This window comes from Coffea eugenioides, chromosome 5, assembly GCF_003713205.1.
Source record: "Coffea eugenioides isolate CCC68of chromosome 5, Ceug_1.0, whole genome shotgun sequence".
NCBI classification, from domain to species: Eukaryota; Viridiplantae; Streptophyta; class Magnoliopsida; order Gentianales; family Rubiaceae; genus Coffea; species Coffea eugenioides.
Genome location: NC_040039.1, coordinates 46,780,557 through 46,846,195, shown reverse-complemented (window position 1 = coordinate 46,846,195; position 65,639 = coordinate 46,780,557). Strand labels below are relative to the sequence as shown.

General features: G+C 34.0%; 4 protein-coding genes and 1 long non-coding RNA gene across 13 annotated transcripts; 1 reads left to right on the top strand and 4 right to left on the bottom strand.

The window, feature by feature from the left end:
- Nucleotides 1–12,607: 12,607 nt before the first annotated feature.
- On the bottom strand, nucleotides 12,608–14,539 carry LOC113769880 (polyphenol oxidase I, chloroplastic-like). The gene has a single exon (XM_027314193.1). The coding sequence runs from the start codon at nucleotides 14,524–14,526 to the stop codon at nucleotides 12,724–12,726; it is 1,803 nt and encodes a 600-aa protein (XP_027169994.1). The 5' UTR covers nucleotides 14,527–14,539; the 3' UTR covers nucleotides 12,608–12,723.
- Nucleotides 14,540–27,047: 12,508 nt separating this feature from the next.
- Nucleotides 27,048–29,282, bottom strand: LOC113770544 (polyphenol oxidase I, chloroplastic-like). Its single transcript, XM_027315026.1, has one exon. The coding sequence runs from the start codon at nucleotides 28,945–28,947 to the stop codon at nucleotides 27,217–27,219; it is 1,731 nt and encodes a 576-aa protein (XP_027170827.1). The 5' UTR covers nucleotides 28,948–29,282; the 3' UTR covers nucleotides 27,048–27,216.
- A 5,048-nt stretch (nucleotides 29,283–34,330) lies between these two features.
- Nucleotides 34,331–42,471, top strand: LOC113772120. Of its 9 annotated transcripts, none has more exons than XR_003468485.1 (8): nucleotides 34,331–34,562; nucleotides 34,757–34,823; nucleotides 35,045–35,092; nucleotides 35,230–35,280; nucleotides 36,214–36,360; nucleotides 39,431–39,491; nucleotides 39,816–39,857; nucleotides 40,484–42,471. It is a non-coding gene; the product is annotated as an uncharacterized LOC113772120 (long non-coding RNA). The 9 variants fall into 9 exon arrangements; XR_003468481.1 differs by having other exon boundaries at nucleotides 37,766–39,491; XR_003468480.1 differs by having other exon boundaries at nucleotides 37,760–39,491.
- Nucleotides 42,472–50,659: 8,188 nt separating this feature from the next.
- On the bottom strand, nucleotides 50,660–52,694 carry LOC113770511 (polyphenol oxidase I, chloroplastic-like). Its single transcript, XM_027314982.1, has 2 exons — nucleotides 52,228–52,694; nucleotides 50,660–52,137 (listed from the first exon to the last, which is right to left on the bottom strand). The coding sequence occupies exons 1-2, from the start codon at nucleotides 52,678–52,680 to the stop codon at nucleotides 50,911–50,913; spliced, it is 1,680 nt and encodes a 559-aa protein (XP_027170783.1). The 5' UTR covers nucleotides 52,681–52,694; the 3' UTR covers nucleotides 50,660–50,910.
- Nucleotides 52,695–59,077: 6,383 nt separating this feature from the next.
- LOC113772067 (polyphenol oxidase I, chloroplastic-like) lies at nucleotides 59,078–61,308 on the bottom strand. Its single transcript, XM_027316604.1, has one exon. The coding sequence runs from the start codon at nucleotides 61,148–61,150 to the stop codon at nucleotides 59,396–59,398; it is 1,755 nt and encodes a 584-aa protein (XP_027172405.1). The 5' UTR covers nucleotides 61,151–61,308; the 3' UTR covers nucleotides 59,078–59,395.
- Nucleotides 61,309–65,639: the final 4,331 nt, after the last annotated feature.

Sequence of the window (65,639 nt, the reverse complement as noted above, 5' to 3'; positions counted from 1 at the left end):
GGTGCGTAAGTATCAGTTATTAAAAGTTAGTAAATTATATAAAATCTGAGGTTGCCATTCTTTGTTTGGGCCAATTTGCATAAGATGGACCTTTGTTTAGTCCAAGTACTAAATAAATTGGTGAGTAGATTATTACTGATGCTCAAAATGAGCCGTTTCATCCTATTTTGAAATACCAGTTTTATATAAAATGTCGTGAGGCATGTAGAATTTTGATGTTTACTTCAAATTGGACTGGCTTACTTGATTTGCAGAACTCGAAAAGCAACATTTGTACTGGTGTTATACAATACTCAGCACACGATTTATTAGGCTTTAAACTGGATAGATCCCGGAAAACTTGAAGATGTGTTGTGGAAGTGTTGTGACTGCTATGCTATACTAATAGTCTGCAATTTCCTTCTAAGAAAAAAGCACGACATGAACTTTCCCGTGGCGTTTTTCGCTCTGTTAACCAAGTATCTGTGTGTTTATAGCCATCTGTATGTCTCCATAAAGCATCTACTTATGATGCTTGAATTTTCATCAAAGGAATCTGCAGGGGGCATTTCCCCTTTTATTGAAGATGGACAAATAATTGTCTGGGATGGTATATTACATGGGATTATCTCCGCCTTCTTTTTGGTTCAAGGGTAACCGAAACAAAATAGGTAACAGTGTTGCAAGATATCTAGGTAAAACTATTCATTTCTCTTCTGTTGATAATATTGACCATCTACTTCAAACTGTTTGTTCTTACTCCTAAAGCTTCAAATTGTTGGTTTACTGGGCAAAGAAGGTTTGGACTCTCTTGGATTCTTGGGATTCTACTTTTGTATGGCAGCCATATGCTTGATCTTTGATATTATTACTTATTAAATCTCAGATCATTCTCCGATATTTGAGAATATTATTAGATAATTATAATATTGTCTTGATGATTGGAGAAGGGTGGTTTGGTGTCTCTGAGTTGTTCTAGTGGCTTTCAGCCTTATTCTTGATTTTTATTCTTATGTTCTCGAATAAATGAATTATCTACTTCGCTTTTTTCGAGCTTTAAAATAGGTAGAGGTGGTTTACTATAGAAATGTTTCTCGCATGGCTTGTTCTGCTACTAAAGCTTAGGGGCTTGGAGCACGCATACGTTTTACTGTTATTCTTGTCATCATTTGGTTATTTCCGTTTCCAGATATGCTAAAACTGAAAGTCATGTTCTTTTTCAGGACTGGATATCTCACCGGGACGGAACAAGTGAAAGGAAGCAGGGAAGCTTAGCATTAATCACGAAATTCCATATGGATGGTTCTAGACTAACATGGGGTGCATCGGACACAGTCTCTCTTTTTGGCTTAGTTGTTATAGGTGTTTTCTGATTGCGCTACTACTTTTGTAGTTGTGACCCTGTCACATTTTGTTCAACTTAGTCAGGGACTATTATGCAGTAGTTGTTCTAAGGCTTAACCATGATAAAACCTCGATAGTTTTATATAAGCAGCTACTTACTACATGCTACATTTTGCTGTAAAATACTATGGAGGATGCCCTTACCACATTAATAGCGGTGTAACATCCATTCTGTTGTAGGAGCACATACTCTTATTTATTTCTGCGAGCATTAGAAGTTTTTACTCCGAAACGAATGTATCGTTTCGTTTCGACCAAAAAAAAGGTTTGTTGCCCTGCAATATATAGACTGATGGCACTTTTATGAGAGAGCATCGGCCTTTGTGAATAACGGGACAAACTTTTAGCTAGGCACCTGCATCATATTAACAGTTAATTCCTGCATCCATGGACATAGAAGAACCAAGCAGCTCAACTTTCCAATCCCGCCCAAAAAAATGACAGTGGATGGATCACTTTTCCTTTTATCACAGGAATATCCCATTTAGTCTCGCAGCATATATAGAAATGTTTGTCATATGCACTCAGGAGAATACCACTTCTCTCTTCAAATATAAAACACATTTAGTAAGATAGGAGAATAGCAAATATAAAGCACGTTCTTCTGCCTTATAAAGTACTTGGTATTCAACTAGAAATATCCAAACTAAATTAGAATTTTTTCCAACTAGGAGTACTTTATTGTTCATCTTCTCTGCAAATGATCTTGTAGAAGAAATCCCCATGCATTCTTACGGTGTAGGACCAATTCCATTGCAATGTTAAAACGTTCAGTTTTGGATTGAAACTGAAAATTCACGACACCATGATAGAATTAGTGAGTTAACCATGCAAGTAAAGATAACAGTTACAATGACATTTAAAATTATTCACTACAAAAAACTCATATTAAAATACAAAACTGTACCATGAGTGAACTCATTTGTTCCACTTTAGATGACTTCATGAAATTAATAACGTATACACCACAATCGTAGCTGCATGTAAATCAATCACCACAATAAATGAGAGAAAGGATTCCAATGCATTGCAACACAGCATAATTAATGAAAGTTACCCATTCGGCTGTTTAGGAATGTTAGGAGATTCGTCAACTTCAAATAGCGATGCCTGAAACTTGTACTTATCCCCAAATTTGAGCTGTAGTACAGTATCAAGATCTTGCACCTATTACCCAAAAATAAAATCACGATTGTAACACAAAATGTCCATATCATTATTTGCTACACAACTTAAAATGATACTTACTAACTTTCTAACCACAACACCTCGTTGCTTTGTTGAATTAGGCAACGAATCCAGTATGTACACTTTCTTTTCAACAAAGTCAACAAGTGTGCAATACCAATGTTGGTTATCTTCATTTATTGGCACAAATATCTGCAAGAACATGTAATTACTTAATAAAAATTAGTTTATGTTTCCCAAAAAATATGCATAAATTTTAAACATTATTTAATGAACCTTCTCACACATCTCAATGTCTCCTCCATATCTATCAGCATCAAAATATATTGAAATAGTTGCAAGGTCAGGTTCGGCATTTTGTAATTTGCACTGCACAATTTTACCAAGATTACAAAATTATCAAAAAATTATGAATTAATGACAAACATAATCTGTTAATGATATGTCAACCTACCGTGAAGAAAGTTGGCATGTACCATGTGTTATATGTTTGATCTTTATGGTCCTCCTCAAAATCTATCCGAAGCATGTTTGCAACAACATTGATTGGCTGCAAATATATTACAATTCACCTTTACCCTGTACAATCATCATATGTTGTATAGTATATCTACCTTCAAAAATCAGGTTTTTAAGCATTAGAAAACTCACACTTTCAGTAAGCCAGGTTCTCGGTTTCAAGCATGCCAGATCACTTCTTGAGGCAAACTCTTGTCCAATATGCACAATTGGTTCGCTGCAAGTAATTGTTAATTGAGTCTACAATTAATAACAATGATAATACTAAAATAGTGGTTATGAAAAATCCATTATTATCCTTAAATATATTACTGCTGATTATAATTTTCATTAAATATGTAGTCCAGGATTCGCGCTTTATCATTGGAAAACTGCTGCAATAGATGCTCTTCGGCTAACATTCTTTCTTGCCCTGCAAGCTGTTTAATAAACCATATGAAACGTAAAAAAATAATTTCAAATATGTATCATAAAGATGTAATATGTTAAATGAAACAACCATATTGCATACCTTGTCTTCAATCGGCAAATAATTTTTGAACTCTAACTGTTTATTGAGTTTCCTTTTCTTAGTTGTGTTATTGCTAAGACTTGAATCTGTGTTCTCCATATCATTGGCATTATGTTTGATACCTATATCATCACTTAGTTCCATAAGAGAGGCAAAACTTGAAAATGCTCTTACTTCTTGTTCTTCACACGCAGTGGAAGAGTCTCCCATATCAACTAGTTCTTTTTTATCGCCATCAGAATAATCCCTCAAATGATCAAACAAGTCATCAAGTCGGACGTTTTTATTGCTCTTCACAATCTGCGAGTCACCAAGGGTGTTGTGATTTTTCCTAACCATGCGCATCACTCCTTTTCGAAAGTCTTTTAACACACCATATTTATCTGAAGGGGACCCTAAAGGTGGCACCTTATAATGATTAGGACCAAATAGTGTGTCAAGTGATTCTTCTTTACGTGCAACAGGTGAGCAATGGATTTTCGGATCAATTTCTTCATCCACAGGACCGCCTTTATTTTTAATGCTAGAGTGACTAGCACAAGTTTGCCTGTCATTGCAATATTCCATATTTTGCAAGACATCCTTATTATGCAATGATGTCTCCTTCTTAAATTGACCAGATTGCACATGCAAATCATTTTGCCTCGCAATCATAGTAGACAAATCATATACCACCGTTGCAAGACTGTCAAGTTTGTCGTTAATCTTCTCCAATGTGTCAGCAACCTTGTCAAATTTTTTAGAATAATATTTATCCAAAATGGGCATAATATCTGCTATGTAAGCCATTGGAGAGGGAATAGATGTGTTGCTGTCATCGACCATAACTTGAATCTATACATGTTAAATTAAAGCAAATTATCATTACCAACATATTCAAATAACAAATTATCATTACTAGCAAATGCTAATATAGGCATGAAAACATAAAACAAGAATGAACAAACAAACAATATAAGGATATGGTGAGCCATAAATTCATCATTTTATAATTAATTTTAGCATGAAAACTACATAATCAAACATATGTAAAACCAGAATTTAAGTATATATACACTTAATTTGTACCTTATCTAGGCCATAAATTCCGTAGTACGAAGTAAGTGAATAAACCTTCAGTTTTACTTCTTCATCACTCCAAAATTTAACACGAGGACGTGACTTGTTTGCAAAGGGTTCAAATACCAATCCTTGCGGAGTGACACGATCCAAATAAAAGAGCTTCATAGGTGAAACAATGCATAATAACATTAAGAAGATATAGTAATACTACAAGACATGAGAAAAATTAAAAAATGCTTACCATAAGAAAATAAATACAGCCACGCAACCCAAGCTGATTCTTTTCACGCTTCTTCTTCACAGATGTGATCAACTCTTGAAGAATCATTTTACTCCAATTGATATTGATAAGATTGGAAACATCTTGCACAACTCGAAGAAAACCGCGCTTAACACTTAGTCCGGTAGTTGGACATAGGATAGCTCCCAACATGTACAAAATAAAACATCTTTTAAAATTATCATCACAGCTACCATTACTTGACATCAACCTTGCCTTCAAATTGCTAAGCGTTAAACCAGCCTCTTGAAAACCAAGGTCGACTGTCAATTTTTTAACATCATCTGCTATGCATCGATTTGTACTCACGTCAATCCCCGTACAACTTAGACCTAAGACTATCTCAACATCTTTTGTAGTTATTGGAATGACCTTTTCATGAACATTCAGTGTACAATTTTTATAATCAAATCTATTTATTAACCATTCACATAAAGCATTATGAATGTTCTTGCACCTAATTTCAAGTAAGCTTCCCATGCCAATTCCCGTGATTAAGGTTCTTTGTTCCGGAACTAGATTTTGTATGATGTCATGTACACCTCGGAGTGATGTTCTGGTTGGAATAGTTAACTGAAAATACACAGCACAACTATGATTAATCTCTAACATCAGATATTATGGAAACATAGCAATAAGTGATATCTTTAAATTCCATCACCAATGCCATATATTTCAAAGAAACATTAATTTACTAGTTTAGTAGATTGTATTACAAATTTCTAGAACAATAAGTAATTTTATAATTCATATCATTACATTACCTTGGCATGGTCATCTCTATTGTTTGCAATGTAGTCAACTTTAGTTTTTCGATGACACTCTTTGTACATTGATTTCTTTGTAGGGGATAGCGAATTCCACTTAATTCGTAGAACTTTAGCCTACATAAAAAACAATAATAGTTATCAACATAGTTCCATATTAATCAATAGACAGTACAAGAAATAAGATTGTCGATGATACTATTGAGGCACTTATACCTAATTTCATGTAAGAAAATATTATTGAGACACTTATACTATTTAGGCACTTTTTTAGTTATACACGTACATAAAAATGACGAGAAAAGTGAAAAAGTTTGGGCGATCCATGCTATTAACAAAACTTAACATAGATTGTGTCCATATCATTATTAACAAAACTTAAGCAAGGTACCATAAATTCTTCATGGTAGAAACTGCATTTATTAAAGTCCATTTGATATTTTTAACAACTTCCCCCCAAAACCCAGAAATAAAATCTATTTAATCATGTAGTACTATAACTATGGGTACTTGGCCACGAGAAGTCAAGTGATTATATATTTATTATAAGTAGTGCTAAGTCTTTCTGCCTTTCTGTTTACGTTTCATCCATAAATTAATATTATCATATTACCATTGTCAAAAGATTCCATACTACAATTGAATGGTCACTCAAGGAAAAGTAATCACAAGAATATTATCAGCAAATTAAGGAAACATGCAGATACGACAATAATTATTAAACTCTTTATGGGGTGCGTTACCATGTTATATTCTAAGCCAATCAATATTTTCTTTGTTTGCAATTATGGGGTGCATTACCATGAACGACATCAATTATGCTACAATTCTAACCTCAGTGTTCTATTACAAAAAAATAATTCTATCTTTAAAGTAGTTTGTTTGCTTCACCTTGCTTCCAAAAGAAATAGAATGAAAAAAACTTTTAGCAATCCTAGCATTAAATATTCACTAAATATGGTGAATATAAAACAATACCTATAATAGAACATGCCTATGAGAGGGAATAAAATATACAAAAGATCTTACCAGCATAAAATCTCACACCATAATTTACTTACATCATTTATTTGTTGCTCATCCATGATTCACAAATTGTCAACCCAAATAAGTAGGAGTGGTGGCACAGAAGAGGAGGAGACTTTCATATGATGTATTTTCAACATCATAGAGTCGGATGAGGCAGCAGCTTTAAATACCTTCATCGTAACCGAGGAAACATGAATTGTGGGGATCTCAAAAATACCTTCAATGAATCCGGATTAAGGCTACCAGCTTTAGGTACTGTGAATTCTTTGGCATAAAGAAATCCAGGCGTTACTAGTGCATCAACCTTTCCTACTCTAACTAAAATTAATGGCTAATAAAAGTCACCTTGGTACTTATCTCTTGAATTCTTAACTGTTTCAAAATTTAATAAAGAATTTTATCACAACCACACCACTTTTGAATTCAAAACTACAAAAAAAGCCTATCCTTTTTTTTTAATTTTGGGTTAAAGTTAGCAAAAGTTCTACTTATTTGCACCTTTCCTGTTAAAATTATTTTTTGTTGCAATTTCCTATTTTAGTTATCCATTCGACACTAGTACGGGCATAGATACGGATTAATCAACCAGTTTGAGGAATAATATTTTTTATTAAAAAAATTAATTTGAATTGAATATTCAATTTGATATTTTCACAAAAAAGTGTCATTCTTTTGTCCTTTTTCAAAAAAATTTAAGAAAACTATATTTTAGCAATTGTTGTCATTGACACTTAATTGAAGTTCATTAAGAATAATTGAAGTTCCGATATCAATACTCTATTCAAATGTAAATATTCAACCTAAGTAACAAAATAAATGATAGCTAGACAAACGAAATATGCGTTCAATTGATCGTGTTCAAACTACATATTCTGTTAATAGTTAGTATATATGAAATTGTATTTTCCATTTGTAGAAAATTATTATGCATTTTATATCTACTAACGAATAAATTACCTATATATGTTTTGAACAAATCAAACCTAAACTTATGGTGTGATATGTATATAGTTGCTCACATTTATACGTATGCCATCATCCTTTCTTCCACAAGCACAATTAGTAGTGCAAATTTCTTTTGATTATATTTAGGGGTGGCAATTTTCGATACGACCTAAAAATATGATATGAACCTAGTACGAAATTAATTGATTCGGATTGAGGTTTCGCGGGTTCGGGTCAAAATCGAGTCGAATCCGACGAAATCGAAAAGAAAACGGGTCGAATTCGGGTAAAACCGTGGGTGATCCGATACGACCCGATCACCTGTTTATGAATTACAAATTATTTTACCTAACTAAACTAAGTTATTCTTTTTTTTTCAAAGGCATTAATCACTTAATTCTAAATGAATTTATTTAACTTATTTGAAGTAGAAATCATTATATTTGGACAAATAATGTATTATATTATTTTTTACTTTTATACTGCTTTTATTTATTTTATATTTGGTTTGGAACAAAACACTTTTACGATGTTTTTAATTTATTTTAGATTTGGTTTGGGATTATTTATTTAAATTTTTATTGCTTGATTATGTAATTAGTCTTGTGTGAATTAGAAATTGCAGTGGTAAATTAATAAATTAAAATTAAGTTTTGGGTCATTCGGGTCGTCCCACCAATCCGACAACCTGAAATTTTCAAATTCAGGTCAGATATCCTGACCCGTTTCGGGTTGGGGCCTGAGGTTCGGGTCAGCCAGTTTTCTATTACACCTGGGTTTCAACCCGACCCGTCACTCCGATTTGGACCCGATTGCCACCCCTAATTATATTGTTAAAAAAATAACATATTTTACAAATTATTCCAATTTATTTAGAAATAGTTACTAATTTCATTAGAAATTATGAAATGTAATCATGGTTTATTAATTTTTTACTAAAGATAAATACAACATACAAAAGGAAAATATATTTGACTTTGTTTTGCTTTGATCAGAAAAACTTGTGGTAGAAATAATTAAATAGTGACAAGGGTGCAAATTTCAAATCAACAACCAACGTACACTTAATTACGCTAATTTTTTAGTTGACCAAACTAATATATGCCATAAAGTAACTAGATTTGATCATTTATAAATTGGCAATTTTAGCAGTTTATATACCATTCACCTATAAAAATTATGATTATTATAAAATGACATTTTATAATAATTTACATACTATTTGCCAATTAAAAGTAAGTTTGAAAAAAAAATGCATATAAATCCATATTGTAAATGATACAAAATATATTTGAATCTCACGAAACTTAATATATGGGTAAATTTACTATAGTTTTCAAAGATTATGCCACATTAGTACATATTTAACTTTTATACTTGTGACCTAGAAAATAAATTTATTAGAACACATAACCTTTGTAAATGATACATACATTTATTAAAATGCTTAAAACACATAACATTGATGAATGATACATACAATCATATATTATACATTTACGTTACCAACAATTACTAACTATAATATTAAGTTTCAATCATTAATAAAAAAATCTTAGCATTATTTTAAATAAACTTCCTAATACTTGTTTCATATAAGTTTCTTTAAGTAAAATAGTAAATTTATGCCACAAACTAGTAAGTCTTGATGATTAACCAAATTTACTATTCTATCAACAGGATTTACTATTAATCTGTGAAAACTTACTATTACTTGAACTAAACTTACTCTCCAAAAAGTAAGTTTCGAATATAGAGTAGTAATTTATTTTTTTTAAAAAAGTAACTTTCATTTTTATTTCAATTTACTTTTTAAGACATAAATAGGATAACAGATTTCGTTACCATTTTTGATTTATTTTTTATTGCTTTTAGCGACCATTTGATTATTTGATCGGTCTATCCACCTAAATAGGATAACACTTAAAAATAAGAAAGTAAGTTTTCTATCTAAAATAATAAGTTAACAGTAATAAATTAGTAACTTTTATACTTCAAAAGGTAAGTTGGAATAAATATTAAACTTACTTTTTAAATAAATAAATTACTACTTTATTTCCCAAACTTACTTTTTAGAGAGTAAGTTTAATTCAAGTAATAGTAAGTTTTTATACATAAATAGTAACTCTTACTAATAACATGGTAAATTGATTAATAATCAAAACTTACTGATTTATGGGACACATGTGCTATTTTATTTTAAAACATATTTCAAACTAGTATTAGGAAATTTATTTGAAATAACGATAAGATGTTTTATTAATGATTAATTCTTAGTACCTTAGTTAGTAAGTACTCATAATATACCTGTATAATACATGATTATAGGTATAATTTAAAAAAATTATTTATATATTTTAAAATACTATGAAAAATAGTTTGACTTTTCACATAATCTTGTAAAATATGTAATAAAATTTTGTCGTATTATAAGCTTTTAATCATTTTCAATTTTTGAAAGGTTTGAAAGTTCGAATAACAATAACAACAAATCTTCCTAGTTATATATAGAATATTACTTGTTTATATATCAAAATTTTTATAATTTAACACCTATGAATATAATAAGATGATAAAGTTTTAATAAATTTACATCTGAGACACAAGAAATAATAAGAGTAAAAGCCTAAACAAAATGAGAAATAATATAATAATAAAAATGACAAAATTAGTATAACAATTAATATAAGAAAATCAGTATGATCTTGATTTTTTTCCTTGGGAGATTGTTCATAAGAATAGGATCCAATAATTATAAATGAAAATCACATGCATGTATAATCTATTGTATAATTTAAATTAAATTTAGTTCACCTATAAAATGGTCCTAAAATAATTAGTACACTATGATATATGTTATTTTAACAACAAAAATTTTTTTATACTAAAAGTCTGAAATATCCATGACATATGTATGAGGGATATTTTACCATATTTGTATCTCACATCTAATCATGAAAGTTAATTTGAGAAAAACTATTTTTGACAATAGAATTATTTTGAATTTAACCAACAAGTTGAGATTTTTTAAACAATAAAAGTGAAATATTTTGGGAACTTAGTTGTTTATTTTCCCGTAATAAAAAATTTAACATATGACAAATTATTCTTACATATTTTATAAGGTCATATGCAAAAAAAAAAAGTTTTCATAGTATATTTAAAATGCTTCAAACATATAACATTTATAAATGATACGTACAATTGTAAGTTTCTTTAAGTAAAATAGTAAATTTATGCCACAAACTATTAAGTTTTGATGATTAACCAAATTTACTATTCTATCAACAATATTTACTATTAATCTATAAAAACTTATTATTACTTGAACTAAACTTACTCTCCAAAAACTAGGTTTCAGATATAGAGTAGTATTTTACTTCAAAAAAAAGAGTTAGTTCCATATTTATTCAAGTTTACTTTTTGAGACATAAAAGTTACTAATATATCGAGTTAACTTACTATTTTTTATGCAAAACTTACTAACCAACATTTTAGGTACTATTTCATTTAGATGACCAGTACAACAGGTCATCAAATGGTCGCTAAAAGTATTTTTACCTGTTATATTAGGTAAAAGTAGTTTCGTTACCATAACTATCGTTACTTCAGACTTTTCCCTTACTGACATAGATAATGAATAAGTAGAAATTAATATCATTCATTTCAAAAGCAATTAATATTTTTGGCTAATAATGATTCTAAAACATACTATCAATTTGCCCAAGAAATCACTTGTACCTGGTAATACAAAAGATGCCATGGAAAATACCTAGTAACGCAAAGGACGCCATGGAAAAGGTATTAAATATCGTGAATATATTTGACATTAGAATAGCTATCCCACCCATTTTGATAAGATAAACAAGAAGTATATTATAAAAAAAAAAAGGAAGAAGAAGAAGAATAATCTCAACTCTTATGTGTGCTTGAGAAGGGTGTTTTTTAGAGAGTTTTTAACATGCAAGTTTTTTTTTTTAATGATTTTGTCTATAGGAGCCCCTTAAAAATATTCCCAAATTTTAAAATACACACCCTAAAATAAATATGGATAGGGGCAGGATGAAGGGAGAGGGGAAGAAGGAAATAGGAGGGAGAGGAGAGGACGGGAAAGAGGGTAGAGGAGAGAGAGAGAGAGAGATGGCGACCAGCGTGGTGATAGTGGAGAAGGAGGAGGAAGATCAAAATAAGAGTGGAGAGGAAGAAAAAAGAGGAAAGAAGGGAAAAAAAAAGAGAAAAATTTCAGTTTACTCAAATCTTATATATACAAAAAAATTTCACAATTTTTACAATAAATTATAGTAAAATTTTATACAAACACCAAAAAAACACACCTTACAAATAGACCCCTTGATCAAGGCAGGGACAAGAAATTGATTATCTGGCTCGGAAATATCCTAAGTTCACCTCGTTTGTTTCAATTATTGAACAAGTTTTTGGCCTATCAAATATCTTTTTCTTATAAACTGAAATTTTCATTTCCAATGGTGTGTGTTCATGGTAAATTTGGACTGGAATACGTAGTTTTGCATTCACATTCGAGTTGCAAAAGTGGAGCTCAAAAATGGGGAGTTAATGTTGCCTTTTGCCTTCACATTGTATGGTATCATGCTTCTTGAGTTCAATTGTTTTCTTATCAATCTCAGCAACTGCTAAGACCGTAACCCATACGGCATCATTCTATCGCAGTTGCACTAAAGAACAATAGAAGGAAGATTTGATGGCAGTCCATTAGTATTATTTCCTTGGTGGTAGGTAATGTCTGAAATCTTTTCCGTCGGCCCTTTCTTTCTTTAATGTGAGACTTGTGTTGCCATTCCCACAAAATGGGAGAGAGAGTTAGGAATGATGAATTTAGAAGCCCGATTGAAAGCCATTTGTAAAGGTCTATTGAAAAGTTTACAAGGACACCAGTTATCATCGTTGTTGAAATTATTTAGTAAAACATCTTCCCAAAGTTTGTAGTACTTGCGATTGATTACAATATTACACAAACACACAATATTGTGCACGTAGTATTTGCAATGCTATTAATGCATTTAAGGTTTAGGAACAAAGGTAATCTCGACACCACCTATGGTCACAACACCTCTTCTGGGGACCAAAATGACCAAAATGCTGTCAAAATCATCAGCTCCCAATTCCTCCAACACCTCTGAAATCGCAAAACTACGGGAAGTGGTAGATTTCTTGCCATGTCCGTGGGCCAAGGTGTGGAAGCTTCCTAGAGACTCAGCCTTGCACGGATTACACTTACTCGTATCGTCTTCGTTCACAAACACATCGAACACCACAGTTTCTCCTTTATCAAATTCGATTCCCTTAATCTTAAGCACCTCTTCTGCCTCTGCTTTTTCTTGTCCACTCCTTGACTTCTTAGGCCGCTCAACCACGAAGCTGATGGGTTTCTCTAATTTTATTGGCAGCACTTCACTAGCCTTAGGTGCGGACACCTTTGTCAGGTTCAGGCCCTTTCTACGCGCTTTTGGCTTACGATCTAACCAAGAAAGTGGCAAGTCAGGATAGGTATATCCAAGCTTGGCGAGATTTGTGGAATCCTTAACAGTCACTCTAACGGGTCTTCCCGCTTCATTGAAGAAAATAAAAGAGGAATTTAACCAATCTGGGTCTTCAATATTTTTGCGTTTCAAAACATTGTTATAAATGTACCACATTCTATCAACGTTGGCATGGTGAGCATAGAATATAGGGTCTCGGCCGGCTGAATATAGGACTCCCATGTCCTCGTTGTTAGGCTCGGAAGGGTCGCCAACCCAATCGTGCACATTATTGTGGGGTTCAGTTTCTATGGAACCAGCTCCTGGATCGGGATCACCACCCCCCAACAGTGGGTGTCCGAAGAAAAGCGGAGGCGCGGACGAGTGAGTGATCATTTGAGTGTACATTGTGCAACAATTGTACTGGATTTGAGTCTTGGGGTCGATGCCCGAATCGGTGCCTTTGTAAGCTAAATCCACCACTTTAGGAGGCAAGTGTTTTGGGTTGCGGATGCAATTGTATAGGGACAATTTGCTGTCGTTAAACATGGGTGGAATTTGCATGCCTGAAGAATCGTCCCATTGCCAGAATGGCAAAGTAAACGTATCATCATCGAGCAAGTTTTTACAAATTCTTTCAAAGAAATAAAGGAACCATCTGTGCCACGGAAAAAATAGCCATGAGCTATGAACGTCCAATTTTTTGTCTGGAAAGCCTGATTGAGAGTACCCTTCGTCACAATACACGCAATGGACGTTTGCTTGTTGGTAAAAATTACGCGGATCGCTCAGAGAAAGGTTCTTCATTTTTGCAATGGCAGATGAATATTTTTTGACGTAGTCATGGCTGACCGTGTGAGCCGGCATTCTTGTGTAGACTTCGCGAGCAGAAGGTGTATAATCACTGTAACTCGCGGCGGAGGGAGGGCAACAGTTGATCGGTATGCCATTTGGAGTCTCCCTGGCATCGGTACAGTTGGAAATATCGGGTGAAACTGGCAGCGCAAGGCTTGATTGTTTGGTGCCAAGTGTGGTTGCACCATATAGCCCTCCGAGGCCAAGAAGGACATCCCTTCTTTCAAACTGCCCTGCTGAAGTTTTACTGCTATTGGATTTGGATGAACTAATACTGTCATCAGTACTAGGGTTTTGATGATGGTCTGCATTTTGGGCTTTGCATGTACTAGCTTCTGCATGGGTTTTGTGGTTTGTTACACGAGTTGGTCGAAATGCGTGAGAAAAGAAGCCAGGAGAAGATGAGTAAATTAAAGGTTTTAAGGAGGAAGAGCGAACTTGGGCAGGATGGATAGGGTGAGTCGAGGAAGGAAGGGAAAAGAAAGCCATGGCTAGATTTGAAGTTTGGGTGCAATTTGAGTAATTGGCCAGGTCCCTTGCGTCCTTTTATACAAGGTTTAATCGATGTTTGCGTGATGCAAGAACAATTGCACCCAAAAAAGTGATGTAAGAATGATCCATGAAAATTTCATTTTACCGTGAAAGAAAGATCAGCAATGCTGCCAAAGATTGAAAAGTCTGGGTGCACAGTGTCGGCAAGGTAATTAGCATCTGCTATAATATCATGTACAAACAAATCTATCTACCTATCTATCTATCTATCATGTACAAACAAATCTATCTATCTATCTATCTATCTCCTCTAACTGTCTATCTATCATGTACAAACAAATCTATCTATCTATCTATCTACCTATATATCTATCTATACTCCTTAGAGTGTAAGTTAAAATTTGTTATTAGTTTTCTATTATGCCCGAAATAGCTTTCTCTCTAATTATTAATTATTAGATTTATTGTATTCTAATAGTAGTCAATAATTGTAGCAGTTTGAATTATAAAGATGATAAATAAAATAAAACAATCCAACCTAATATGTCATTTTGCATTCCATCTTCCATTTTTATTTCAATCTAAAAATTTTGATTAATCATAGTCTAATTCAATTTGTAAACCGTCAAAATTATTGCTATTGATACCAAATCAAGGTGCTTTTTTTTTCCAGTGAAGTCTTTGTCATTAGTGCTTTACATTAGATTTGCCAAAAAATAAAAAAAATGAAAAAAAATAAAGCAAAATAACAAAAAAAATCAATTATCTATACTATTGAAATTTTAGTTATAAAAAAATGAATAGTCAGATAGGCAAAAAATTTTATATGTGGTGGACCATCAACACTCTATTATTAATAGAAATAACACACAGAAGAATGCAAAGAATTAAACTTCAAAGTATATACATCTCTTCACCCGTAAAATGATCTCCACCTCTACTTTTATACATCATGTGCTCCAATCTATTTTGAATGAATTATAGTTATGTGAATCAAAACAAAAAAATAGAACAAAAATTAATGCCCAATTTAAAAATTAGTAGTATTTTAATTGAAATAGCACTAATGATCATTGACATCTAACTGAAATAGAAAAATCAATCATTTACACCTATCATTAATACCAGAAAAAACTGAAAAAATAACTATAATGGAATATAAAATTAGATGAAGGAGAACAGTGAACTAAAAAAATGGAAAATTTTGCTTAAATGACATCAAAGAGAACATTCACATTAGTGAAAAAGAGTATATAAACACATTAATATAATACTTAGAAACCATAAAAAAAAAAAGAAATTACATCTTAGAACTTCAGTATTTTAGAAATTTTATATTTTGAAAAATATATACACATACAAAACACCCGAGGGATTACTAGGTGATAATAAGTACGTGTTACAATTTACCAAAACATTTTTCCTCATTTCCCAAAATTAACTACCGAGTCGTATGTTATTGTATTGAGTAAAATCCTATTGGGACTAACAAAAGTTGGTGCCTAAACTTACCTCCCTAATATCTGAGCACCATTTTTCCCCCACAAGAACGAGTAGCGTATTAAGGTTTTCTCCTAGTCTCGTTTTATATCACTTTTATTTATCTCTATAGTTACCACAAAAGTACTGAAAATCCGAATTCAGGAAGTCAAATTGACCTTGTTTGGATGATGATATCTTTGTCATTGCTATTAATTAGATGATGATATCTTTGTCATTTGATCAAACAGATCCTTTACTGTGGGTCGAATCATTTCTTTATGTCACCTCTGACATTTAATCCACTATTAGAAGTTTTGTTTTAGGTGTTCATTGATTTAAAATTTTTTACAATTTTGGGGCATGTCAAGCTCAAATAAGAGGATCCTTGTGCACATCGGAATAGGATCATTTTCAATTCTTTCCTTTCAGTTTATAATTCTTCAAACAAATCAAATCGCTCAGATTTCAGCCTTAATACTTACTGTTCATTTGTTTCGGCTCGAACGGATTGAAAGCTTTAAGGGCTGCTGGGAGAATTTTCTCCCATTTTGCTGTAAATGCCATTCTTCCTTGTGCGGTAAATGACCCTGATATCGATGATAGCCTTCAACACACATGAAAGAGTCAGTCCAAGAACGAGGCTTCATGGTTCATTATCAACAGTTGTTTATCCGAAAATTTACCTTCTTTTCCTCCATAATCTGTACAAGGTTCCCAGAAAGGGGGAAAAAAGGTACTGTAATTAATTGAACACACATAAATGATAGTACTGTGATATTGAATAAAACAACACAAAAGTCATTGTACAACAAATTTATTGGACCATTTAATTAAGACACACAGGACAACATATCAAGAAAAAGATGAACTGCCGTACGTCCCAACATTAAGAAGAAGACCACAAGGCTGTTGCCACAAATTTTTTTTTCTTAGTTATTTTGACTGTTGCTATAATTACTGTAACACTTTTTATGATATGATATATATATAAATTAAAAATATAATTAAAATTTATGAAGCAACTTATTTTATCTCAAATCATCTCAATCCAAACACACGGTTTTTGAGGAGCAATCATGGTCAACCTTGGTAGTCGGCATTCTAGATATAGGGATTGCAGCTAATTATTTGTTTGTTCGATAATCCTATGGGACAATTTCCATCCCAAGTCTCCTTCAATCTTTCTCATGGTGAAGTCTTTGTAGAAAAGGATGGTGCATGTGAAACCAGTGGCGGAGCTATGTGAAAACAAGTGGAGTCAATTGATCCCACTTAATTTTGGAAAAATCTAGGTTTAGAGAAATTTTAAAGTTACCTCTTATTTGAACTCACTAAATTTTAACAAATTCTTTTTTCTATATATATTGACCCCCAAATAATTGAAAATTCATAATTGTTACCATCACAAATCACAATACAGATAGTTTAGCCTTTCATTAACTTTTAAAGCCATTGATTTCACTTTGTGGATCCCCAAGTTGGTGAAGTTCATATTTCCTCAGCGTCTAAGCGATCAATTGATTTCAAGCCCTCGCGAAGGCTGCAATTTTGCACAGGTATTTGAGTGCGCTGTCAAGAAATACGAGAGACATGGATGTCTTACTAAAGATCGAGAGGTAAACATGATATAGCCTCAATTCAGTCCATGGAATCTGGATTGTCTGATGCTGTGATTTTGACCTGCTGCTGCTGAAATCATGCACATTGCAGAGGTTATTGCACAGTGAAAAAAAAAAAAAACTGTGACTCAAATAATCGACTTAGGCCATTGCACGCTTTAGACGAAACAGAGGGACTCTCATGGTAGTCCCATGCGGCTTACTGGTCACATACAACTACTGTACTGACTACTACGTACAAGGGACTGTATCTCATGTGGTCATCATAATAACTTACTCTACGAATGACACCTGGCTCTCTACTAACTTAACATATACTAATACTAAAGCATAAAAGCGTAATAAGGCTTGATTTAATAATTTCTTTACCGAGTTTCAAACTAAAGTTTGATGTTGTTCTTTTAATAAGTAATAATCTTGTGTTTGAGTATAAATAGTATTAATCTTGTAGTTGGATATTAGAGCTGAGGTTTGTTCTGTAGAAAGGTGTGTAGTAAATTTAAGGAGTTTTGAGAAATAAATAAAAAAAAAGAAATCTTTACTATAAAAGCGGGAGTTCGGATTGCTACAGTGAAATTGGGCTGGTTATAGTGCGATTTTTGTGAGCTTGAGGGGCGGTTTGGTCTTTTGCCATTCAGTGGTGGTGGCTTTGCTGGAAATTCACTACTGTCCGCGTGGCTCTCTTGGATGGAAACATTTCCTCTTGGTCAGCAATTTCCTCTTCATGTGATTAGCATTAGCCTTAGTGGTGCTTCATTTTTCGATAATGCCATTTGCTGTTTCTCTCTTGCTCAGGACACCGGAAGATGCATGCTATAGTATTGTGGTTCCTTTGTAATTTATTTGTTTTTTGTACCCCTTTTGTTTGAGTCATTGTTGCCCCTTGTGATCTGCAGAGATGGGTCACCTTAGCTATTTATGAGTATTAGTTTCGCCTTAGGTGTTTGCCATATTTTCCAATCATGCCATTTATTTTTCCCTTCATTCAGCATGTATGTTATATTTGCTTGGTTGTTTTGTAATTTTGTTATTTTTTGACCCTAATCTTTGTTGACTTATTGTTCTCTTTTGTGGACAACACAGATAGTGTTTGAACTTTTACAATAGTCCCAATTTTTTCTTTCAAGTATGAAAAAATGATTCTATAAATACATATTTTTTAATTTTAAACACGAGTTTGTCACCCTATTTGTAAAACAGATCCATCCTTTATTTCTTAGCATTTTATTTCAATCTATCCGTAAACACAAGTCGATTTGGAATTCACCATTTAAAGATTCCAACTATCTCTTGATTTTGAATACCACTTTTATTAAAAAAGAAAAAGAAACAAAGAAACTCTCCTATTTTAGCACATGATTTAAGAATACAAAATAACCTATAATTTTGCAGCTTATGATACAGATTACAACAAAAAAAAATCAACCAAGTTACCGAAAAAATCATCAAAAGTATAAGAATTATAGATCCAAAGAACCTAGAAAATAGAAAGGAAAAATTTTTAACTCAAGAAATCGTTGGATATTATATATATCTAAGCCATTATCTTAGTGAAAATTCAAAGAGCTTCTTCCATGCTTCTCGTACTCACCACATAAAGTGCTGCCTCCTATACAAATTATCAAAACCAAAATCATTAAAATCTCCAAAAATAAACAAAGAATAGACAACCAAAAAAAGGGAAGAAAGAAAGAAAAATAAGAAAATATGTATATTTATCCCTGCAAGTTGAAGTCATTCAATATTGAGAGTCCGAGACTCATTTTCAATAGATGATGTCTTGTCCAAAGAAACCATTGTTGCTCCCTTCATTCTTAAACACTTTTAATCTATCAATCAAACAATCATCTGAATTGCAACAAAAAAAAGGATCCAATATGAAATCTTGATTAGGAGAAATTATAGTATATATAAACCGAGCTTATGGTGGGATAGAGTTGAATAAAAATTATATGTCATGCATCCAGACCTATTAATGTAAAAGAAAAAAGCCATTGAATATACAAAAAATTTAATTTAATTTTACATTGGTCTAAAAATATTTTTAAATATGTTTGAAAGCTCATTCAAGTATAGCAAACAATAGAAAATGATAAACCCATTTTATAATTTTAGGCATTATTTAGTGATTAATGCTACATTAAAAAAGTTAGATAACCATGCCTTATAATTCTACCTAATTTTAGTCATTATTTACTGATTAATGCTACATTAAGAATGTTAGATAACCTAATTTCAAGGTCTTATTTATCAGTGCAATTAGGAAAAAATACACACTCACACACACGACGATTGTTAGATCGTTGATAATTTATTGCAGATATGAAACACTAATATATCGTATCGATATCTCACATTAAGTCAACTAGTAGTCCAAGTCCACAGAAATCTCTTCAACTTCATAAATAAATTGAGTAAGACAATAACCAATTTACCTAAAGTTAAATTGCCCATAGTTAGTAGCACCCATCATGTATTTAATATATAACTATTTTCTATTAATTTACTTGTCTTCATTTGAACTTGTTTAGCACAGACCCAGGACATCCTCACACATTGCGTGAGGCTGAAAAAACTAGTTGATAAGAAAAGGCATGGGTAAAGTCCTGCCGGCTGCGGAGATGATATCTTCTCTGCTTGCACATGCAAGCTACCAAGATACACTTAAAAAATAGATTAAAAAGGTTAAAAAATTTTATGAACAATTAAAAAGATGTACGAATTATCTGACCTATGGCCGTCCAAGAATCAAATGTGTAGTACCAACGAGCATTATAGTACGAACTACAAACTGCATGAGAAATGTGTGGTACCAATTGTCTATTTTCTTATAAGTTTTCCGTCTGTATAGTATCGTAGTACAGCCAAGTAGTACAAACAATTGAAAGATATTGGCCCCAACGATCAACAAGCCTACTTATAGGGGTATGCCAAGTTTATACTGATTAGTACTAGTTTGGATGTGGGCTCTCAGGAAAGAATAATTATCCTTTCGAAAGGCGAAAGATGAGAATGATTCATTTGAAGATTATCAAAGTGTGTTGGTGACTTTGGTGCGGAGAGTGGTGCTGTAACCATTGGTGCTATTGAAACTCACCTTGCTCCCAAATTCGGGTTTTTGGTTTTTTTTTTTTTCGAATTTTCTGTCGAGGTTCAAAATTTCTTGCAACTTTCTTTCCATTTCCAATATGCCGTAAATTGTAACAGCAGATGGTTTGCTATTTCAGTATGAGACTGTGTATTATGGTCACAGCACCTCTCTTTGGACCAAAGTCACCAACACACTTTCGTGGTCGTCAGCCCTACTCAAATTCTCTCAACTCCTCATCCATTCTGAAGTTGGAGGATGTTTTCTCTGTGTCCAGCACAAGCAGGTAAAATTTCCGAATTGCCATGTGTTAATTTGTTGCACGAATATATAGTTTACTTGCTTGGATCTGTCATTTGGAAGCAGGAACAGGGAATGGACGAAAGAATTCAGGGGCGCAACGGATCTTCTGTCTCACACCTGTACCACTCTTTATCTCACTTTTTATTATATTGCTATTTTTCCTACATAAACATCATATTTTAGTTCTTTTTTATTTCTTAAAGATCCAATAACTATTAATTGAGTAATACACAAAATTTAACAAACTTAAAATATTAAAAAATAAATACAGCAACTTCAATAACCATTAATTGACTAAAAAATAAATACAACTGCTTCAAAAAAGCAATATATATAATAGAAAATTAAAAAATACAGCAAAAAATTCATAAAAAATCTCATTTAATAGTTATTGAAAAATCATGATAGCATTGAATTGTGGTCCTAAATATCAATTAGTAAAAGTCACGGGGCTGTGTGTGTTGTCCAGAGGTAAGACTGTGACATTGCCTACATTCACAATAAAGAAAAATATTTAAGAACAATAAATTGTGACATTAAATGTGAAACCGAGATAGGTAGCTGGATTAGTTAATGTTTGGAGGAAAACATCGCATGTGAAAGCTTAAATGTGAATCTAACCACTCCAACAACGAACTACTGGTTGGTCGGTCATTGCCCGGTTACACCACAGAAGATCCATCTCTAGCCTAATTCTTGGAGCACAGCATATTTATTGTACTCAAGATTAATTTGTGAGACTGGAATGTTGCCCCATTTCATATGCAATAAGGCCATTCTGGACAAGGAATTGGTACTTGATCATTGGACACGATCATGTCATTATTGTATTTTTCAATTCTCAATATTCCTTGTATCAATGATCAGAAACCACAAATGATAGGGTTTACGGACATTTCCAACCTAAAAGTATGTTAACAATATATACACGAGAACGGGCTAGAAAATATTTTTGTTTTTTGAAAAACCCGCTTTAGGTAGATGCTTACCAACGTATAAGATACCAGCTAGTTATTAAAACTCTCATATGTGCAATTAAATCAAGAAGATGTCTAGTAGTACAGCATTTGTAGTCTAGATATGGATTTCTCTTTCTCAAATTTTCTTGACCAGTTGAGCTCTCCTTTAATATAAGTGGACGTGCGAGTAATGTAAATATTTGCCGATCGATTAATTAAAAAAAAATGCAAAAAAAGATTGTTCGCGGTCTGCAATCATAGAAGACTAAAGAGAGTACAACAGCTCAACTCAAACAATTTAAGGAAAATTGGATTGCTCCACTTATTGGGTAGTCAATGCGAATTGGGAAACAACTTCATGGTCACAACAATACTGCATAAAGAATGAAAGAAAAGAACCTCTTTTTCACGTCCTTGAATATTGGTGCTATTACCTAACCAGCTTAGCTGGGCTGAGTTGGCCATCACGATGGGACTTAAGTCCCTCCATGGATATGAGTCAGAAGGATCAAATTTTTCGATTTGTATTCTCATTTGGAAAATTTTGCTCATTGGGTAGTCAATATGAATTGGGAAAGAACTTCATGGTAACAACAATACCGCAAAAAGAATGAAAGAACCTGTAATTGTTAGGAAAACCACCTCAAGAGAGTCCACCAAAGAATCCAATATATAAGTCAGGAACCCAATTCTGACCTAAAAGCTAAGCTATTAGATCTTGGACCCTTATTTACATATTAACTGCTCTTTCTCCATCTCTCGGACCAATGTGGGACACAACCCTTTACTCATGAACCTAACAAATCTCCCCCTTCATGAGTAACCCCCACATTAAATCCAAATTTACAAGCCCCTTTTCGAACCCACTCAACACAAGCCCACCTTATCACCTAAGGTCACATCTTCTCCCAATCATGGACCCACTCTTCTTCAACATCCAATCTGCAGACCCTTGCTAGCCCTTGGCTCCTTGGTCTAACCCCAACCGGACCCCCAGTCAAATCCATGGCACACCTAATCCAACACTAGCCAAACTTTTTAGCACTTTGGTCCACCACCCAGAAGAGAATTTTCACTGGTCAAACTCCAAGAAGAATCCACTTTCCTATGAGTAGCCCAGTCTCGCAACCTGAAATTCTGATACTAATTTGTTAGGGAGAAACATCTCGAAAGAGTCCACCAAAGAGCCTAATATGTAATTCAGGAACCCAACTCTGACCCAAAAACTTAAACTATTAGGTTTTGGACCCTTATTTACATATTAACCGCTCTTTCTCCATCTTTCGGACCAATGTGGGACACAACCTTTTACTCATGAACCTAACAGTAATAATGAAAGTTATGCAACAATTGTTTCTTCTTTTTGGTCCATTTTTAGGCTACACAGGAAGAATCTCTTTTTCACGTCTTTGAATATTGTTACTATTACCTAACTAGCTTAGCTGGGTTGAGTTGCCATCAGGAAGGGAATTAAGTCCCTCCTTGAATGTAAGTCAAAGGATCAAATTTTTTGATTTGTATTCTCATCTAAAAATTTCGCCGACAGATGAATAGGCATTTATTTGATTCAGTAGCGATTTAGTCTTCTTTGAATTCCCCGTCAACCCCAAAAAAAAAAAAAAATCTATCAACGATTCAATCCCACCAAAATCCCTCATTTGGTATTACGTAATGCCCATCTGGAATTTGGTGTTAGGCCCAAAGTATAATTTAATCCAAAAAAATAAAATGTTTGGGCCGATCTCAGAGAAAGCCTACATGAGAAAAGGGCTGAAATGCAGGAAGAAAATGCCCAACCTATTTTAAAATAATCTAAATTGTTTCGCCGGCCTTCTATGGCCCGTACCCAATCTTCATGGATTTGCAAATGTTTCATGGATAATTTCATATTTCTCTATTAAATAAATAAATATATAAATAAATGTCATATTTCTTGTATCACTACTGGCAAATGATTTTTTTGTTTGATTTTCCTTAGATGTCAAGAGTTGAGCAAATTTTATTTATCTCCGATTAAACAAATTTTTGGTTGGGGCGGCATTGTTCCTTCAAAATTTCACCTCAAAAAAACATATTTAAATACTGATTATTTGATTTGAATTTTTCCTTCATGAAGCTAGACAATAATTGTACAAATAAACTGCGTTCTGTATTTTTCCTCCCCACCTCCAGAAACATGAAGGACCCAATGAGATGGGACTGGGCTACCGATAAAATGTCGAGTATGTCTTCCATTGCACGTAACCGGCCCGTGATACAGATGGTCTCAAAAAAGTTTTTATATTTTTCTTGAATACATTTCTCGATTACTTTTTTATCTCTTATATATCATATTGTTACAATACATTTTTTTAAAAAAAATTCTAAAAATAGCAATCCAAATGTGCTAATAAAATCTGTTAGAACTTGGTTAAAACTTAAAACGGTTTCACTTAACGTGACTGAAATTTTTTTTTAAAAAAAATTAAAATAAGGCTTTTTTTTTTGGGTGGGGGAATGAAAGTGGTGTACTACTACCTAATAAAATTTATGTAGTACAGATTTGAAAGTACAAACATATTTTGCTTTGCGCCTCATGCTGATTGTGTAGTACATATCCAAATGGCATATAAATGGCTGTGACAGATCAATCTCAATTCTGAGGGAGTAGGGCAATGTTTGAAGAACATAATTGGAACAATTAATGGGCTCGTCCATTAGAGACTGCAAAGAAGGTAACTTCTCCACTGGTTTCTTTCTTTTCTTTAGAAAATTTCCAGAGGTACATCATCCATGCATGGAACGAGTCAAATATTAAGTGGAAAAAGATCTATACTCCATATAGCCTTCAGCCCTGAGGGGCTTCTTATTCTTTATTTATCATCCCAAAACATTTGTCGAAATTTTCACCTTCTTTTTCTCTTCTTAAATGCAAATTGGAATAGCTTTACTAGTCCTTTTTCAGCCGTTGGCATCTGGTGAAATCCATCTGGAAATGCAGGTGTTGTACGTGTTTTTTGTCTTTGTATTTGCATCGCCAGGGCTGATCAGTAATGGCCTTATCCTTTACTAGTTGGATGGATTTTATCCGTAAGAGCTCGTGGGTGGCCAGAATGGCTGCGGGACCAGAGTATCGTTGTCTGTACACGTGATAAATGAGATTATAAGGATGTAGCCATTCAAGTTTCAGAGTCAAGAACATGATACAATGAATTACTTTGGTTCTACGAATGCAAAAGGCAAAAGAAGAAGGAAAAAATAGTGAAAGGAAAGAGGGAAAAGGACAAGAATTGTAGAAATTGTTAAGGATATGTATATATTTTCTGGTTTGGCATAAAGATTTTAGTGTTACAAATAGATAATTAGAAGTAATATAAGGTTGAGATGATATGGCTACCTGATATTTGGGACTGGGAGGAGTAGTTAGCGATTGGATTGTTCTTTAGAAATCAAAGGGCCCGTAATGGAATCCTGGCCATTTGGTGGTCATCACCATTAAAGGCGATGCTGGGGATCAGGGGTTCAATTTGTGGCGGTCTTAATTGACTTTCATCGATGGAGTCTGTACTTACATCGAACCCCCTCCCCTTCCCTTTAGATTAGGCTAGATTAGACTATAAAGTAATGAAACGCTACGTACAAGTGAAAACGAATCCAACCAGGTCCTTTTCCAGACAGAAAATATCTATCGTATCAAATGGAATCTAGCATACTCTCACTTTTCCTGCTCACCTCTATTCAAGCGTTGAAACAACTAACGTTTGTCTGCACAAAATAGGGGAAAAGTCTTAATCATGCCAACTCCCACGAGAACTAGAGCTACAATAGTCCCCCGCATATGACCGGTAGAAGACAGAAAAACTGACCGGTAGAGGAAAATCAACAGCCTCTGGTCATGGATTACATTACACCTGTTTGATTGACATTGACCCCACTACTATGTCTAAGTCCAGATACAAGAAAGAAAAACCAATACCTATCTATTATTTGGATAGAGAGGAACGTTTTATAACATGGGAGCTTTTGTGCCTTTTTCAATCTCGTCGGTTTATTCTTTTTTCCTTTGGTAATTTCCTTTTCATATTTGTTCTTTTTGGGGTCTTCCAAATGTAGGGCCAAACTACAACCATTCAATTGATTTTAGTGGCAGTGACAGATGTACACCATTCGACATTCAGATATTTCAATTTTCTACAAATTCCAAATGTATAATTCATTGGAGAGAAATTAGGTTTCTGTTAACCATAATTAATTTGCAAGTATACAAACCAAAAATTAGTTTTTTTTATCATTGTAGATTTCACTTGGTCCCACAAGACTGCAATATATCCGAACCTCGTAAATTTGACCGATAGCTATTTAATGCAGAGTGAGAGAGCCAAGTTTGTCAAACATTTCGAATGGTACAAGAACTTCAAAAGTAGGGAGGGGGAAAGGAACAGAGAATTCACTTATATTATGATATATTAATCTTTATCTGTCCTTATTCAACTTTTCTTTTAATTGTTCAAAGAAAATTTCAAGCATTATAAGGGAAAAGCGAAGAAAACCGTTTAAGAAATTTATAAGGACTTTTCTGTCTTCACAAATTAATAAAGTTGCACATGAAATCAAAAGTGGTATACGAAATAGTTGCATATGAAATGAAATGTGGGATCGCACAAATTTAAGAAATCACCTCTTTCCTCAACACACAAAAAACAAGGATCATTATTGTAGAATTCCCTCACTTTTTGTAGCATCTCCTATATTCTTTTTTTTTTTAAAAAAAAAAACTCTCCTATATTTTGCTAAATTAAATGTATAGTCTATCTCACTACCTTGAAATGGCGAATCGGAAGCTAACACTTGTAAGCTTTGCCAAACGTGGGAGTTGAGGATCACTTTTTGTTTTCCTTTTGGATTCGCACAGAAAAATTTAATTTTGATTGAGGAGGAATTGTCTTTTTCTTTTCCTTTTTTTTTTTGAGTGGAGGAAGTTAGGTAGATAGAGTGTGTCATAAGATCTTAAACTTTAATGTAAATTAAACTTTTCAAAAAGAAAAACCAAAAGGGACGTTGTCAGATAGGTAGGTGGCAAGAAAACAAGAACCTGAAATATATTTTTATTAACTGGTGACAAGCACACCAGAAGTATTTTATTCATGGTGCTGAAACATGCATAGGTCAAAATCAAAGCATTCGATGAAATCTAATGCCAGATTTTTTCCCAGGGAGGAGATTAAAAAAAAAAAAAAAAAAAGTACTAGCAGGTGAATCAAGCAGCAACCTCAATCTTGATGCCATCAATGGTAAGAGCAGTATTTGGCACCAAAGTCACCAACAGGGCATCGTCTTCTTCAACATCTAAGTCCTCCAAAATCTCAGTCAACTCAAAGGTTTGAGTAGTCTTAACTTTCATGTCACCTTTAACCTTGTGTGGCAAATGTGCAAAGCTCCCAACATACTCGGACTTAGCAAAATCGTTTGGATTATCATCTTCATCATTAATGAAAACATCAAACTTAACATACTTGTCCATGGAAAACTCGATCCCGGACACCACCAATCTCTCTTCCTCCTCCTCCTTTTGCTTCTTGCTTCTTGATAATTTGGGCCTCTTGACCAACACTTTCACGGTCTTGTTAAGGGGTCCCGGGAAGACCTTATCGGCTGGTGGTGCCCCGGAAGTGAAAGCCACTCTAGATTTTGTCACCCGGGCCACGGGCTTATTCTTAACCCAAGGAATATCCACCTTTTGGTAAATATATCCCATTTTATCATTGCTAAAACAATCACCAACTTTCACGCGGACAGGCTGAGCATTTTCATCGTAGAAAATGAAGGAAGAATTCAGCCAATCTGGATCGGCGACCTCCTTCCTTTTACCTCCCAATTGTTGCCAAATTGTCCACATCCGGTCCACATTTGCATGATGGCTATAGAACACAATATCTCTTCCAGCTGAGTAGAAATTACCCATATCTTCACCATTTGTCTGCCTTGGATCGCCGACCCACCTGTGGATTGGGATATGGGGAATGGCCTCGATGGACCCTGCACCAGGGCTGGGCGCATCGCCGGCTCGGTATTCCTTTCCAAAGAAATCTTTGGCAGTGGTGGAATTAGTGACCATTTGACGGTACATGATCGCCAAATTGTTTTTTATCCTTTCTATGTCTGTTGCATCTGTATCCGTACCATTATACCCCAAGTCCACGACTGTTGGTGGCAGATGACTTTGGTTACGATTTTGGTTATACAGTGCTGACGATTGGTCCTGAAATATGGACGGTAGGGTCATACCACCAATGTTGTCCCAGTTCCAAAAGGGCAGTCCAAAACTGGGATCGCCTATTAGCTTTCCCAAGATTCTTTCATAGAAGTACAAATACCATCTATGAAAAGGAAAGAATAGCCACGAGTTATGGACTTGAATTTCTTGATCAGAGCCTGATTGGACGTAGGCACCGTTGCAATAAGCGCAATGAACATTTGCTTGTTGGGTAAAATTACGGGGATCATCAGCTGGCAGAGCTTTCATGAGCTCGACCGCCTTGTTAAGTTTTTCAATGTAGTCTTTCTTGACCAAATGAGCAGCTGGCCTAAAACGGTTCACCTTAGGTGGTGGAGGGAGTTTGTAGTCAATGACTTTGCCGGGCACCGGCGGACAGCAATTGTCAGTGACAACTGCTCCTGAAGGTAAGTCCGCCGGTGGACCGCATTTGGTGATTTCTGGGGCGGCTATAGGAGCTGCCATGGCAAAAGGGTTGATGATGAGGTTTGAGGCGCCATAAAGGCCACCCAAGCCCAAAAGCACATCCCTCCTATCAAGATTGTTAACTTGTTCATGGCTTTCATTGTTTTTGCATGAAACCGTGAACTGATGATAGTTACGTTTGGCACTGAGGTAAAACTGTGATGGCTTGATAGAGAAAGGGCAGGAGGACAGAGTGGAGGAGGAGGAGTAGGCAGTGGAGCTTTGAAGGGGAGTTGAAAGAGATGCCATTGGCCGCTTTTCTTTAGGGGAATGTGGTAGCAAAGAAGCTAAGGGAAGCTCCTATTCTTATACTGAAGCAATTGGCGACCCCGTGTCACCGATGTTAAACACGTGATTGTGGCTAGTGGTGTTTTTCTTCTTCTTTTTTTTTTTTCTAGGTTGGTTATTGGTGTTCTTTGGTGGATGTAAATGAAGAAGGATGCAAGGTCAGTCGCAAAGTCTATGATGACTGCTGCATTAATTCAATAGGATCAATAACATTCTACACAATTTGAAGGGAATTGGAGCAAGTACAATTGAGGTTTGATACTTTTTGGGAGATCTTATTGGCACTTTAAAAAAAAAAAAAAAGAGAGTCCCCAGCATTCTATCCTCCATTCCGTCCCTTTTTTGTGCTCTTCCTGCAATCCATCCTCTCTATATGTTTTAAAGGGAGGATGGAGTGTTAGAAACTTTTTTGGAAGTGTTAATATCATTTTTCTGTTTTTTTATTAGATGTTGGTGTATGTTTATCAATGTAGTTTTATTCATATATTAAATTAATAATATTAGTGTATGTCAGATTGTGTAAAATATACACAATCAAATAATTGCATAGAAATCTTTAAAAGTCTTGGTGGTGCGGGAAATCAAGGGTTCGATCCTTGCCTCCCATCAAAAAATTATTATAATTTGTGACGATTTTAATTGGTCATATTCGATGGAGTCACATCGAGTCCCCCTCCCCCTCCTCCCTTAGATTAGACTATATTAGGTTCTAGAAATCCTATCGTTGCTACAAAAAAAAAAATTGCATAGAAACCTAAAAGCACCTGTCCAAACCCATTCGAGAATGATGGTCTAATTAATGCGGATAGTGGAGAGCAGAAAGAAATCTTTCGATAATGTATAAATGCATAAATGCTGAGTCTGGACAGCAGAACTCTACAAATGCATGGATAAGTTCGTGTGGTGTTATAGCCCATAGGATCCCTTTTTTCTCTTATCAATTATTTGGATTTACCTATTTTTCAAAAACAAATTTTTTAAATATAATATTATAGTAATATACAAACCAAAATAATTCAAAAAATATTTCATTTATACAATATATTAAATATTTCAAAAAACATTTATAATAAAAGTTTTTCATATACAATACTATAGTAAAATATTTCAAAAATACTTCCAAAAATAGTTAATCCAATGGAGCGTATGTTTTTTAATATGTTGTTGGAGAATAAAGGACCACAAGCAAAGTAATTATAGTGCTTTGAGTAATAGTAAAAAAATTCAATTCGCCAATTTTGTATTGTTTGGATTATTTTGATACAATATGATATTTTTCGTTCGAATTATTAAGTTAAAAACTTTTTCAATACCTTTGAGAAGAAAAGGAAAATAGATAATATAGTTTTGATATTTAAGTGCAATCTTTCGATCGAATATAAATGCGGTGAATAAAAAAGCAAAACTCGTTCAACGACGGTCTACTTGGATATTGTAGGTCTGCTTGGATTAGTTATTTTTTAGAATATTTTTGAAGTATTTTACTGTAGTAGTGTGTTTGAAAGACTTACTATAAAATGTTTTTTGTGATATTTTTGGAGGAAGTTTTGAAATATATTTTGAGATACCTTTTAAAATTAAAATATTTTTAGAATACTTTTTTAAAATTGATACTACCACCTACAACCACAATCACCACCACTCCCTCTCTCCTCCTTTCTCCTTCCCCCTCCCTCTTCCTCATCCCCTCCCCTTCCCCTCCTCCCTGGATCTGGTCGAGGAGAGGAGGAAGAGGGAAGAAGGAAAGGAAGAAGGAGGAGGAAGAGGGCGGCGGTGGGTGGGTGGTGATAGGTGGAAAAATATTGTAGATTTTTTTTAAAAGTTTTTTTGTTTATATTTGTGAGTTATTTTTTATTTATTATATGGATGAAATGTTTTTTGAAATGTTTTTGTTTTTATATTACTGTAACATTGCATTTGAGAAATAGACCAATCGAAACGAATGTGTTTATTTAAAATTGTACTATACTTATTTTTAAAAAATATTAATATTAATTCAAAATTAATATTTTCCCCTCCCCCACCACGCATCACCCTCCACGACAAACTCCACCTACCACCAATACCTACCCCCACTATCAGTGTTTTCTTTTATATTTTTCAAAATGTGTGATTGTTTTAAAGTGTTATCGTAAATGATATTTTTTAAAAAAATATTTTCTAAAACAAGCAAAAAAAAAAGAAGTTATCTAAAGAGATTTGCCACCTGGGCCTAGCCGAGGGTTTAATGGAAAAAAAGTTATCTAAAGAGATCCATTGATTGGACAAATGCATGCACATACGTGGATGAGTTGGCGCCATATTACGGCCTACGGACACCGTTTCTACTGTCTATTGTAGATTTTGAATAATTGGGTTAAGAATCAAGGACCACAAGTAAAGTGATCATTAGTATGATGACATTTTGACCAAAAAAAAAAAAGAGTAAAGTGATCATTAGTGTCATTTCAATAATGGATGTAAAATTCATCCCACAATTTGATATTGTCTGGATGTACCCTGATATTGTATGATTCATTGAAATAATTAGACCCCATTTGGATTGCATTTTTTGGAGAATTTTTGAAAAAAAATTATTTAGCATTTTTTAAGGATGTGATATATGTAAGATAAAAAAAAAGATTATAAATTGTGTAGAAAGAGCATTCATAAAAAATGTAAAAATATATGTCCAAAAGATCACAATCCAAATTTTTCAGTTACTTTGGGACAGTAACTTTGGGAAGAAAATGAAAATAATTCAAATAACTTCCCTCAGATTCTTATTTTACTACTATTTGTACACTAGAAGAAAATTCTTTTCTAATGACGTTAAAAAATGGCAATTTATGCATACTATAGTGATATTTTTTTGATTTAATGGCATTCCCTTGTTGGCGAAACCAATGCCACTACTGTCCAGTGGCACTTAAAAGGTAGCACAAAATAATACTATATTTTTTTTTATTTTATTAGACGACAATAGTTAGTCTAGTTTATTCCTATTCTAATCTATACTAAGACGAGGAGAGGCCCAATGAAATCTAGAGAAATCAACAGGAAACTGAACCATCATCAAATCGTGTGAATTTAAAAGAAATCACATATAATGGTACATTGATGGGAGACAAAATTTGAACTCATGATCTCTTATCCTACCATAATTTAGAGTCTTTGGTGTTGACTAACAATCCAAATGGCCATTGGTTCCAAAATAATAGTACATGGTATGTGAAGATGCCACTTTATGAAATTTTAATGGCACCTGCAAGCGGCATGCGTTGAGTTGCCATCGCACTTCAAATGCCACTATATAAAGCTATTCTAACACTTTCGAATGCCACTAAAAAAAATTAATCGCATTAAAAAAGTAATTTGAATATTAACAATCCAATTGATCATGTTCATCTATGCAATTAATTATAATATTGCAAAAATGCTACAAATAAAAAGAATTCACAAGTGACTATTAAATAAAGTAAGAAATGAAATAACAAACACATAAATATTTCTTACAAATTTAATACATTTTGGTGAACGAACCATGTCTAAAACAAATCTTTTAAGCTAATGACTAAATAAGTTTATCTCTATGTCATTTTAAGTAGTTTTTTCCCAGTGGGGTCATCCTTTGGTAATCCTTCAGCTGCATTGTGGCCTGTATCTTAAAAAAAAAAAATAAAGTAGACATATTACCTCTTCTCATTATTAACATATCTAGTCTATTGGGGAATGCCCTTGTTTTCAATTGAGCTTCAATTGCTGACGTGGCTCGCTTTCATTGGTTGATTGGTGGTCATCCGGCCCGTGGGAATTCTTAATTGATGGTCGTCCAGCCCGTTTGCCAATTGGACGTCTGCCTTTTCGTTTGCTTGGACGCCTATCAATTGCTTTTGTTTCTTTGTTTGTTGTTTGCTGGGGAGTGTTCCGATAAAACTTGGTCTCACGTTGCCGGCTAAATCGCAATTATTAATTGTTATCTTTTATTGTAATTATTACTTTAATTGTATTCATTATTATTAGTTACTTACTAATTCGTTGTTAGTAACTAATTAATGATGTCATTTTTTTATTGTCACTTTTTTTATCCAATAAATCGCATTTAATTCATAACTTTTTTGCAATTATTAACAAAAAAAAATTTTTTTTGGTTGTCCAAAAAAATCTCATTTGGTTACCTTTTTTCCCACATTCTTTTAAGAAAATGTCCTCTTTTTTTTTTGGGGTTGCCCAACAAATTAGGTTTACTCATCAACTTTTTTTCAATCCATTTTTGATTAATTAACTTCTGGTTTCACGTTTTTTAGTCGGACAAATCGCATTTAATTACCGACTTTATAATTATTATTATATTTTTTTTACCTAACAAATCGCATTGAATTATCAGTTGTATGTAGTTATTAGCCAAAAATTAGTCTCTTTTTTTTTTGTTGCCAATCAAATCATATTTGGTTGCCCTTTTTAACAATTAGTAATTGCTAATTAATTAATTAGTATTGTTACTTTTTTGTTGCATAGAGAATCGCAATTAATTACCAAATTGTTGCTGTTAATTGTTAATCAATTAATATGTCTACATTGCTCCGCTTGAGAAAAACGTTTCTCGTTAGTCTTTTCTTCTTTGCTTTTGGCCATCTTAATAATTAATTGACTCATAATTAACTAATCTTATAAATTAACATGCTTTAATTACCAATTCTTTGCAATTAATTATGGACAAATTTTATTTGTTTAGTTTAAATCCGTACTTTCTCGATTTCTTCATTCACCGTTTCGCATTACTTGTCATCAACCTCCTTTTGTTGACAGGTTATTGTACCTTGGCTGAATAATACCGGTCTTATTTTTATTATGTTGCCCATCCGTTATACAATTATCAGTGCTTTCTTTTGGTTGCCGAATAAATCACGGCTATTAATTATTATTATTTTATTGTAATTATTGCTTTACCTGTGTTCGTTATTACTAGCTATTAATTAATTATTAATAACTAATTAATCACGCTTTTTTTATTGACATTTTTTTTTACCCAACAAATCGTATTTACTTCATAACTTTTTTGCAATTATTAACAAAAAAATTTTTTTTGTCCAAAAATCTCATTTAATTACCTTTTTTCTTTTCAAATTTTATTAAGAAAATGTCCTCTTTTAGCCAAAATTTAAATTACCAACTTTTTACAATTATTGAACACTTTGTTTTTAAAGCACAATTAATTATCAATTTTTTGTAATTGATGATATATATTAACCATTAAACACCCACGTGGCGCGTGAAGATTGGCTGGTCCTGATGATGTGGAAATGCTTATTAACCATATATTGAGGGTCTTTTCTTTCCCCTGGTAAACCGACGGCAGCTTCTCTTCTTTCTTCTTTCTCAGTCTTTCAAAACATAGCAGCATCAATCGATGTCAAGAGCTTTTCTTTGCTTTTGTCCTCTGGACAAAACTCCATTTTTTTTATGAGACCCAGAGGTCTCCCCTCAATTTCTGGCATTTGATTGTAGTAATCTCAATTGGAGGGTCCGGATTTTTCCTCCTGCAGAGTGGTTGCTTAGGATTTGATGGACGATGGGCTCGAGACAGAAAAGGGCTGGTAATCTTCTTCCCCTTCCACTCCCGGTTTCTCCCAGTTCTCCCTCTTGTTCTTCTTCATCTTCCTCCCTCCCTCGAGTAGTTAGGGCTAATTTTTTCTGTTTTCCTATCATTTTCCTGATATTTCTATTTCATTGGCTAAAAGCAGCAAATCTTTTTTTTTTCTCATCTCTGTCGTGTCCTTTTGTGAAACAGTAAGGACGGGGAAGGTCAATATTTCATCTCCACTATCTGATGTGAATTTCTAGAATGCAGATATATGGTACTTTTCTTCCCCTTTCTTTCCATGATTAATGTCTCTGTTTCATTTCTGTTTTATCATTGATTTTTTATTTTTAATCAGAAGAAAAACTTTTAATATGGTCTGAGATGATGAATAATTGATGATTAGCTAGCTTTTAGATATTTATTTACTTTCTTTTTTGTATCTATTTGGTGATTTATTGTTCCATTTTTCGTTTTTGTCTTGGATTTCTTCTGGAGTTCGGAGTAAAAATGGCCACTTGTGAAAAACAACTGGTGAGTGAAAATGTAAGTTTGCTGCATCAATCTGATTTAATTTTTCCCTCTTCCACGCCTGGTTTAGGATTTGATGGATGATTTTTTTTCCTTTTTTTTTTGTTCTTTTGGTGCTACTTTTCCAAGTATATTATTGGTTGTTGTTACAGGAAGGAATATGAAAACTTGAAGTTGACATCTCTAAGAAGTAGTTAAAGCTGGTAATATTTATTTGTGTTCTACTATTTATACTATAAACCAATGTCTTTTTCTATAAATGGTTTCTCTCACCTAATTTAGCCTATTTTTGTTTATTGAGGTTGTTGTCAGAGAAAGGATAAAGGTAAAAGTGATTGGAAGAATGAGCAAATTTCTTCCAGTGTTTTGTGTTTTGGGTTTTATTGTGTTTGTCAAAGAAAATTAGATACGAGTATCTTTTTCTTCTGTATCTTCTTTTTTTCCCTTGGCTGGCAAACATAATGAATCTGTTATATAAACTACTTGGTATTCTTCGTAATGTCAAGATTTGGGAAGCTGTATGATGAAATCTTTATTTCATAGTCGATTTTTCTGGTTTTGTGGTTTTAACGTGCAAAGTGAAATCATTATTATGACTAACTTCCTTGAAGATGTTTTGATCAGTTCATGATTCATGAGATACATAGTTATATGAATTACATAAATGGAGTTTCAAAAGCAAAATCCATTTAATCTACTATGTAGATACCATCTTTCCTCTTTTAAATTACTAAAAAAACTTGGCTCGATCTTTGACTGGAAAAATTATGTTCAGAAAATAGTATTCCTGTGCGTCACACAATTGACATTTGATGTTGGACCCAATATTGCATTTTTTTTTAAAAAAAGAAAAATTGGAAAATAATGCATAGGAACTTCTCTAGAATTTGCTTCCACATATATGTATAATGTTTTGTTCCCTTTGGGGAAATTTCATCAGTGACATTATTTTTATTGATTGATTTCTGTTGGTAAGACTAGCTTTTATACTCTCAATAGATTTCTTCTCTTGTTTCTGTTATCGCCATTTTTTTTTGTGGATTCTTCTTTCTTCTAAGCAACTTTAAAGGTTCTTTTCTTTATATGAATATGTTATTATTGGGGTACATCTAATCCTAATCCTACTTCTGTAGCAGGAAATGACCATACATTGGGTTTTGTTACTGGTGGGTCTGCTCATGTGCAAATGCAATTTAGCACCAAAGAGTGTGAGAGTCTGGGATTAACTGATCTGGCTCTCTGCTTAGACTGCAACACCTTTGCTGAGTATGTCAAGGACCAAGGTTGTACCTTTATTATATGAATTTTGTTCATTCTCAGATATTTATGGTTTTTGGTGGATTTTACTTCTGGGTTTTGATGGGTTTTTTGAATTGATTACTTGCTGGTAAGTACATGGGTTGTAAAATGGTAATATTTGGGATTCTTGTTTCTGTACTATAGCTGATTGGTTGTCAAAATTAACGAATAGTGGGAGATAGTTGCAATTCTTATTGCTTTTAGTTGATTTAAGGTCTGGGTTTTTTTTTTGTTTGGATTTATGAATTGCTTATTTATATGTGAGATGTCAATGGTGATAATTTGGAAGGAGAACTTGAAAAAGGTTATGTTTTTATACAAATCAGATCGAGAGACTATGCTTATAACAGTAAATAAGTGTATTTTGACTTTTGTTGTTTTCACTATAATTTTTTGTGATTAAGTTTTGTCAAAATATGGATGGGTAAATAGTATTTTGGAAGATTTCTCTTTTTTCTTTTTGTGCCTCAGATAGCTTAAGGATAATCGCATAAATCGAAATAAGATCCTCATTGGGATTCTTAAATTATCTCATGCAATTAGTGGCGTTAAATTGTAATCTGTAGAATTCCAAGTAACTAGCCTGGATTATGGTAATGGTTCAGTTTTGTTGCTCTTGAGGATTATGGTAATTGCACCTGAGCTGACGATGATCAAGACATGCAAGAACAATAGTTCTACGATCATGATTTCCTAAGTTATGACTTGTAGTTCATTATATTTGATGATTAGGACCATACGCATTAAATTGGAATATTCTATTGGCATCCTTTATTGTACCAAATGAAGTACTATCAAGACAAATTCTGAATGGAAATATGTCATTTTTTGAAACCTATACCGGAGAACCCTTATTCTTCAACCCTTTTACATCCATTCTGGTGAATTTGAAAAATTTAAATAGCTGAAACTTGTGTAAAAGAATTCATCAATTATATAATGACTTAGATTTGTTAAAGAATTTTGGATTGTAAGATTACAATAAACATTTTGAACATTCTGCAATAATTTACTTAAGAGGAAGAAAATTGCTCATGTCGTCAAGAAATCCTGGATGTTTGACAAGATCTGCATTTAACATATCCAGTTTAGATGGCAACTTATATAGATTTCTGTATAATATTGGAATGATCTTTTTGAGCATTCCGCAAATAATATACTCAAGTAGAATATGATAATCTGGAAAACCCGATGTTTGAAAAGACTCCGGATGCAGTTTAGATTTGTCAGTGCCTCTCAGAAATCTGCCCCTTGGCTTTACCTTAGGCTTAGAGATGGCTTGCTGGATTGGTCTATTTTTATCTATTGATTTTCATTGTGAATTTTTGTGTCCAAAGCTTGGTTTTGACTTTCTTGGTTTTGCATCTGCATCACCACATGAAGCTGCAGCCGGGGAAAACTTCATTGACAGAGTTTTCATTATGGGTCTATAGAGACTGCATTTTGGAAATCTCTTTTGTATGTGGATAGGATTATATGTTATTTTAAAGTTTCTTTTATGCAAAAAAAAAAGGAAAAAGAAAAAGAAAAAAAGATGTTAAATTTGTTGTATGTTGTTGACGTAAAACATATCTTGCATCTGCAATATTTTCATTGTGTAATTATTTGATTTGGTTTTTCAAAACTCTTTCATTGTCGTAATAAGATTTTAGACACGAGATAATGGCTTGTTTCTCTTATCAGTTATATGTAGATCTTTAGTCCATATTATGTTGAATCCTGTATCTCTTGCTATTATGTAGTCATCTTTATCGTGTTGAATCCTATTTCTCTTGCTATTATGTGGTCGTTTCTATATTTTACAATTAAATAGGCTTCTTATCCGACATATTTGAGTATTGCTCTCAAAAAGTTGAGCTTCCTCTTGAATTTGTTCATGAGTGGCACATTTTTTATGCACATCAAATCATGGCAAATACAGTTAGTCGATGCAAGATGACGTTACATGGTATATATTACTTTGAAATTTATGACATTGCCAATCCTATTCAATTAGTAGGTAAAGCAAAAAATGACTTTTCGTCACTTAGTCACTAAGTTAAAATTATGGCTTATTTTCGCTGCTTAATAAAATTACAAAAACCTAATCCTAAAGATTTTGGTGCACCTTTATATAACTTTTCATGCTTATTATCTAAATTTGAATAATTGGACATTTTTGGGCAAGTCTAAAAGTTACACTGCGCATCGCGCGGTGTTATCCTCCTAGTCTCAACATAACATACAATGAACCAAAGAGTACACCAAAGAGGGTTACTGTTCACTTTTCGTCGTCATCACGTGCTGCTCACGTGAGTTATCTAAATTGGTTCTTCTCGGTGCTCCAACATCGCCCATGGATTTCTGATGGGATCAGAGGCTCATGTGATTTTCTTTCTTCTTTCGTCTCTCGCTGCTGCGATGTCTTGAGCTACCCGAAGAACCTTGCCTAAAATGATGATTGGCCCGATTTACCATCTTTATCTGCTGGATATTGGCAATGAATGCTGCTCTAAATTTCAACATAACATATTTTCGCTTCCTACCGGCTCGGAGATCTTCACCCTTTCTTCACCTTGGTTTTCAGATTGGTTTCTCTTTCTAGGGTTTTCACATTTTTTTTCTGTCTAGCTTCTCTTTTCTCCCCATCCTTTCCTTGCAGGCTCTAATTGTGGCTTCCTTTCTTGCGTACTTCCATCTTCTACCCTAAAACCTCAACCCTTCTTATTGTGATATCATTATGTGATGATATTATTATTCGATTTTGGGGGTGTTCATATGTGATTTTTGGGGGTTGTTCTTTGTTTTTCATTTCCTATTCTTTTGGTTTTGGGTGTTTGTGTCTTTTTATTTCCTTGATTTTTCATGTATCTGCTTTTCCACTTTTAGTAGGTTTCCCTATATTTGGATTTGGCCATTGCTCTATCTACATGAAACTTAGGCGTATGGAATTATTATGTGATTTTTAGGGATTGTTTCTTGTTTTTCCATTTCCTTTTCTTTTGCTTCTGGATGTTTGCTTGTATCTTTTTACTTGCTTTCGTCTTTTCTTTATTTTGTCCTGGTTACTATCAGTTTGCTTCAAGTAGAATGGGTTCTCAGAGCTGCACCGCCTCCGTAGCTGACCACACACAAGGTAACTCACGACTCTGCCTTCCTTACTTTCCTTTTTTTTTTGGTCTATTTTTGAGTGATCCGAACTTTTTTTTTTTGCTTAGAGATTACATAAAAAGCAATTATTACATCAATGGCTGGCCATAGCCAACAACAACATATTTTGTCATTGGTTATTCCACGACCTTACCCCTCCTTCCTTCACTTTTATATTCTTAGTGGTCTCTCGATGCTCTGTGGTTTGTTTTTGCCCTTTATACCCAAACGACATATTTTGATTTCTCCTGGCTGCTAGGGACTCTTGAAAAACAAAGCTAATGATTAAGTGTTTTCCATTTCATTATAGGAGAAATAATTGCAGGAACAAAACAACTTCTTGTCAAAGCAGGTACATTGGATAGACTTAATTTTTTGCATCTTTAGATGCATTTTTCCCCTTATTTTTACTGTTCCAACTCTCATCCTAAGTGCAAAGAAAGTAATCATTTGTTCATTATTCGCACCTCCAATTTGAGTTAAAGGAAAATGAGAACATAGTCACGGTATGCTGCTCATCTGCAATATGAGCCACTGCCTGAATTAGTGTCCTTTTCTTCCTTAAAATTAGGTACTGTCTCTGTAAATCTCTTGCCACTATTCTGTGTAAATAGACACATTTCGATCCCAGTAATTCTTATGCAACTTTTGATCTACTGCTATTGCAGAAAGACCAGTGAACGCTAGGCTGCAACCCACCAAATTTAAAAGATCTTTGTCACTGTGCTTTTGAAAATTATGATATTAAGAGATATTCTTCACCTTGAAGAAAAATCCGTTTCGTGTTTTCAAGACAATTATAGATGCATATGACTAAACATTCTCCAATTGCCACTGAAACTGAATATTTGAATCACTTCCTCAACTGATGTTGTTAGATTATTTATTTTATATTCTTCCAATTTTAGTTGTATTTTATTAGCAATATTGATGTGATTAAGGAATTTTTTACACTTTTCCTGTGTATTTTCCTTGCAGGCAAATGGACCCTTAGGCAAAGTGGATGGAGGAGATGGTGGTGATGCGAACTTGTTCATACCATCTTGGCTGGTTTATCTCATGAGTAAATAATGACTAAGGAGGGGAAACTTCTTTTTGCTTTCAAGCCAGAAAAGTTACTTGTCAAAATAATTATGTTTTTAATTTTTTTTTATTCAGTGCCAAACATGCCTATCTTAATGAGGTAGGTATTATGTGCATGATACTATGTATTTCATGTTTGCGATCGTTGATAAGAAAATACTTGACACTTTCATATAGTACTTTAATACCAAAAGAAAAAGAAAGTGTCTTATGTGAGTTCTGTTTTTGGCTGGTGTGTAAGTCTTATTTCAAGGCCAACATATGAGGCTGTTTATTTGTATGTTTCATTCGAAAGCTTACTTCTGCATTTTGGTTGATGGCCTTGGAGTAAAGCAAATACATGGATTTCTTTCTGAAGACTTTTATTCAAAGAAAAACTAGGAGCAGTGAGTTCTTGCTATGTATGTGTGTTCGTTATTTACTTAAAGCATTTGGATTAATAGTGAGTATTTTACACATTGAATTCAGAACTCCCATGTAACATTTTTATGTCAATTTTAGTTCTGGTGCTATGTCAACCTTGATTTGATATGTGAAGCCCATGCCCAGACCTATGTAATGACCAAAGTCATGAAATTGATGCAAAATAGGTAAAAAGGGGAACTAAATGAGTTGAAGAGATGTGAGAGTTTGGTCTATAATGGATTGGAAGAAGTATAAGGAGGCAAGTGAAAGGAACAGGGGTTATTGGCTTGAGGATGCAGTGGAAATCTCATGTAGTAAGAGCTTTAGTTATTAGTATAGATTCTATTTAATAGGAACTTCGGTCGGTTATTGAAATTAATGACCTTACAAGGATAAAATGGTATCCTTTGCAAACTTATCTTAACAGATTTATAAATATGTCTTCACAGTTTTTCGTCTCAATTATGTGCTTGCCTTTTTTTTTTATGGGTTAAAAAGAACCATTCCCGAGAGGGGGAAAGAATGATCGATGCCTTGTATATTTTGCAAAGAAAGACACTGGGACTTGCATTTTGATATGTCATATGAATGATTTAGCAGTCATTTATTGTGCTGCTTCTTGTTGTTTCATTTTGCTTACATGAGGTTTGCCCTATGCAACTACCATGATAATCCTGCAGAGCTGTCTAATGAGTTATCCAGGTCCATTTGTGCTCCTTCCATCCATTGCTAATATTTGCCATTCATTTAACAGGTTAGCAAATTTGATATATAGTTAATCTTTTTCTACAATTTCTTGGCTATTTGGACAATCTGTTCTGCTTCTTTTCTTTTTATTTGAAGAATTTATTTTTCAGTAATTTTATTACTGTATGCTGTTTGGATTTTATTTTGTAATTTTGGCTATCAAAAATAGTTTTTAAGTAGTAATTGTTTTTGCTTCTTTTGCTCAAGCATCATTACACTGAGAGGGTTAAGCATCGTTTGTTATTTTCTATAAGGTTCTGATGGTAGCTTACTTGGATCTATTTGTAATTGTTTTTGAATTTCTTTATGTTGCATTCTGTCCTGGGGAATTCATACACTATATATACCTGTCCTAGAAGATTATTTCTTGAATTTTCGTCTTCCTCTATTTTGCAACATAATTACTTTATATTCTTATGTCTTGTAGAAAATTCCGGATCACACTGATTAAAAATTAGTTGAGCATCGGACTCCGGTCATTGTTCTTACAAGCGGAACTAGAGTTTACAGTATTGGAAACAGGAAAAGATAGATTTCATTGGAAATGTAGCGACTTTGTTGCAGATCATAACCTCCAAGAAGGAGACGTTCTACTATTTCTTCCTGAATCTCACACTTTGTTTGCTTTGTTAATCTTTGAAACCAATGGAGTAGAAATTATTTACCCCTGGCATCACACGTTCATGATTTAATTAAATATTATGTTCGTAGATTCTGCATTATCAATGAAATTGGTCGTCCGATGTAATGAAATGATTTGTGGTTCGTACTTAAGACTGACTTCAGTAGATTTAACCTTTTTCCACTTCCACTTTTATCCCCCTTGTTGTCTCTGTGATGAACTTGGAATTTGCACTCTTGGTCTCGGAAGTCCTATTCCCTTCTATTCATTCCTTTATTCTGTTATTAGTTTTTTTACTAGGATCAAATGGTTAACTTTCCTCCTACTGTGTATTATGCATGCAATAAATTTCCATTTACGGTTTTGCTTTTGGACTGTAAGCAATTCCAATTCCTTCCGGAGCATAAATATAATATTGTCTAATTCATGAGGTTTATGTATTCCAATCAGTAAAGAACACGTACCGCGACCACAAGGTACCTAATTCAATGACAATAATATCGCCATTCATGTATTGTCTACTTATCCAAGGGTTGACGGCAGAAGCGCTATCTATTCCACCGCCGCCCAACGCTGCGGTTATGCCTCCTAGTACTTTAGAATTGGACATGGCAAAGGACCAAGTCAAAAACTACATAGAATACATGCGCAAAGTAAATTAAATGAAACCATAGAGTGTTGCTATAACACATTTCCCTAAAATCTTGTATAGTGCCACTAATTCCATCTTTTCTTATAGTGGTACTCCAGTTACGGGCTACTGATTTTTGTCATTTTCGTTTTTGGTCCATAGGAGGGGCTCTCTTGAATAAAGTATATTGCTTGTGCGTCTACTTTTTCTCAGGCACCTACTACAGTTGAATTTTATTCTTCTCTTCCACGTAGTTATTCAGCAAGAAAGAATAGCTGTCACGTTCACCTTTCGCTTGGAGTCCGAGGATATTTTGGGTTGAGACTTATTAGAGAGATTATCTTCCTCTTAAGTCAACCAAAATTAGGCAATTATTGTTCGCTTCCAGAAACTGTAAAAGTTCTAGGAAAAAGAAATATGTTATTGATTTTGTCAATTCTATGATGAAAGTTCTTTTCACTGGATGAATATCATGAATGTAATTAGTTTTTTTTCTTTTTTTTTTTTTGGGTTGGGAAGAGGAGAGGGCAAAAGGTCATCTCTTCATTTAGCTTACTATTGTCCATACCTTAAGGGCCTCAAGAGGAAAATTCCATAACACGAGTTTTGGGATTGCAAATAAGTCGAATTGAGTCAAATTTTGATCTAATTAAATCTAGTCTCGACGAAATTGTACCAAATTTAAACTTGATTTCGAGCTTGACAAATTCTCAATTTAAAGTTTAAACTCAAATTCGAGTTAAGTCGAGCTCGAACTCCAGTTTTAAAAAAATAATTATTTTATTTTTTAAAAATAAATAAAATAGTAATTTTTTAAAACAAATAATAACATATTATGAAATGTATGTAATTTCACTATATGTATATATATATAATCGAATTAACTCATGAGTTAACAAAACTTGAGTTCTAACTCGATTTGATCAGTTCGAGTTCAAATTGAAATTAGTGTTAAATAATTTCAAATTGAATTTTGACTCGAACTATGGGCGAGTAGCTGGATTTGCATATAGCTCAAATGATCTGTCATTTGCTCTCAATGCTAACGAATGAAAAAAGTTAGGCAATCAAAAAATATTGGGAAAAACGTCAATTTTGTCCTCAAACTATTTCACTAAAGCCTATTTGATCTCTTAACCTTTTGTCGTATGAATTAAATCCTTTAATTAAAATTCTTATGCCAATTGAGGACCTATACGGTGTCACCGTCCAAAACACATGTTTCTGTACACAAACCAACGGCGAGAGAGGCAGGGCTTTTTTGGAAGTAAAAAGATACGATTTCTACGAAAGCAAGACACCAACCACTTTGTTCTTGCCTGTTCCATGCTAAAGACCAATACAGTATCTGTCACAGTTTCATTCCCTTCCTTTCTATCTTCCTTGGTGAAATTTTGGAAATCATTTTCATTATTCCTAAAACCAGAAGAGAAAAAGGAAAATCTTTCTGTCAAAATTAAGAAAATTCAACACCAGCATGATTAGTCCTTAAGTTCACAAAACCCAGATGTTTAATTTCTACCACAATAACAAAGCAAACTTCACTGAGGCATTTCATCGAACACCTTTGCCGCATTTAATCATTACTAGCAATTTTTATCATCCGTTGCAGGTATGTCAGAATTAATTGGAATCGATTTGGACCCTGAGGACTTCGCCTCCTCAATTCCCTTAAAAAAGGTCCCATACGGCGATGTTTATGAGCCTTCCAGGGCCGGCGACGTTGATCGGTTGAAGTACTTGTTGGAGTCCGGTATCAACGTAAATGCTTGGGACCAATGGGATTCGGTGGCCCTTTACTAGCCTTGCCTTGTGGGGCATACGGATACAGCTAGGATGCTTTTGGAAAGCGGGGCCATTTGCTCCGAGCACATGTTTGATGGCGATCGCTGTCATTATGCCGCACTTAATCTTAAAGTTAGGAAGCTATTGAAAGCATTTGAAGCTCGCCCGCCTCCTTTGGGGCCTTCGCAGGCTGCAGTGAGGGAGACCTTCTGGGGTGTTCGGCTAATAAGGCTTATTTGGAGCAACTGGATGGCCAAGCTCAATTTCCAATTCCAGGTCTGATTTGAATGTTTTGTTTTTGTTCTTGCCTATTTCCAATTCCTGTTTTTGAAGATTAATCCTAATTTTGCTCACCTATTTCGCTTGCAAAGGTTTCTCCAAATTTGGATACAAAATGATTGGTGTCTTGCTTCCCATAAAAATCATATTTTTTTACTTCCAAAAAAGCTCCTGTCTCGTCGTTGGTTTGTGTACAAAAACATGTGTTTTGGGGAGTGATACCGTATAGGTCCTCAATTGGCACAAAAATTTTAGTTAAAGGGCTTAATTCATGCGATAAAAAATTAAGGGACCAAATCGGTTTTAGTGAAATAATTTGAGGATTAAATTGGCATATTTCCCAAAAACATTTGCAATTTTTCTTGAAAAGATGATTACTTCGTACTGTATGCAAGTTGAGCAGCAGAATAGTGGAACAACCACATTCACAAACCCGTGATGCCGTGACAGAAAATGACAAATAATTTGTCGACAAAGGTCTGCAAAAGTCACATTGTTGTCCGGACGACGCACCCTACCTTGGCCACAATTCTTTAGGATTAAAATTAGGGTAAGCGCAAGTTTGATGCTCGCTCCATGCATTGTTTTGCGATCAGTCATTTTTTTTTTTAATCTTTACTCGACCTGTATATTAGCATATATCCAATAATTGAGTACTTGCTCAAAAAGGGTCGGGTAAACAGTACCCATTCTATACTCATTTATTATTTATTTTTTTGAAAATAATTTATACTAATTTAATTTTGTAAATAGTACCTTGTTTAAATATATATTCCACACCAATTAAAATTTTTCTAAAAAACATAAGATCATAACCTCTAAAAATGAATATTATAAACTAACCATAGTCTCTCATATTTATAGTACAATTTGTTTAATGAAATTGCTCAATTAGCACTAAAAATATTATTTTGTAGTATATGTATAAAAATTAAAAAAATAAATAATATATATGCGGGACAAATTGAATACCCGCAAATTTTAATCTTGTGACCCTAATTCGTCTCACATATAAGTGGATACCCTACCCTTTTTTGATCCGATTAAATACTGTGGATTTTGGTACCATATTTTTCAGATCGAATCGGATTGAATATGATTTGTTTTCAAGTTAGCGGGTGTTTTTGCCCACCCCTAGTTAAATGATTAAAATACCTATTTGTGGGTAAAATACTTGGGAGTGTTATTTGAAATAATATTTATCATAATTGATATAATAATTTTTATGATGTAATATATATGACTTGAAATTGTAATTAAAAAAGTAAAATAGTAGTTGTGATGCGAATACAAATATTATGTCAAATGTTACATATCCAAACAGACCAAAGATGATCAAATCATAATTGCATTAACAAAATCAATCAACCTAACTATAACACTTGTAATAAAACAAGTATAACACTTCCCAATTGGAAGGAAGCATTTTTTCATTTCTAGCCTTAAACCATCAAACCATTTGCTTTTCTCTGGCTAAGTAAAATACTATTGCATCAATAATTCCCCCATAACAAGAGTACCTTATTATTTGTAGCATGATGATACCATCTAGCTCGGTGAAGTTATTAAATACTTATGTAAACGAAAAAAAAAAATAAATTAGGTAGTAAAACCCGATGAGGGTATTCAATGCCATCCTAAATTAGTATCCCACAGACATCTTATATCTTATCCATAGAGATTACGAATTTTGGTGGCCAAAATGTGGTTTCCTACATCTATTTAGATGAGGATGGTTGAGCTACGTATGCTAGTTCGGTAGCAATTAAGGGTGCAAACGAATCGAATCTCTCGCGAGTGGCTCGATTCAAGCTCGATATTGATCGAGCACGAGTCGAGCTCGAGCTGGTCGAATAAAAATCGAGCTTGAACTCGAGCTCAAAATATTCAGCTCGTTAGCTCGCGAGTTCGAGTATATATATATATTTTTTATTTTAATAGTAAAATTACATAAATATTCTTAATATTTTTATTATTTATTAAGAAAAAATATTATTTTATTTATTTTTTTAAAAATAAAATAATTATTTTATTATTTCGAACTTGAGCTGAATCGAGTCAAGCTCGAGCTCGAGTTTCAAAATTGTCAGCTCGTCGAGCTCGAATTCGAGTTCCAAAAAATTAAGTCAAGCTTGGCTCAATTAGGCCAAAACTCGACTCGATTCGACTCGTTTGCAACCCTAGTAGCAATAACACGCTAGTTAAAGGGCAAAAGCCAGAGGTTAATTCCTCAACAATAAATATTAATAATCTACGAACCAATGGTGCAGAGTTAAAAAAAAAAAAAAGTTCTGATCAAACTCTACTGATAATCTCTCCACCATTAAATTAGTTCCTTGAATCCTATACTAGATTCAAGAATTTATGATATTACTTCAAAAAACACCAACTAGTGCTTGAAATCAAATAAGCATTAATAAGTTACACCATCCCTCGATGGGAAATAACTCTACAAATTATATCAATAGAATGAAAAAAAAAAAAGAAATTTCATGGGACTAATTGAACAAATTATATCAGTAGTATAGGAAAAAAAAGATTTCAAGTTTTTTGTTGATCAGACAATTAAGCATTAATAAATAGCACCATTCGTCGCATGAATAATAAGTAGACAAGTTATATCAGTAGGATAGAAAAAAAAATTTCAAGTTTTTTTTATTGATAAGGGGATACTCGAATTTGAACCGGAGATAATGACATAGATAAGTGCATGTAACTCACAAATGCAAACCACAAAATTTTGAATTGTTACAAAAGTTAAGTTAGAATTTTTTTTCTCTTCCTTTTTGTAGAAAACAATTAGACTCACTCTAATGTCTTTAAACATTCCAATTTCTGATAGGATAATGTAAAGAATGAAAGAAATTTGAGAAGATTTAGAAGGAATAAATTTAAAAAGGTAAAGGGATTATTAAAAAAAATTAAAAGGGCACAAATGTAGGAAAAATTACTAAAGGGATAATTTTAGAAATCTCTCCTAAGGTTTTTGACAATTTCACCGTCTTTTCTTAAGGTTCTAAAAATATCACTGACCTTCCTTGAAACCAATTTTCTTGTAACAATTTAGCCCAATTAAAAAAAACAACAATAAAAAAATGATTTCAGGTGTGAAAAGATTTATTTATACCAAAAGTGCCTCTCAACTATTATCTTAGTTAGATTAAATATTTGATCTAACGTGTTAATTTACTTATGGGACCATTACTACACATGGTCAATAAAAAAATTTTCATCGTCCATAATAAAAAGTAACAACTTTCAAAATTTAACAAAACAATTTTTTCCATACCTTAAGATTCTTGCTGTCACTACAATTATAAGAAAAATTCACCCAACTGAAATCTCTTTATATTTGATTTCTTTTATTTATTAAGTACATAAATTGGAAAAAGGATGCCTAGTATTGGATTCTTTTTTTAGATGCCAAATTAGATTTTCTTTATAACATTTCAAATTATGGTTAATTTAGTTTGTAAATGTCTTAATTGTTTCTTATGTCTAAATCCTTCAAATTTATCAAATGCATTACATTCGATTTCTTTTATTTTTCAAGTATATAAGAATTAAAAAAGAAACACCTAATATTGGCTTTATTTTTAGATGGCAAATTAATTAACTTTTTACAATCCAAATTATGGTTAATGTAGCTAGCAAATGTTTAACTCTTCTTCCTTCGCATGTATGTCTAATTATTCTAAATTATAAGGATAATTGAGTCCTTTAGTCATTAGTGATTGTAAGCATTGAATCCCAAATGACTGATAGGGGTGATTAGTGAAAATTTTAAAGCTTTAGAAGAGGACAGTGAAATTGTCACAAAACCTCAAGGGAGGTTTCTGAGATTATCCCTTAATAAAATTAAAAAATTGCTAACCCAATATATAATTTTTGAAGTTGATGGAGGTCAATGCCCCGCCCTGATTGACAATGGCTCCGCCCCGGACCCAGGGGCACTGACATTTTTCACGTGGAAACTTGCAATCGTGCACGACTTGACTTTTTTTTTTTTGATCAATGAAACTGCATTCATGTCAAATCTTGAAGAGCAGCATCAGTAACAGCCATATTTGGTACCCATATTTGGTCGGAAATATCCTAAGTTCACCTCGTTTGTTCCAATTATTGAACAAGTTTTTGGCCTATCAAATATATTTTTCTTATAAACTGAAATCTTCATTTCCAATGGTATGTGTTCAGGGTTTGGACTGGAATACGTAGCTTTGCATTCATGTTCGAGTTGCAAAAGTGGAACTCAAAACTGAGGAATTAATGTTGCCTTTTGCATTCACATCGTATGATATCATACTCTTGCTTATTGAGTTCAATTGTTTTCTTACTGTTAGATTCATGAGTAAAGAATTATATCACACATTGGTTCGAGAGATAAATAAAGAGTGGTTAATATGTAAGTAAGAGTTTAAGACCTAATAACTTAAGTTTTTGGATCAAAGTTGGGTCCTGCCTTATATATTCGGCTCTTTCATGGACTCTCTTAAGATGTTTCTCCCTAACAAGTGGTATCAGACCATTTAGTTGCGAGACTGGGTTACTCATGAGCAAGTGGATTCTTCTCATAGTTGGACCAGTGAAAATTCTCTTCTTGATGGTGGATCGAAGTGCTAAAGTGTTAAAAAATTTGGCTAGTGTTGAACCAGATGCGCCATTGATTTGGCAAGGGGTCTGGTTGGTATTAGACCAAGGAGTCAAGGGTGAGCAGGAGTCCATAATGTAATTTGGATCTTGAAGAAAAGTGGGCCCATGATTGAAAGAAAAAAGTGACCTTAGGTGTTAAGATGGGTTTGCATTGAATATTAAAATAGGTTCGAAAAAGAGCCATTAATTTGGATTTAATGTGAGGAGTTACTCATGAAGGGGGAGATTTGTTAACTTCATGAATAAAAAATTATATAAAATATATTTTGATAATTGATAAATTATAAATTCAAATGCTTCTTAAATAATTTAAACAACCACAGTGACTTAAGTGGATTTCAAATCTTTCATCAAATTTATCAATCCAAACTAAATAATACATTTGTACAGTTTCTCAAAGGTATACGCATAGGGTGTGGGTTAGCAAATTTTCCAAAGCTAAGGTTGTGTTTGGATTGCATTTTTCGTGATTTTTCATGGAAAAATTACTGTAGCGATTTGATGTATGTGAGGAGAAAAGGTAATAGGGAAATGTGATCACGGAAAACGACGTAATTTTTTGACGAAAACCGGCAATCCAAACAATTCGAAGCTATTCTCTTATCAATAAAATATGCATTTACAAACAAAAAGGGAACAAAATTGCACTTCAGAAGAATTCTAGAAAAGACTCTCCCTTTGTTTGTACTTCGTACAGCCTAATAATATTTGAAAACTGTCCTCGAGATGTCCTAGACTTTTAATATCTAAACCATTCTTCTCCTAAAATCTGTGTATTATTAGTCCAAAACAACACAAAATGAGTAAAAATTTGTTATGCTTTTCCTCTTTTACTTTTCCCTAGCTGTATATGTATGTACAGCAAAATAAATGTAACGACAGAAAACGTGTCGAAAAAGAACCATAATTAATATTCTGAGCTACTTCTCAATAAATTCTGACATTTGAATATGGATAAGAAAGGAAACTGTTTTTTTACCACAAATTAAATTGCATCGAGTGGACATGGTACAAACCTTACAATCAAGATTGAATTAACTGTGGGTCTAACTACGAAGAAAAACGTGGTACGATTCCACCAAAAAAGTCAATAATTCAGCCACCACATGTGGGCCTTTGAGATTTCAACATCAATTTTCCAGGCTACGGTCCTACATTTTGTTTTTTCTTTCTGCAAATATGACATGGGATCTTTTAAAGCTATGGTTTAGGAACAAAGGTAATTTCGATACCACCTATTGTCACATCCCCTATTCTGGGGACCAAAGTGACCAAAATGCTGTCAAAATCATCAGCTCCCAATTCCTCCAGCACCTCTGAAATCGTAAAAATCTGGGAAGTGGTAGATTTCATGCTATGTCCATGCCCCAAGCTGCTGAAGCTTCCTAGAGACTCAGCCTTGCACGGATTACTCTGACTCGTATCATCTTCGTTCACAAACACATCGAACACCGAAGTTTCTCCTTTATCAAATTCGATTCCCTTAATCTTCAGCACCTCTTCTGCCTCTGCTTTCTCTTGTCCACTCCTAGACTTCTTAGGCCGCTCAACCATGAAGCTGATGGGTTTCTCTAATTTCATTGGCAGCACTTCATTAGCCTTAGGTGCATTCACGGACAACTTTGTCAGGATCAGGCCCCTTCTACGCGCTTTCGGCTTACATTTTAACCAAGAAAGTGGCAAGTCAGGATAGGTATAACCAAGCTTGGCGAGATTTGTGGAGTCCTTAACCATCACTCTAACGGGTCTCGCCGCCTCATTGAAGAAAATAAAAGAGGAATTTAACCAATCCGGGTCTTCAATATTTTTGCGTTTCAAAACATTGTTATAAATGTACCACATTCTATCAATGTTGCCATGGTGAGCCCAGAATATGGGGTCTCGGCCGGCTGAATATAAGGAGCCCATGTCCTCGCGGAGAGGCTGGGAAGGGTCGCCAACCCAAAGGTGCACAGAATTGTGGGGTAGAGTCTCTACGGAACCAGCTCCTGGATCGGGATCATCACCCCCCAACAGTGGCTGTCCGAAGAAAAGCAGAGGCGTGGACGAGTGAGTGATCATTTGAGTGTACATTGTGCAACAATTGTACTGCAGTTGAGTATTGGGGTCGATGGGCAAACCGGTGCCGTCGTAAGCTAAATCCAGCACTTGAGGAGGGAAGTGTTTTGGGTTGCGGAAGAAATCGTATAGGGATAATTTGCTGTCGTTATACATGGGTGGAATTTGCATGCCTGAAGGATCGTCCCATTGCCAAAATGGCAAAGTAAACGTATCATCATCGAGCAAGTTTTTACAAATTCTTTCAAAGAAATAAAGGAACCATCTGTGCCACGGAAAAAATAGCCATGATTCATGAATGTCCAACTTTTTGTCTGGAAAGCCTGATTGAGCGTACCCTTGATCACAATACACGCAATGGATGTTTGCCTGTTGGTAAAAATTACGCGGGTCTGTCAGAGGAAGGTTCTTCATTTTTGCAATGGCAGTTGAATATTGTTTGATATAGTCATGGCTGACCGTGTGAGCCGGCATTCTTGTGTAGACTTCGCTAGCAGAAGGTGTATAATCACTGTAACCCGCGGCGGAGGGAGGGCAACAGTAGATAGGTATGCCACTTGGATTCATCCTGCCTTCGGTACAGTTGGAAACATCAGGTGAAACTGGCCTTGATAGTGTGGTTGCACCATATAGCCCACCGAGGCCAATAAGGACATCCCTTCTTTCAAATTTCCCTGCCGAAGTTTTACCACTTTTGGATTTGGATGAACTAATACTATCATCAGTACTAGGGGTCTGACGATGTTCTGCATTTTGGGCTTTGCATGTACTAGCTTTCGCATGGGGATTGTAGTTTTTTACACGAGTTGGTGGAAATGCGTGAGAAGATGAGTTAAAGGGTTTAAAGGAGGAAGAGCAGATTTGGGTAGGATAGATGGGGTGAGTTGATGAAGGAAGGGAAAAGAAAGCCATGGCTAGGTTTGAAGTTTGGGTGCAATTCGAGTAAGTGGCAAGGTCCCTTGCGTGCTTTTTTATAAGGTTTTGTCGGTGTCTCTGTGGAATTTTGTAATAGACCATCTACATCTGTCCTTTTCTGTTTATTTTATATATTTTCATAAATATCATTATTTTATATATATTACATAATAAAAAGTGTTACAGTAATTACAGCAACAGCGAAAATAACTAAGAAAAAAAAAGATTGTGGCAACAGCCTTGTGGTCTTCTTCTTAATGTTGGGACGTACGGCAGTTCATCTTTTTCTTGATATGTTGTCCTGTGTGTCTTAATTAAATGGTCCAATATTGTTGTACAATGACTTTTGTGTTGTTTTATTCATTATCACAGTACTATCATTTATGTGTGTGCATATAGGGTTCCATTAATTACAGTAGCTTTTTTTCCCCCCCTTTTCTGGGAACCTTGTACAGATTATGGAGGAAAAGAAGGTAAATTTTCGGATAAATAACTGTTGATAATGAACCATGAAGCCTCGTTCTTGGACTGACTCTTTCATGTGTGTTGAAGGCTATCATCGATATCAGGGTCATTTACCGCACAAGGAAGAATGGCATTTACAGCAAAATGGGAGAAAGTTCTCCCAGCAGCCCTTGAAGCTTTCAATCCGTTCCGTTCGAGCTGAAACAAATGAACAGTAAGTATTAAGGCTGAAATCCGAGAGATTTGATTTGTTTGAAGAATTATAAACTGAAAGGAAAGAATTGAAAATGATCCTATTCCGATGCGCACAAGGATCCTCTTATTTGAGCTTGACATGCCCCAAAATTGTAAAAAATTTTAAATCAATGAACACCTAAAACAAAACTTCTAATAGTGGATTAAATGTCAGAGGTGACATAAAGAAATGATTCGTCCCACAGTAAAGGATCTGTTTGATCAAATGACAAAGATATCATCATCTAATTAATAGCAATTAAGCATAGCAAATAGTGCACAGATGTTAGGGGGTTAAGTTAACGCACCAACTTTTGTTAGTCCCAACAGGATTTTTCTCAATACAATAACATACGACTCGGTAGTTAATTTTGGGAAATGAGGCAAAATGTTTTGGTAAATTGTAACACGTACATATTATCACCTAGTAATCCCTCAGGTGTTTTGTATGTGTATATATTTTTCAAAATATAAAATTTCTAAAATACTGAATTTCTTAGATGTAATTTCTTTTGTTTTTATGGTTTCTAAGTATTATATTAATGTGTTTATATACTCTCTTTCACTAATGTGAATGTTCTCTGTGATGTCATTTAAGCAAAATTTTCCATTTTTTTAGTTCACTGTTCTCCTTCATCTAATTTTATCTTCCATTTTAGTTTATTTTTTCAGTTTTTTTTTTGGTATTAATGATAGGTGTAAATGATTGATATTGCTATTTTAGTTTTTAGTTAGATGTTAATGATCATTAGTGCTGTTTCAATTAAAATACTACTAATTTTTAATTTAGGCATTAATTTTTGTTCTCTTTTTTTTTGTTTTATATTCTTTGAAATTGAATTCTTTATATTCTTCTGTGTGTTATTTCTATTAACATTAGAGTGTTGATGATCCACCACCTATAAATATTTTTTTCCTATCCAACTATTCATTTTTTATAACTGAAATTTCATTGGTAGAGATAATTGAGTTTTTTTTTTACATATTATTTTTTTTTATTTTATTTTTAGGCAGACCTAATGTAAAGCACTAATGACAACGACTCCATTGGAAAAAAAAGCATCTTGATTTGGTATCAATAGCAATAATTTTGATGATTTAGAAATTGAATTAGACTGTGATTAATAAAAATTCTTAGATTGAAATAAAAATGGAAGATGGAATGCAAAAAAACATAATAGGTTGGATTGTTTTATTTTATTTATCATCTTTATAATTCAAATTTAATTAAGATTATAGTTTTTCTTCATAACTACTACAATTATTGACTACTTTTAGAATACAATAAAACTTATAATCAGAGAGAAGGATATTTTGGGCATACTAGAAAACTAAAATCAAATTTGTAAAACTAAATTTTCATGGATCATCCTTAAATCGCTTTTGTTTTTCAATCATTCTTACGTCACATCCTTAGATAAGAATGAAAATTTTGGATTCTGGCCAGTGGCGGAGCCAGAAATATTTTTAGTGAGGGCAAAAGTAACACTAAAATTTTTTTCCTACTCTTTTGTTAGTTTTTTAAGTAAAAAAATATTCACCAACAAGTTAAAATGAAAAAGATTTTTTGAACTTATTTCAAATGGAATTTTGTGATTCATATATTCTTTTAGAATATTAGTTCATAAACCAATTTAAAAGATCACGTAATTCTTTCACTTATTTCATAAAAAAACTTTGAATGCACACTTAAAATAATATTAAAATTCTTTGCATATTGTAGGAATTTAAGTGGGAGCAGTGGAGGCCCATGCCCCCAGTGCCCCCACCTTAAATCAGCCAGTGATTCTCTTGCCACAAGTAAAAAACAAAAAATTTCAATAGGTTTTTGAGGACCGAATCATGGTCAACCTTGGTAGTCATTCTAGATATAGGGATTGCAGCTAATTATTTGTTTGTTCTATAATCCTATGGGACAATTTCCATCCCAAGTCTCCTTCAATCTTTCTCATGGTGAAGTCTTTGTAGAAAAGGATGGTGCATGTGAAACCAGTGGCGGAGCTATGTGAAAACAAGTGGAGTCAATTGATCCCACTTAATTTTGGAAAAATCTAGGTTTAGAGAAATATGAGTGCGCTGTCAAGAAATATGAGAGACATAGATGTCTTACTAAAGAGACGTAAACCTGATATGGCCTCAATTCAGTCCATGGCACCTGGATTGTCTGATGCTGTGATTTTGACCTCCTGCTGCTGCAATAATTCACATTGCAAAGGCTATTGCACAATGAAAAAAAAAAAAAAAAACTGTGACTCAAATAATCCACTTGAATTTTGTTCTTCTTATCTCAATTACAAGTGCACAATGTAATTGCATAGACAAAAAGGTCGTGACAACTGACAAGTTCCTGGGCAGTCACTTTAAAGGTGTGTTGGTGACACCTGGCCCTCTACTAACTTTACATATACTAGTACTAAAGCATAAAAACGTAGAAAGGTTTGATTTAATAATTTTTTTCTTTACAGAGTTTCAAACTAAAGTTTGATGTTGTTCTTTTAATAAGTAATAATCTTGTGTTTGAATATAAATAGTAGTATTAATCTTGTAGTTTTTGATAGTAGAGCTGAGGTTTTGTTCTATAGAATGTTGTGCTGTAAATTTAAGGAATTTTGTGAAATAAAAAAAAAAAGGAGATTGATAAGAAAAGGAATAGGTAAAGTCCTGCAGGCTGAGGAGAGGATATCTTCTCAGCTTATTACACATGCAAGCTACCTAGATACACTTAAAAAATAGATTAAAAAGGTTAAAAAATTTTATGAACAATTAAAAAGATGTATGAAATGTCTAACCTATGGCCGTCCAAGAATCAAATGTGTAGTACCAACTATGGCATTCTAGTACGAAGTACAAACTGCATGAGACGTGTGTAGTACCAATTATCTATTTTCTTTCTTATGAGTTTTCCGTCTGTGTAGTAGCGTAGTACAACCAAGTAGTACAAACAATTGAAAGATAAAAGGCCCCAAGGATCAACAAGCCTACTTCATTATACGGACATGCCAAGTTTGTACCGATTAGTGCTAATTCGAATGCGGGCTCTTAGGGAAGAACAAGTATCTTTTCGAAAGGAGAAAGGATGAGAATGATTCATTTGAAGATTATCAAAGTGTGTTGGTGTCTTTGGTGCAGAAACTAGAGAGTGGTGCTGGAACCGTTGGTGCTATTGAAACTCACCTTGCTCTTAAATTCGGATTTTTGGTTCTTTCTTTTCTTTCGAATTTTCTGTCGAGGTTCAAAATTTCTTGCAACTTTCTTTCCATTTCCAATATGCTGTAAAATGTAGCAGCAGATGGTTTTCTATTTCAGTATGAGACTCTGTTTTATGGTCACAGCACCTCTCTTTGGACCAAAGTCACCAACACATTTTCGTGATCGTCTGCCCTCCTCAAATTCTCTCAATTCCTCATCCATTCTAAAGTTTGGAGGATGTTTTCTCTGTGTCCAGCACAAGCAGGTAAAATTTCCGAATTCCCCTGTGTTAATTTGTTGCACGAATATTGTTTACTTGCTTGGAACTGTCATTTGGAAGCAGAAAACAGAGAAATAAGTTCAATGAAAAGCTTGACGTGAATGGACGGAAGACTTCAGGGGAGAAATATGATTTAGTCTAAAAACTCTAAATCTAAGATTTATTATTTGAACCCATTTTTGGCATTGGATTTGGGAATGATTTGTAGCTTTCGAAACATTTTAAATATGATATTTTAAAAATGAAAAGCTCCTCTTAGTACTTTGATATTTTGTTATTTCATTTTCTTGGCAAGTTCATGTTTGAATTTGATTGACTACATCATACACTTGATCTCATTTATGCTTTAAAAAAAGAAAAGGAAGATGTACTTCATATCTAGCTATTTCTTCAATGTTGTGTCAAGACTACTCATTTAACCTGGCTAAGACCTGTTACTAAAAAATAAAATGAAAAACTGGCTAAGACCTTTACCTGGTGTAACTAATACAGATGGACTCGCTATTTAGAATAATCCGGGCTTTCGTAGGTTCAATTAGTATCTGGGCATTCTTAGTAGCCGGTGCAAGTTTATTGGGTTTACATGGATTTGGAAAGTTTTTCAAAAACTATTTTTGTATTTGGAGTATGCAATAGCAATTTTAAAAATAACTTCAAAAACACACACAATCTAAAATATATCTTACAAAAAAATAAAAAATAAACCCAACCACATTTTCCTTTTCCACCTACCAACATCACCAACTACTCCTCGCCTCCATTCCTCTTCCTCTCTCCTCACTTCTTTTCTCCTTCTCCCTTTCCTTCCCTCCCCTCCCCTCCCCTCCTTCCTCCTCCTTGTCCCTCTCCTCTCTTGCCCAGCCTCTCCTACGCCCTCCCTTCCCCCAATTGATCGCGATCAGAGGAGGAATGAGGCGAGGGGAGGAAAGGGAGGAGAGAGAAGGAGGAAGGAGGGGGTGAGGCGTGGTGGCAATGGTAGGTAGTGGTGGTGGGTAAGGGGTGGTGGCAAAGGTAGGTTGTGGTGGTGGGTGATAGTGTTTAATTTTTGAAACATACGTCAAAAAAATTTAAATTCTAAAAATACCTGAAAATACATTCTCGGAAACACTCCCAAAAACACTTCCAAAAATATCTAACCATCTATAGTAAAATTTTGCATATCCACCACTACAGAAAATTTTTTGAAAAATATCCCAAAAAATACATAATCCATACGGAGCTGTGCGAATTTGAATAAAATATTATTTGAAATATTATTTAAAATAATTATTGTAGCATTTTTTTTTCTTGAAATGATGTATGTAACATTAGAAGGTGATCAAAAAAGTAAAAAAAAAATGTATTGAAAAACATATTTGTGATGCAAACAAATAAATTTTTTTACAAATAAAACCTATCCAAACACACCCAATGCGGGGGGGCTCAACCCAATCGGTATCCGGGCTTTCCATTCCAAATTTAGATCTTCTATAGATTCTAGTAGTAATGGTACAAATCATTAAAACTAATGATACAACGCAATAATTCATTAAAAAGTACTCCTTTTTAAGAATTTAAGAATTACCCTGATGGTTAGTACGACAAGTCGTGATTGTTTCTTGCTGAAAGAGCAAAATAAGTCATCTTGAACGCCTTTCTGGGAAAGTAATCATAGCTTTCTTCTTCTTCTTCTTCTTCTTTTGTTTTTTTGGTTGAAGGAATCTAAAGAAATTAAATTCTACAATGATGAGAAATGATATTTTAAGATCCAAAACACGCTTCTTTTTTGGCTTGATTCTTAGTTGAGCTGCAACTGGTGAATGTAGGAAAGCCGATATGATATCACAGAGTTGTGAAAATGTATGGTCAATCATTAGCTAATAAATGTTGCCGAGGTACTTGTGTTGGTTGTGCAAGCATTTAATCTATTGCACCTCCCAACCTCCTTAATTTATTTTCTCGTAACCTCAATCTTTGGAATAGCAACATGACCTCCAAGATTAGAAGTAGCCTTTTCGCCTGGGATTATCAATTTGTCATTCCACAAATCCTAACATGAACTTAAAAACAGCCGCATTTGTAATTAAATAATTGATTGGGCAGACAAAAAGAATGTTCAAGACGTGTAAACCCTATTAATTAACATCGTAAATACGCAATAGATTCTCAAAGAAAACCGTTTTAAATCAAATCAAAGCCTCTACTAACCCAATGTAATCTCACATCATGAAACAGGTTCACATAGTATTTAACAACAGAAAAAAGAAGGGTGCAAATACTGCATTCTTCTTTTCTTTCCCTCACTGCCTTTCGGGGTTTATTTAGACAGGTATATCACAATTCACAATCCCCATGCAGGTTTATTTAGGTAGACACATCACAGTACTCCTCATGCATGATCCGGTAAGATAAGATAGCTTTCCGAACCATATCAAAAGGAAATAAAGGTAGATTCAAGGCCCTAATTGGTTGAGGGAGGACACAGAAATCACAACATCTGAAACAAAAAACAGCATGCAAGACACACATATATGAAGCACACCATTAAATTTTTTTTTTAAAATCTCATGCAGACACCTTGGTGTTATCAAACTTGATCTTGACTCCGGAGATGGTAACAGTGCTACTCTTGGGGACCAAAGTAACCAAGATGCTCTCAAACTCATCAGCTCCCAATTCCTGCAAAACTTCAGATATAGCAAAACTCTTAGTAGTAGTAGAAATCATGGAATGTCCATGAGGCACGTTGATGAAGCTCCCCACAAGCTCAGTCTTCTCCGGCCCGCTCTCGTCCGGAGTATCTTCATTGATGTACACATCAAACTTGACAAACTCTCCAATATTGTACTGGATCCCAGATATCTCCAGAACTTCCTCTGCCCTCTGCTTCTCCTTCTTGGTCCTCTTCTTCTTTGGCCTTTTCACCAGAACAGTTATAGCTTTCTCCAGGGTCGTTGGAAACACTTGACTTGGAGTAGGAGCTGTTGGTAATGCGATAGCCGTCCTACGCGGGCTTGGCTTACTATTCAGCCAGGGGATATCCACAGTTTGATAAGTGTATCCAAGAACTGAGGTGTCCAAACAGTCTTTCACGTAAACCTTTACAGGCTTTGCCTGTTCGTTGTAGAAATAGAAACTGGAGTTTAACCAGTCTGAATCAGTGAAGTTCTGGCCTCCTAAAGAGTTCCAAAGAGACCACATTCTATCAACGTTGGCATGATGACTATAAAAGACTGGGTCTCTTCCCGCTGAGTAGAAGGAGCCCATGTTCTCGCCATGAGATTCATTAGGGTCGCCGGTCCAACGGTGCACATTCGTATGAGGACTAGTTTCAATTGAACCCTCTCCTGGATCAGATGTTTCACCAGCACGAAACGCTTTTCCGAAGAAACTCAATGGAGTTGTGGACTGAGTAACCATTTGCTTGTACATGAGGTAGAGATTGTTTCTTATCACTGTTATGGTACTATCCGTTGAATCAGTGCCTTCATAGGACAGATCAAGAACTGTATTTAGGTGAGAGGGATTGCGTAAGCTATCATAGAGTGAGGATGAGGAGTCTTTGAAAATGGCTGGCAGAAACATCCCAGGTGGATTATCCCAGTTCCAAAAGGGAAGTGCAAAAGTATCGTCATCGACCATGTTTTGGCATATCTTCTCGAAGAAATACAAGTACCATCTGTGAAAGGGAAAGAAGAGCCATGAGTTGTGAACATCCAATAGAAGTTTAGAATCTGCATAGCCATCTTGATAGTATCCACCGTTACAATATGCACAATGCACATTTGCTTGTGCAGTGAAACTACGTGGATCATCCGAACTTAGATTCCTCATTTTCTCTATGGCCGTCTTGTACTTTTTCAAATAAGTCGAGTCGACTAGTTGCGCCGGAGGTCTAGTGGCGATGACAGAAGGAGCAGTAGGAACAAAATCAGGGATATCCGCGGCCGTGGCCGAGGGTGGACAACAGTCGATTTCTTTGCAGTCGGGGTCAGTGGCATCGTGACAGGCTGTGAATGTTGGAGATAGTGGTGCTGCAAAGGCTGATGGATTGCCACCAAAAGTGGAGGCACCATAGAGCCCTCCTCCAATGCCAAGTAGCACATTTCTTCTATCAAGCTTCAGTAAAGAAGTTTCTCCATTTTTGGAGCCTGCAGTGTCATGATCACTGGAGTTTTGGTCACCTTTTGTGGAATTGCATGTAAGTTTTGGGCCTGTTTTGCGATTTGGGTGAGTGGGTTTTGCAAGTGAGATGAAATGTGCTATAGAGGAGGAATAGGCAAGGTTGGAGGAGAGAGTTGGCATGGTCAGAGAAGCCATGACCTAGATATTGAGAAAGTTATGCCGTGTGTATTGTGCATGCTGTGCTGCCTCAACCTATGCTTTATATAGTGGACTTGAGCTTGGTAGCTTGATCAGATTAAGGTGAAAACCTATCATATCTAACTGGTTGATTAATGAAACCAAGCTTTAAGGTTTATAAATTGTTGGGTTTTTAGGGTTATACGATTTTCTATTCACGAGAAGGTTGGCAATTAAAAATCGAATTCATCTTAAGCGTGAATATATAGTACCATTGTTAATTTGCTCTTTTGTACGCTGGCTGTTGTGTTGCATCCAGGGCCCTATGTCTTGTTGCATTTTTATAATGGCTGTTTACATAGGGGGCATGGAATGGTGGGATCCATACTATTGGGGAGGCATCAATTGGGTCGGTTGTTGACATTGAGGCAGAGACCTAGCAGTAGTAGCCTAGTACCGTATTTGGCTGCGTCATGGCAATACCCCCTTTCCTAGAGTATCCAAACAATGTCCAAAATGAAAGTGATTTCTACTCGGAATATATTGGAAATTAGTTAAATTTTTAGATTTAAATCTTAACAACAACATATAATCTACAAGTTGTCGTGCCATGTCATTTGATTTTTTAGTTTGATAGGACTTTGGCTTGTAATTTGATTTTTAGTCTAACAGGTTTTTATTTTTTGTAGGGCAACTTTTATATAAACTTTCATCAATGTTAATGATACAGGTACACCATGAATAAAAGTACTTTTTTCTTAAATTTATCAGAATACCCTTCCACTCAAAATAGTTAGGAAAAAAATTATGATGTGTTATACAAGTCATAATGAAATATTTGTTTATTTTTTAAGTTTTTATATATAATCAATATTTAGATGTTAGATTAGAATAAAATTTGCACAACATTGACTTCATTTCAAATATTTCAATCTTAATATTTGTTGAATTCCACCATACATACATAAGTACACACATATATGTATGTATACATATGTATAGATACACACACGCACACACATATATATATATTTCAAAATCTTGAATAATTAGCAACATAAATCATAAATTAAATGAAATCAGACATTCATATTCTCTATCTATCCTACTTTTTCATGAGAAAGGTGTCTAAAATCGGACCAGATCTTATACGTGAACAATTTCTAATTTTGCTACAAAAATTGCAGCGAATTATTCTTAACTAGATTGCTCCTTTGTAGGTGTAGCATTGAAGGCCGCATGTCTTCTTGTATTTCTCTTAATTATCTGCCCATTTCACTTTCTTTATCAAAGAATCTGAGCTTTTTCCTTTCGTAGAAGCTACCACTTCCCAGTTTGAGAATTAAAGTTGGCTAAGGTTGAGGAAACTTCATCAGTCAGACCTTGAGCATTAGCATAAAGATTTGTAGCAGTAGCATTAATTGGATGATTCTATATTTGTAGTCTATGACCGCTTCAAATGCATGTGGAAGATGACTGTCAAGAACTGAATATTAGCTTTTGTTTTGAACCAACCAACGTTGTTCAGTTATCGGAAAGAACTAAAAGTACAAAGAAAAAATGCTCAATTAATCAGGTCAGTGACCGAATTATATGCATGAAATCTTTTTGTTTCTTCTCTTATTAACCATAGTATTTATTGATTCCAAGACTCTGCTGAAGTTTAAATCTACTAGGGGGGGGTTAAAAAAATATGCATCTTTCAAGCGCAATGGTTTCAGCTTTACGGGATCCCATGTAACTGTTGATTATGTCCCATACTCGTTAATACTTCGGCGCTTTATCCCAACATTACATGCACTTAAAACAGAAAAAAACTTGTCTCGTTCATATAGTCGACTCAATGGCGCCAGAAAAGGGATTGAAAACTCCATAGCATGATTGTAATTGGATTTCTTATATTTCAGAACACTTTTTTTTATGATTTTCCCTAAACAAATTCTAATTTTTTTTTCAAATAATGAGAAAAAACAAACAAACTCTCTTACTCTTCATTTGGATTGAGAGATTTCATGAAAGATTTCTCTAATTGTTTAAACTATTTAAGATGCATTTGAACTTGTGAATCACAAATTATTATAGTGTTTAAAATGTATTTTGATAATTGATTTATTATACATTCAAATGATTTTTAAATAATTTAAACAACAACAGCGATTCGATGAATTTTTTTAAATCTTTCATCAAATTCCTCAGTCCAAACTAAATACAGTAATACATTTGTACAGTTTCTCTGAGGTATAGGCATAGGGTGTGCATTAGGGAATTTTCCAAAGCTATAGCTTATCAATAAAATATGGACATAAAATCAAAAAGGGAAACAAATTGCGCTTCAGAAGAACGGTGGAAAATACTCTCCCTTTGTTCGTACAGCCCAATAATAGTATTGGAAAACTGTCCTCGAGATGTCCTAGACTTTTAATATCTAAACCATTCTTCTCCTAAAATCTGTGTTATAATTAAGTTCAAAACAACACAAAATGAGTAAAAATTTGTTATGCATTTCCTCTTTTTATTTTCCCTACCAATATACGAATGTACAGCAAAATAAATGTAACGAAAGAACAACGTGCCATAAAAGTACCATTATTAATATTTTGAGCTACTCCAAGGACATCTTAATAAATTCTGACATCTTACTCCAAGGACAGGAAAGGGAACTGCTTATCATAATGTTTGGAGCAAATTATCCGATAGTCACAAAACTTTTGACATCTTTGATTTTTTATCCCTAAACTATTAAAAGTCTGGTTTTGACCAATAAATTATTTAAAATTTAGATTTCAAACCATTTCGTCAGATTTAATCATTAACTATTCCCCTTTCTTTAGTCTCGTGATTTGTGTGAGCACTTAGATCTGTCGTGTTTAACGATTAAATCTAACGAAATGACCTAAAATCTAAATTTTAAATAGTTCAGTAATCAAAATTAAATTTTTAATAATTTAATAATCAAAATTTAATGATTTTAAAAATTTGATGGCCATCTAGATAATTTACCCTAACGAAATGAAATTGAAAATGAAATTGAAATTGAATAGACTTTTCATTCAAAGTCAAGTGAGGTTGGCCACCACAGATTAAACTGCATCGGGTGGACATGGTACAATCAAGATTGAAGATCTATGCGCAGTATTGAAGGCACGATTCCCACCACAAAAAGTAAGGCGTGATTTGACTAATTAAATCAATCATTCAACCATCCCATTAACTATGTGGACCTCTATACCTGTATTTTTGCCCCAGTTCACTTTTTGACATTTCAATGTGCAACTTGATTGGTACTAGAACATCAGTCTTCCTGGCTACACTCCTATTTTATTTTTATTTTCTGCAAATATGACATTGGATTCTTTTTTTTTTATTTTTTTGAAACCTGACGTGGGATTCTTTTAAAGCCAGCTAGGGACTGTTATTAGGAGTTCCGCAAGATAACTATTACTACTTCTGGTTATTAATATCCTCTTTTGTCTAAAAAGTGAAGTATGATACTCTATGAAATCTATAGTAATTAATAGAACATTTGAACTTAATTAAATTATCTTAGTATGATATTGAGTGCTCGAGAGCGATAACCTTTTTCTCCCTCTCTCTGTCTTATTTATTATTATTATTTTTAAATAGAGGAGTGAGATTTAAGAAGCAGAAAGAAATAAAAAAAAAGAGGAAGAACTAAAAGTAGAATCTCTAATTTTTTTTAAATTTCAACTTTTCCTTGAGGGGATCCCCTCTCACCAAGATGAGTTTTTACTAGAAGTGTCACTCTTTCCCGGGCATTTTGATGTACCAAAACTACATTCTTCTATGTAGGATTACACACAATTGAATGCTACAAATGGATAAAAAAGATGATGGTAATCTCGATAATGACTCTCGTTATCTGCCTCTTTCATTATTTTTTTTCTTTTGAACCTAAATTAAAATCCTAATCTTTGCTTGCCCCAATTCAATGAACCAACTGAAGATAATATCTATTCTCCCGAGTCTAGATTTTCACATTATTGCTGCAAATCCAACATTTCCATTAATTTTATGTTGTACGAAAGATTTTTTTGTAAGGTATGATGGCTGCCGATATAAAAGATGTTAGCATCAAAGGCCCACCGATTGGTTCTGGGACAAAAAAGTAGTTGATCATCAAGATCATATTAAATGATTCGAAAAGGGCTTCCAAACACGAAGCACAGAAGCCTAATGGTAAGAACAGTGGAGCATCTAACTCTTTCCAGCACGTTTACCATTCTACTGTTACCAGTGGGCCATAGTTACGGTCATTGTTGGACTTTGAGATTCGGTTATTGTTGGATTGTCCAAGCCCAAGGATACATTGATCTGGACCTGCTCAAAATCAGCCCTTAATATATATGCGATAAAGCCCGTGTTTTGGAAATTGTCTGATGGTCCATTAGACCCAATAAGGCAATAACCACATATTATTAGCAAACATTGAGAAATTGTGTACTCAACGTCACTTTTCTTATATTAAGAATATACCATATGATGTATG

Bases quoted from the DNA above. Each gene is read 5' to 3' on its own strand.
- LOC113769880 (XM_027314193.1), bottom strand. From the start codon at position 14,526: ATGGCTTTCTTTTCCCTTCCTTCCTCGACTCACCCTATCCATCCTGCC.
- LOC113770544 (XM_027315026.1), bottom strand. From the start codon at position 28,947: ATGGCATCTCTTTCAACTCCCCTTCAAAGCTCCACTGCCTACTCCTCC.
- LOC113770511 (XM_027314982.1), bottom strand. From the start codon at position 52,680: ATGGCTTTCTTTTCCCTTCCTTCATCAACTCACCCCATCTATCCTACC. The intron at 52,138-52,227 runs GTCAGCCATGAC...TTTTACCAACAG, and splicing joins CAAGAATGCCGGCTCACACG to GCAAACATCCATTGCGTGTA.
- LOC113772067 (XM_027316604.1), bottom strand. From the start codon at position 61,150: ATGGCTTCTCTGACCATGCCAACTCTCTCCTCCAACCTTGCCTATTCC.